The following is a 72,089-nucleotide window of genomic DNA, read 5'->3' as shown; positions in this document are numbered from 1 at the left end:
ACAAAATATTGATTGAGGGGTGTGCTACACCTGTTTCCACAAACTATTTATAGAGGGAATATATATACCGGCTTCCACCCAATATTGATTGAGGCCTGCGATACACCAGCTTCCACCAAATATTGATTAAAGGGGTTCTGCACTTTCATTTAACTGATGATCTATCCTCTGGATAGATCATCAGCTTCTGATCGGCGGGGGTCCGACACCCGGGACCCCCGCCGATCAGCTGTTTGAGAAGGCAGCAGCGCTCCAGCAGCGCCACAGCCTTCTCACTGTTTACCGCTGGGCCGCCCGCCCACTGACATCACAACTAGTATCAACTAGCGTGGGCGCGGCTAAGCTCCATTCAAGTGAACGAAGCTTAGCTGCGCCCACGCTAGTTGATACTAGTCGTGACGTCAGGGGGGGGGGCCCAGTGGTAAACAGTGAGAAGGCCGCGGCGCTGCTGGAGCTCCGCGGCCTTCTCAAACAGCTGATTGGCGGGGGTCCCGGGTGTCGGACCCCCGCCGATCAGAAGCTGATGATCTATCCAGAGGATAGATCATCAGTTAAATGAAAGTGCAGAACCCCTTTAAGGGGTTTGATATACCAGCTTCCAGCAAATGCTCATTAAGGAGTTCTATATACCTGTTTCCACAAAATACTGATAGAGGGGATTGATATACCGGCTTCCACCAAATATTGATTGAGGCCTGCGATACACCGGCTTCCACCAAATATTGATTAAGGTGTCTGATATACTGGCTGTAACGGCACCCCGGGCAAAAAAGGGGGTAAAAGCCGTTTAGGCGATCTTCCCCTTCCAGAGCTACAGGCACAGCTACTTACAGAACACCAAACTCCCAAACGGCATACAGAATAGCACTCCAAACTCCCGAACAGAACCTCACGAATACCTGCTAGCAGACGAATAGGAAACGCACCCAAGCGGCTTACATTCCTAGCAATCAGTCTCTAACAGCATACAGTGAATCCCCCCCCAAGAACGAGATGAGGCTCTGTGTTGAGGGTCAAGCAGTGGTCAGCCAGAGCTGTGTGTTTATTGTTCTTATATACACATTAGTACCACCCACAGGGTTTTGTAAAACAACCAGTAACCACGTACAATACACTCAGACACTCCCACACAAAATCCTCCACTCTGCCTGTGATACAATTACCTTACACAATGGGTTAATGTAATTATCACAGGCAGGAGAATACACAGTTTTATACAATGTCTTCTGTCCTGGAGATAATTGGGAAGTAATCCAATTTATCTCCAAGGGCAGAGGCAAAACTTCATTAGCCACATGGTAGCAAAAGACAATAAAAGACATTAGAATATTTAACTGTGCAGCTATTGCATAAAACATAGACATTTAACATATCCCCAGATGGCTTGGATCTGAGCGCTCAATATATCCAAAACAGCGCTCAGATGCCACAAACACAGTCAAATCGCCATGGGGTTTAAGTTTAGCATGGGCTGATGAGAGGGCCCATAATCCTGGGGCAAGAGGCGGGCAACCAGGCTTCTCCAGAACCCAGTGGTGAGGTTGGTTTTGCCACACTGGCTTCCAGGAAATAGTCATTAAGGGGTTCTACATACCTGTTAACACAAAATACTGATAGAGGGGATTGATATACCAGCTTCCACCAAATATTGATTGAGGCCTGCGATACACCGACTTCCACCAAATATTGATTAAGGTGTTTGATATACTGGCTTCCAGGAAATACTCATTAAGGGGTTCTATATACCTGTTTCCACAAAATACTGATAGAGGGGATTGATATACCATCTTTCACCAAATATTGATGGGGTCTGCGATACACCGGCTTTCACCAAATATTGATTAAAGGGTTTGATTTACCGGCTTCCGGCAAATACTCATTAAGGGGTTTATATACATGTTTCCACAAAATACTGATAGAGGGGATTGATATACTGGCTTCCACCAAATATTGATTGAGCCCTGCGATACACCAGCTTACACCAAATATGGATAAAGAAGTTTGATATACTGGCTTCCAGCAAATACTCATTAAGGGGTTCTATATACCTGTTTCCACAAAATACTGATAGAGGGGATTGATATACTGGCTTCCACTAAATTTTGATTGAGGCCTGCGATAAACCAGCTTCCGCCATATATTGATTAAGTGGTTTGATATACCAGCTTCCAGCAAATGCTCATTAAGGGGTTCTATATACCTGTTTCCACAAAATACTGACAGAGGGGATTGATATACCGGCTTCCACCAAATATTGATTGAGGCCTGCGATACACCGTCTTCCACCAAATATTGATTAAGGGGTTTGATATACCAGCTTCCAGCAAATACTCATTAAGGGGTTCTATATACTTGTTTCCACAAAATACTGACAGAGGGGATTGATATACCGGCTTCCACCAAATATTGATTGAGGCCTGCAATACACTGGCTTCCACCAAATATTGATTGAGACCTGCGATACACCGGCTTTCACCAAATATTGATTAAGTGGTTTTGATATACCAGCTTCTAGCAAATACTCATTAAGGGGTTCTATATACTTGTTTCCACAAAATACTGATAGAGGAGATTGATATACCGGCTTCCACCAAATATTGATTGAGACCTGCGATACACTGGCTTCCACCAAATATTGATTGAGGCCTGCAATATACCTGCTCTTCTATAGGGACTTTGTCACAGGGTTTTGAAAATAACAGGCAGAGGAAGAGGCAGGCCATTCCGCAGTGGTGGTAGGGGTCGGGCAGGTGCATCAGGCCGGAGCCTTAGTGGGAAGTTGGAGAAGGTGCGTGCGATTACGTCAAAGGATGCTCCAGAGTTGGTTGAGTGGCTCACTCAGCCTTCCGCTTCTGCACCCTCCTCATCTGCTGTATCTTTACCCTCCTCACTCTCTGTATCTGGAGCAAACCATCCACAATGCACGGTCACATCTGGCGCTCCCAGGACGCCGGCACATGGCTCCGCAGTGTGGGCTTTTCTTAACGTGTCAGCTGCTGACAATAGAGTTGCCACCTGCAGCCTGTGCTGTCAACGCATAAGTCGCAGTAAGCCCAACACTCACCTAGGGAAGACCGCCTTAAGAAGGCACCTGGCCTCCCATCACCGAGCCCAGTGGGAGCAACACTGTCAGAACCCACAAAGACACACTCCTGGCGCTCCACATCCTGCCTTTTCTCCTTCTCCTCTCTCCTCCCATTTGTCCTCCACTCCACCTTCCACCGTGCCGTCGTTGCGTCATCTGGCAAAAGGCAGGCTTCCGTGGCCCAAATGTTCGAACGTAAAAAGTTGATAACGCCGGATAACCCTCTTGCCCAACGGCTGACCGTTGGCTTGCTGGAACTGCTAGAACGCCAACTACTGCCATATAAACTGGTGGACTCGGAGGCCTTTAGATAATTTGTGGTCATTGGCACACCGCAATGGAAGGTCCCCGGAAGGAAATATTTCTCCCAGATGGGCATCTTAGAGCTGTATGGCCACGTTCAGCAGCAAGTGAATGTTTCTCTGGCACACAGTGTCGGTGCCAGGATACATCTGACCACAGACACATGGTCTAGCAAAAACGGGCAAGGAAGGTACATAACTTTTACTGCTTACTGGGTGAACCTTCTGATGGCTGTCAAGCATCCAACCCGTGGCACCCGTGAGGATTTGGTGTTATGCCACGGATTGCATGCAGGCCTGCCTCTTCTTCTCCTCCTCCTACTTCATCGTCCGTCTCCTCCTCGGCTTACTCCTCCTTTTCCACTGCTACCGCCTCTTCCGCTGCACCCCCAAGCTCCCCAGAACCTATTCGACGTGCCAGGTGAGACATTGCCATGCTGTGCTGCGGTGTTGTGCCTGGAAGCCAAGAGCCACACTGGTCCTACACTGCTTTCAGCTCTGCGGTCACAGACCGATCAGTGGCTAACCCCGCTCAATTTGACAGTTGGTAAAGTGGTGTGCCACAATTGTGCCAATCTGCTAAGCGCGCTGAAAAGGGCAAAATGACACACGTGCCGTGCATGGCACACGTCCTGAACATAGTCGTGCAGCGATTTATTGCCAAATACCCTGCGACGCATGCAGACTTCTGCAGCCATTTGATGAGATCACCAAACTGGTCAGTCGCAGCCAGGGCGCCATCAGTGACATTATGCCTTACGCCTTCTTTCTGGAGTGTGCATTGCATTGTGTCCTTGCCATCCAGGAGCAGGAGCTGAAAGATATAGGAAGTCGAAATGCTGAATAAATTCCCGGGGGGGGGGGGGGGGGGGGGGGGCTACTCCATCTGAGACAAGTCAGCAGGAGTCTGAAGAGGAGTCAGAGAAGGATGGTGGCTGAGGGTAGGAGGAGGAGCAAGAAGGGAAGGCTTTAAACCTTTCGGGGTCCCCTGGTGTTGTTCGTGGATGGGGGGAGGAGACCGAGGACGACATTCTCCTGGGCAATGAGCAGGAGACAGGGCGCTCCACAGCTTCCAATTTAGTGCAAATGGGGGCCTTCATGCTCCAGTGTTTGACGAGGGACCCCGTATAAAAAGCATAAACGACAAGAACCAGTACAGGATGGCAACGTACTTAGACCCCCGATACAAACACAAAATGGTGGACATGTTACCAGCATCACAGAGGGCTGTCAGAATACAAAATTTCCAGGCCTTGCTGCGAAAGATGCTGCATTCTGCTGTTGCGGGCGCTGGCATAGGAATTTCCACCCACACTGAAACACGTGCGGGTACCAATCTTACTGCACATGCAAGAAGAGGGCGGTTTGAAGATATGTTGGTCACCTCGGATATGAGATCATTCTTGCCGTCAACCCATCGACCGCCGCCCTCTGGATCCAGCCTCAGGGAACGCCTATACCGACAGGAGGAAGCGAGGAACCCCTTGACTACTGGGTGTGCAGGTTTGACCTGTGGCCAGAGCTGGCACAATTTGCCATGGAACTCCCTCACTTGCCCCTCGTCTAGTGTCCTGTCCGAAAGGACGTTCAGCACAGTAGGAGGGATTGTGACCGTTAAGCGCACTCGCCTAGCTCACGACAGTGTGGACTACCTGACATTTCTAAAAATGAATGAGGCATGGATCTCGGAGGAATTCAACACCTGTAACGACCACGTGTAATTTAATTTCCTCATGCCAGCCCACACATATCCGCCACCACCCAGAACAAATAATGATCCCTGTCTTATGTAAATACAGCGGCATAAAAGGCCTTTTCTGTCCGGTGAATGCCTAATGTTTGGATCCTGAACTCCACTGGCCTGCAATAAAATTGGTATCCAATGACCGTCTAATATACCTCCAGCAACATAATCACTTGATCTTTTCTGTCCCGTGAATTCCTAATGTTTGGGGCCTGTACTCCACTGGCCTGCAGTAAAATTGATATCCAATGACTGCCTAATATACCTCCAGCCACATAATCACTTGATCTTTTCTGTCCGGTGAATGCCTAATGTTTGGGGCCTGTACGCCACTGGCCTGCAGAGTGTCATGGTCTTACCTGCTTGCTGCTCTCCTTCGTTTGACATGTGCTGGCGGCCATCTTGGGTTCTGGGTTTCTTGTAGCCTTCCACCCTGCGGCTCCTCCTTCCCCTGGGAGGAGCTGGATGCCTAGCTCATATATATAGGAGGTCTGTGGCTTCAGTTCCTTGCTTGGTCCTCCTGTGTTCACATGCTTCTAGACTGCTGCTGCTTCTGGTTCCTGATCCTGGCTTCGTCTGACTACCCTGCTGGTTCCTGATCCTGGCTTCGTCTGACTACCCTGCTGGTTCCTGATCCTGGCTTCGTCTGACTACCCTGCTGGTTCCTGATCCTGGCTTCGTCTGACTACCCTGCTGGTTCCTGATCCTGGCTTCCTCTGACTACCCTTCTGGTTCCTGACCTCTGGCTTCGCAACGACTCTGCTCGGTTTCACCATCCGTTTGGACTTTTGCTTTACAGCTTTATTTTCAATAAAGCCTTCTTATTTTCACTTATCTCTTGTTGTACGTCTGGTTCATGGTTCCGTGACACAGAGAAATTGATATCCAATGACCGTCTAAAATATCTCCAGCCACATAATCACTTGATCTTTTCTGTATGATGAATGCATAATTTTTGGGACATATAATTTAACTGGCCAGCAGAAAAATTGTTATACAGTGACCGCCTAATGTACCCCCAGCCACATAATCACTTGATCTTTTCTGTCCGGTTAATTCCTAATGTTTGGGGCCTGTACTCCACTGGCCTGCATTAAAATTGATATCCAATGACCATATAATATACCTCCAGCCACATAATCACTTGATCTTTTCTGTGCGGTGAATGCCTAATTGTTGGGGCCTCGGAGGAATTCAACACCTGTGAAGACCACGTACTATCGAATTTCACCTATTATCATTTGGGGTTTATTCAAGAGGGGATATTTCGTTAGCCACGTTTTAATCCAATTTTATATTTTTTGTTCTTTTAAACATATGTAGTTGACATGCATTTGTACTGGCCTGCAGTAAAATTGATATCCAATGACCATCTAGTATTCTTTTAGCCACATAATCACTTGATCTTTTCTGTACGGTGAATACCTAATGTTTGGGGCCTGTACTCCAGTGGGCTACAGTAAAATTGTTATCCAATGACCATCTAATATACCTCCATAATCACTTGATCTTTTCCGTACGGTGAATGCATAATTTTTGGGGCCTATAACCTACATGGCCAGCAGTAAACTTGTTTTTTACGGTGACCGCCTAATGTACCTCCAGCCACATAATCACTTGTTCTTTTCTGTACGGTGAATGACTAATGTTTGGGGCCTATACTCCATTGGCCTGCAGTAAAATTGATATCCATTGACCATCTAATATACCTCCAGCCACATAATCACTTGATCTTTTCTGTACGATGAATGCATAACTTTTGGGACATATAATCTAACTGGCCAACAGTAAAATTTTTATACAGTGACCGCCTAATGTACCCCCAGCCACATAATCACTTGATCTTTTCTGTCCGGTTAATTCCTAATGTTTGGGGCCTGTACTCCACTGGCCTGCATTAAAATTTATATCCAATGACCATCTAATATACCTCCAGCCACATAATCACTTGATCTTTTCTGTGCGGTGAATGCCTAATTGTTGGGGCCTCCGAGGAATTCAACACCTGTGAAGACCACGTGTTATCGAATTTCACCTATTATCATTTGGGGTTTATTCAAGAGGGGGTATTTCGTTAGCCATGTTTTAATCCAATTTTATATTTTTTGTTCTTTTAAACATATGTAGTTGACATGTATTTTTACTGGCCTGCAGTAAAATTGATATCCAATGACCATCTAGTATACCTTTAGCCACATAATCACTTGATCTTTTCTGTACGGCGAATACCTAATGTTTGGGGCCTGTACTCCAGTGGGCTACAGTAAAATTGTTATTCAGTGAACGCATAATGTACCTCAAGCCACATAATCACAATTTCTTGTATGTCAGGTGAATGCCAAATTTTTTGGGCCCGTACTCCCGTGGCCTAAAATAATATTTTTCTAGACTCCAGCAGGGCACATTTTTGAGAATTTCCTTTTAAGACGCGTAAAAATGGTCCATGATTAATATATATATTATTTTGTGAGAATTTTTGTCATTGATCCCCCCTAGTAAGTCACTGTCTATGTTGTGGGGCTATTTGTGCACTACTAGTAAGTATTTGGTGGCTGCAAATATGACCTGAAGGTTTTTCAGGTTCGCCTGCCATTAAACAGAATGGGGCCTGCCGCGAACTTGCGGTTCGCAAACTTTTGATCCCGTTTGCGAATCGTCCCAGTCGATGTTCGTCCATTACTATATATTAGGTTTAGGGAACACAAGGAGTCTATAGACACAGGAGTGGGAGCTACACGATTGATTAACCATGTACGTGAAGAGCATGGTGGAGATTAACATGTCCTTAAGTGTGCAGAATTGGAGGTGGTTCGCATGCCGGCAAGAGGAGGGGACAGAAAGCGTCTCTTTCTGCAGAAAAAAGCTGTTTGGAATATTAAAACTAATTCCATGGGTATGTTAGGACATAACTAGAGTTAAGCGGACACCTGGATGTTCACAAAAAAGTTGAAGTCAATGGGGACTGAAAGGGTAATATTTCCTTATCAATGCACCTTGATTCCTTCCTTTGTCCCTGAAGACAGACATCTGGAGAACATGTCAGTGACACAAGCAGTATGATGTCAGTAACAGTTCTATTTATTGTTTTGTCATACAGGCCTTATATACATCCATGCATACATACGAGAATAGCTGCAGCTCTCATTACAATAATAGCAGTTCCTTTTACAGACAGGCAGCTCTTGTTATAATACTGCTGACTAGAAACTTTTCCTTATAGAGACAGGAGGTACATGTAAATATAGTCACCCTTCAATATGATGTCACCCAACCTCCTGTCCTTCATACAGATCATACAGCTAATTATATTTAACCCTTCAATCCCCTCTTAAGTCATGAATATGACTTATCTTCTTTTTCTCATAGAGAGGTAAGTAGCATATGATTGTCCAGGATCTGTGGATTTTGGACACATTTCACAAAACATCTGTATGAGGGAAGGGATACACTGGATGCATCAACATATGACAATCAAGGAAGCAATAATAATTATAATACTGATCGATAATGTTCTAAACCAACTGTCAAGGATGGTGTACAGGGAAACAAGACAATACAATATAATCTATGACTCACTAGATCCACAACTAAGGAACAAAAGGGAGACCCCTGCATGAGACCTGCCACTCTCCCTTACTGCTCAGCCTATGCAAACACCCCAAAGGTGGATGGGCGCATATCCACGTACCTCGACTATCTTACACCTGAAGACCCTACAATAGTGAGGGGACACGACCACCGGCTCTCTACACAGACACGGAGGGAGTCAGGGTCACCTGGATCCAGAAAAACTGAAAATCACAAATACATAAACAGCACTTATCTTGCAGACAACTGGGAACTGGGAACTAGGAACTAGGAACAGCATGCACACACATTCCAGGAAGTTGTATAAGCCGCAACCTAATGCATTATGGGGAGGAACTTAAAGGGAAGCAATCAGTCCAACTACATGACAGCTGAGATAGGCTAACGAGATGAGGAACTGAAAACCAAAACAAAGAAACTCAAGGAGGAGGTTCTGGATGGCTCCTGTCAGAGCTTCTCAGCTGTCTGGTTGTGACACCAACTCAAATCCGGCAGCCAGCTCAATAACCAGTCCCACCAAGAGGATGACTCAACATCTTTCCTGATATTATTAGCAATTTCATGTAACGCTTGAATATGGGACTGGATTGATCTGGAATGATCAGATAAATTAAAGTAACACATTCCTTCAAAATCTTGACATCCTATATTATGTTTCAGTAACAGATAATCTACAGTAAATCTAGTTTCTAGCACTGCTCCTCTTACGCCTTGTATATCTAAAAGCATGTCTGATAAGGCGATAGAGGTATGATTCAGAGATTTAGTTAAGTCTCATGCAATAGAATTTATAGTACGAGTATTATATTTAGCCAGTCCAGGCACTCCTAATATAGAGGCGCCCAAACTTGTATATTCTGTACGGCTGAGAAGGGGTAAAGTAGAGTCACAGTCTTCTGATAAAGTCTTGGTAACCGATCTGTGAGCTCTCCTGATAGGGGGTTGACTGGGAAGAGCCAAAGTCAGCCTGGATAACGCACAGGGACCTCCAATAACATTAGCAGGAATGTAATTGTAGGTGCTGTTACCACAAGACAAAAAACATCCCTTAGGGAGCATTATATTATAGATAAAACTGGGAGTCACAATGGTCTTATTACAACTCATGGAATTATCCAGGGAGCTAGCAAGTCTACTATTCTTTTTACAGGTGTCGTCAATATACTCATATACACTATTCCTAGGTAATCCACTTTTATGTCTCTCTTATCACAATATAAAGTCATATCCTGGGAAAAGGTAAAACAAGTTTCTGCTGTAGTCACGTTAATAGTAGTTATTCTAATATTATCCCTGCTATTTCCTAATTTCTGACACTCCCCACAGAGGTCATACAAGGGAATAAAAGATGTGTATTGTTAGCCTTCGACCAGACTTCAAGGAGGGATTCATCGGGTGTAAGCACAGCAATAACACATGTTTGTATAAGATCCCGTGGGCTCTGTAAGTCTTTAAGGCACAATGAACTAACATTTAGGGCATTTGCCATCCTGTCTATACTATTCTGTTCAGAATAAAAGAAGACAGGAACCAAGGGATCTTGCTCCTGAGCTCTTTTATATACTGGCCGATTATTTGGTGCACCGCAGAAGAAACTCATCTCCACTGGGTGATAAATACATGTAATAATAAGCCAGACTGGCAAGAAAACACAAAGATTAATAATTATCAGAAGACAAACAAATCTCCCAGAATATTGTGGGGTCATCATCTTCAGCCTGTGGCAAGGCACTTTTCAGGGAAACTTCTTCTGAGTTCCCCTCTTTGTTCAGGGATTTTACACCTGCTTCACCCATCTTTATCTTTGTCTGTCACCGGAGAAGAAGCCTCAGGGACCCTTTTCACTCTGCTAGCGTGAATCCAGATTGGAGCCTCTTCTGCGAGAATCTCTGTTCTGGTGACTGCTACCACTCGGGTGGGTGGTCCAAACGGGAACTCAGTCTGTTTTCGTCCTTTTGCCAGGCGCTGGACTATCACCACGTCTCCTGGTTGGAAAGGATGCGTAGGTTCCTGGGGAGAGAAAGGAGAGGCACGAGCAATATCTTGTTCAATTTGATCTAAGATTTATACAAGTTTCCTCACATATTCTGCGTGTACTACTTCTATATTTTCTATCACAGGGGCCTTTGGACCCCAAGGGTTGGGGAAGGGTCTTCCCATTAAGACTTCAAATGGTGAGTAACCAGTATTCTTATTAGGCTGCATCCTAATTTCTGCTACATATAATACACTGTAAAACATAAGATTGTACCTTTGATCTAAGACCTAGTATAAAAAAATCTCTCTGAATGAGGTCAGTGGTTGCCTGTGCTCCCCTATGGCTAAGACCATGTTACTGTGCAATTAAATCGGGGCGCTTGTGTAACGGACCGTTTCAGCAGACAAGGGGTTAAAATCCGTTTAGGCGATATGCCCCTTTTCTGAGAGACAGGCACAGCTACTGCAGGATACACCAAACTCCCGAACTGGATACAAAGTAGCACTCCAAACTGGAACCTCACGAATAGCTGCTAGCAGACGAACAGGAATCAGCTTACACTCCTGGCAATCAGTCTCTAACAGCATACAGCGGATCCCCCCAATAACGAGACAAGGCTCCGTGTTGAGGGTCAAGCAGTGGTTTGACTGTACTTCACGTACAGCCTCTTTTATTCATAAACCACAAACAGAGTACTGCCCACAGGGGTTTGAAATATAACCAATCAGTAATTTACAACACATACAATGTAACTACAGCAACCAATCGTTCATGCCCCCAGGGGACCAGAAGGGAGACTGTGACATAGGACAGATACAACATATCCCCACAATGCATCATGGTTTCCTCCCCTCTGTCCCGGAGACAACCGAGGGGCAATCCAATTATCTCTCAGGACAAAGAGAAATCACCAATACACATGTGCAGACAACAGGACAGACATCACCATTTAAACACACAATGGGACAATGGCACAATAGAAACACACCCAGCATTTTCCTCCCAAGCTGACAAGCTACACTTATTATAAATTGTTACAACTTTGTGAGTTTACATTGGCCATACATATAACTAACATCAATTTAAACAGTATAACTTGGGGACAAACCTATCCAAAATTCACTTGAATAGGTTCAGGGGTTTAAAAGTTAGTATATGGCCCATAATCCTGGGGCAAGAGGCCAGCAGCCAGGCCTCTCCAAAACCCAGTGGCTAGGTTGGTTTTGTCACAGCTTGCAACTGGAATACATGGCTTCCCCTCTTTGCAGAGAAGACCCGTATTAGGGTCTTGTACTGCACCTACCGACTGCCATTCTATTTTGTCACTACTGGTAGCCAAATCCTGGAGGCTGAGCAATAGAATGTCAGTAAGGGTAATGACTGGAACTAGGGAGGGCATTTAAACTGTTGCTGCCATTCTAATAGCAGCCTCTTTTGCTGCCTGATCAGCTAGGGCACCCCCTTTAGCTATGTGTGTTTGGAGTCTAGTATGTGCCTTACAATGGATAATAGCAACTTTGCTCTGTAATTGGATGGCGGCCAGGAGATCATGTACTAGGGTGGAATGTGAGATTTGTCTCCCACCTGCAGCTATGAAGCCTCTCCTCTGCCAGATTACCCCATGATTGTGTACAACCCCAAAGGCATACTGGGAATCGGTGTATACATTTACATTATTCCCCTCAAAAAGACAACAAGCTCTAGTGAGGGCAATCAGTTCAGCAGCTTGGGCCGAACGTGGCTGCTTTGTATTTGATATGAAGTTGAGGATTAGATAGCAACAAAATTTCATATCCACTCAGTCTTTGTGCTGACATATGTTGTGTATGTATGTTCTTCAATAGGGCCTGAACATTGTGTGAGGTATGCAGAGTGGTGGGATGACCTAGGGTGATAGGCGCGGCCATCTCAGCGACCATAGCACAGGCTGCCAAACTCTGGAGACACGCAGGCATGCCCTAAACCTGTACGGGAACCACTTTTGAGAAAAAAGCAACAGGGCGGTATTTACCTCCATGATCCTGCGCCAGGACTCCTGCCATGGTTTTACAATTGTCCCTGGCAAATAAGTGAAACATCACGCCATAGTCGGGTAGGCCCAAACCAGGACTTGAAACCATTGCACATTTCAAATGACTAAAAGCTTGTAACATGTCATCAGACCATTAACTGGAGTCAGGCATATCAGTATTAGTGGCTTGTCTCAGAATATTATCATAGTAGGAACAATCAGCAATCCATTGGCGGCAGTAACCAATCATGCCAAGAAAGGTCAACATGTCTTTCTTGGTTTGTGGGCGGGGCAGACCCAGAACGGAGGTAATTCTGGCATGGCTGATTCTCCTCTCACCTTTACTGAGGACAAAGCCCAAATACTCAACACTTTCCATACACCATTGTAATTTCTTCCTAGAAACTTTGTGACCATTTTCACATAACCACAGTAGTAAACTAACACAGTCTGCCTGGCAAGCCTCCCGAGTAGAACTGCATATGAGGAGATCGTCCACATATTGTAGAAGGACAGAACCATGAAAGGCAGTCCAAGGGCGCAGTGTAATTTGGAGGACAATGGAGTAGACTACTGGGGAGTGTACATAACCCTGAGGCATTCTACACCATGTAATGTAAAAGCAAAAAGTGGCCGTGTCTCCTTGTCAACTAGGACAGAAAAAAATGCATTCATCAAATCAATAACCGAGAAAAACTCTGTATGGGCAGAAATAGCTGATAGCAGAGATGGTACGTCTGAAACCACAGGGGCTATAGGTATAATAACAATCTTATTAATAACATCTACTTCAATAGGTTCCTTTAACAAGGTGACCCCTACAGTCATAAAAGTGAACTGTTCCTCAAGGTCACTGTCCACATCATGATGAGGTATATGTTCAGGTTTGGGAAAACATTTTTTTTGTGATCTAAGGCTCATGGGAGATATGACATCTCTAGTGTTAGAAATGTGTGAATTGCATTCTACATGTTCTCGTATCTCCAGGACAACAACTGGTCAATCCCAAACTGTCAGAAACTGCATTTTTAGCTCAGGAGCCACCCCCCCTCCTCCCTTTACTGCTGTCACTCGAAGCCTTGTGTATGTAATGGACATGAGGAGAAGGAGGGGGGCAGGGTGCTGTGGGCAGCGTCTGAACTATCACCCAACAGATGCTTTGAAGAAGAAGTGTGTACTGTAAAAAGACTTTAGAGTGTCAGCTCTTCTCCTCCTATCTTTTTCCCTTTTGAGCCAATTTAATAATGCCTGGGCCTCAAAGTACTTTTTAATCTAAGTCATCTTTTAGAAGGGACGGATATATCTGTGGGATATTTCCTAAATAGGGAGGAGGTGGCTTCTGGAGTGAACTCCTTGTCAATTCTTTTTCTAACTCATGTTTCTTTTTATATCTATCCCTCCTGGTTCCCTGCCTTCTGCTTGTGAACCTTTTTATTTGGTCAATCATACCAGTATGGTGCATAAGTAAGGCAATTTACCCTTCTTGACTGCATATACTGCATGTCCCACTGGGGGTCTGGACCATAATATGGGTAAGCCTAAGTGTCACGCAAACATAACCTTTCTCACCATATCCTTATGGAAGGTGTCATCAGCCCCTTCCCGAGGGAACGAATTAACACTCTTTATTGCCTCTGTCCATCCTGGCATATTATCCACCCAGGGAGTAACTAAATAATAATCAGTCCCACAGACCCGGGCTACATAATCCCTACATGTTTCTCCTACATTCGGAGGGGGTGGAGAGACCTTTCCTTGCTTTGCACCCATTTCTTAAAACTTAATTGAGATGGAGGCAGAGCTGAACTTTCCCCAGGACCGTGAAGGACTTATGTCTATGCACAACCTCCTGCTCAACTGTCTGTTAGCATAATCCCTTAAAATAGTTACTTGCGTTCACCAGTTGCTGGGTTAGAAGGTCATCCAGGACACACACAATAAAGCTAGTAAATTTTTCACAGTATCAATTGCTGCTTACCTTCAGCATAAAAAGTACTGAATGCTGCATAACATCATAACATAACATAAAGCATAAGAAAGCGACAGAAAAGAAGCAGACAGGGGGTGACTAGAGAAATCAAGGTGCAGACTCTATATGAATTCTTCCCAAAAAAATTCCACTGGTGTATCCTTCCCAAAAGGATATCTTTGATAAATACTTCCGCAAAGAATTTATCTATTAGACTTGGCCAGTAGTCTATTTACAGTCTATCTTGCCTAAAGATAGTTACCAGTCCTTTCATTCTATCTTGCCTAAAGATAGCTACCATCTTTCAGAGTGTCTAAAGCGGATTCAAAATAGAATCAACAGAAAATTTTACGGAAAGTGTCGGAGTGTCCCCAGTCGTTAGACAGGAATGTTCCGTTACTTACCGAATTCCTGTATTTTCTATTTCGCGGACGATCCCCCAACTGAAAGGGTAATATTTCCTTATCAATGCACCTTGATTCCTTCCTTTGTCCCCGAAGACAGACGTCTGGAGAACATGTCAGTGACACAAGCAGTATGATGTCAGTAACAGTTCTATTTATTGTTTTGTCATACAGGCCTTATATACATCCATGCATACATACGAGAATAGCTGCAGCTCTCATTACAATAATAGCAGTTCCTTTTACAGACAGGCAGCTCTTGTTATAATACTGCTGACTAGAAACTTTTCTTTATAGAGACAGGAGGTACATGTAAATATAGTCACCCTTCAATATGATGTCACCCAACCTCCTGTCCTTCATACAGATCATACAGCTAATTATATTTAACCCTTCAGGGACCCGAACTTATGAGCACTAAAATGGCTGTAAAATAGTCATGAAAAGAACTAGAGGGCTGCAAATGGCATCAAAATGTGGTTAAGAGCATGGCAAGTGCTTTGCAAAACAAATGTGGATAGGGAAAGGCCTTTAAATAACATAAAATCCGTAAAAATAAAAAATTATAATTTTGATCTGGGAGGACGAGGTCCATATGGAGTAGGAGGTTGAGGAGGCAGTGGATGTGGCGGTGTAGGTGGAAGCGGCGGTGGAGGAGCAGGTAGCCTACACTGCTTTTTGGTTTTAAATTTATTTCTATTTTTTTAAATTAGGGTACACCCCAAAACATTTGGAAATATAACCTGTGATCACCCCCTTTAGTCGTGCTAAACACACGTTCAGACAATACACTGGCTGCAGGGCAGGGCAGCACCTCCAAGGCGTAAAGGGCAAGCTCAGGCCATGTGCCCAATTTGGAGACCCAGAAGTTGCAGGGGGCAGACCATCAGTCAGTTCGTGTAGGCGTGTGCAAACATACTGCCCCACCATGTCGCACGTCCCCGTGATGTTCACGATCCAATTGGATATCTGCTCTATCAACTTTCAATGTTCTTTTCTGCGCCTACCATGTTGATCACGGTTAGCGGCGAATCAGGGTTCCACGCCGGAGAGGAAGCGTGAGAAAGAGAGACCTCATCCAAGGGAGGTCAATGGCTGCAATGGGATGAAGCGGAAATGTGGGACAAGTTATTAAAGCAGAAGGATCGAATGAAAGGGCAAATTAAAGACGAATTTTAGAAATTTAAGTCCCTGTAACCTATGCAGAGCAGGGGTTTTTCATAGCTAGAAATGGGTTAATGTCACACACCAATGGAACAGATTATTTTAAAAAATTTCAGTCCCTGTCACCTATGCAGAGCAGGGGTTTATTCACAGCAAAAATTGTAAAATGTCAACCCAAGAATGTAACAGAAAAATTTGTGAAATTTATTAACCTGTCTACTAGGTAGAGCAAGGGGTCTATCGCAGCCAAAAATTGTTGAATGTCACCCAAAAATGTAACAGACAAATTATTGAATTTTTTTTACCTGTCTACTAGGTATAGCAGTGGTATATCACACCCAACAATTGGTGAATTTCACCCGGAAATGTAACAGACAAATTAGTGAATTTTTTTTTCCTGTCTACTAAGTAGAACATGGGTATATCACACCTAAAAATTTATGAATTTCACCCGAAAATGTAACAGACAAATTAGTGATTTTTTTTTTACCTGTCTACTAGGTAGAGCTTGGGTATATCACACCCAAAAATTGGTGAATTTCACCTGAAAACGTAACAGACAAATTAGTGATTTTTTTTTACCTGTACAGGGAGTGCAGAATTATTAGGCAAGTTGTATTTTTGAGGATTAATTTTATTATTGAACAACAACCATGTTCTCAATGAACCCAAAAAACTCATTAATATCAAAGCTGAATATTTTTGGAAGTAGTTTTTAGTTTGTTTTTAGTTTTAGCTATTTTAGGGGGATATCTGTGTGTGCAGGTGACTATTACTGTGCATAATTATTAGGCAACTTAACAAAAAACAAATATATACCCATTTCAATTATTTATTTTTACCAGTGAAACCAATATAACATCTCAACATTCACAAATATACATTTCTGACATTCAAAAACAAAACAAAAACAAATCAGTGACCAATATAGCCACCTTTCTTTGCAAGGACACTCAAAAGCCTGCCATCCATGGATTCTGTCAGTGTTTTGATCTGTTCACCATCAACATTGCGTGCAGCAGCAACCACAGCCTCCCAGACACTGTTCAGAGAGGTGTACTGTTTTCCCTCCTTGTACATCTCACATTTGATGATGGACCACAGGTTCTCAATGGGGTTCAGATCAGGTGAACAAGGAGGCCATATCATTAGATTTTCTTCTTTTATACCCTTTCTTGCCAGCCACGCTGTGGAGTACTTGGACGCGTGTGATGGAGCATTGTCCTGCATGAAAATCATGTTTTTCTTGAAGGATGCAGACTTCTTCCTGTACCACTGCTTGAAGAAGGTGTCTTCCAGAAACTGGCAGTAGGACTGGGAGTTGAGCTTGACTCCATCCTCAACCCGAAAAGGCCCCACAAGCTCATCTTTGATGATACCAGCCCAAACCAGTACTCCACCTCCACCTTGCTGGCGTCTGAGTCGGACTGGAGCTCTCTGCCCTTTACCAATCCAGCCACGGGCCCATCCATCTGGCCCATCAAGACTCACTCTCATTTCATCAGTCCATAAAACCTTAGAAAAATCAGTCTTGAGATATTTCTTGGCCCAGTCTTGACGTTTCAGCTTGTGTGTCTTGTTCAGTGGTGGTCGTCTTTCAGCCTTTCTTACCTTGGCCATGTCTCTGAGTATTGCACACCTTGTGCTTTTGGGCACTCCAGTGATGTTGCAGCTCTGAAATATGGCCAAACTGGTGGCAAGTGGCATCTTGGCAGCTGCACGCTTGACTTTTCTCAGTTCATGGGCAGTTATTTTGCGCCTTGGTTTTTCCACACGCTTCTTGCGACCCTGTTGACTATTTTGAATGAAACGCTTGATTGTTGGATGATCACACTTCAGAAGCTTTGCAATTTTAAGAGTGCTGCATCCCTCTGCAAGATATCTCACTATTTTTGACTTTTCTGAGCCTGTCAAGTCCTTCTTTTGACCCATTTTGCCAAAGGAAAGGAAGTTGCCTAATAATTATGCACACCTAATATAGGGTGTTGATGTCATTAGACCACACCCCTTCTCATTACAGAGATGCACATCACCTAATATGCTTAATTGGTAGTAGGCTTTCGAGCCTATACAGCTTGGAGTAAGACAACATGCATAAAGAGGATGATGTGGCCAAAATACTCATTTGCCTAATAATTCTGCACGCAGTGTATACTAGGTATAGCAGTGGAATATCACACGCAAAAATTGGGGAATTGCACCCGAAAATTTAACAGACAAATTAGTGAAATGACATTAAATAAAATAAAATACGTACAAATAAAAAAACTTGATTTATGAAGTGGAGGTCCATATGGAGTAGGAGTTTGAGGAGGTGGTGGACGTAGCGGTGTAGGTGGAAACAACGGTGGAGGAGGACGAGGTAGCCAACACTGGTTTTTGGTTTTAATTATAATTTTTTTTATTAGGGTACACTCCAAAAGAGTGTGAAATATCCAAAATACAAGAATGAACAATTGCGCTGTAGTATAACAATGGCTGGTTAAGGCCGGTATACATGTCTATTCTGCACAAGGTAGGGACAAGTCCTGTGGGATCCATGCCTGGTTCTTTCAATGAACGTCAGCTTGTCTGTGATAACGCCCCCTGCCGCGCTAAACACACGTTCAGATAATACACTGGCTGCAGGGCAGGCCAGCACCTCCAAGGCGTAAAGGGCAAGCTCAGGCCATGTGCCCAATTTGGAGACCCAGAAGTTGAAGGGGGCAGACCCGTCATTCAGTACGTGTAGGCGTGTGCACACATACTGCTCCACCATGTTGGTGAAATGCTGCCTCCTGCTAAGACGTTCCATATTAGCTGGTGGTGCTGGTTGTTATGGCGTGCTGACAAACCTTTTCCACATTTCAACCATGCTAACCCTGCCTTCTGAGGTGCTGGTGGTGCCCCAGCTGCATTGGCAACCTCTTTCTCCACCTCTGCTATCGCCTTGTGCTTCCACTGTGCCCCCGCTGTCAGGTGGGAATGCCACCAGCAGCGCGTCTACCAGCGTGCGCTTGTACTCGCACATCTTACGATCAGATTACAGTTAGGGAATTAAGGACGGTACGTTGTCCTTGTAACGGGGATCCAAGAGCATGGCCACCCAGTAATGAGCACAAGTTAGAATGTGGGCAACTCGGCGGTCGTTGCGGAGACACTGCAGAATGTAATTGCTCATGTGTGCCAGGCTGCCCAGAGGCAATGAAGAGCTGTCCTCTGTGGGAGGTGTATCGTCTGTGTCCTCTGTATCCCCCCAGCCTTGCACCAGTGATGGCCATGAGCTGACCTGGGTGCCACCCTGCTGTGAACATGGTTCCTCCTCCTCCATCTCCTCCTCGTCATCCTCCAGATGTGTGCCCTGGCTGGACAATTGTGTACCTGGCGTTTTTAGGTGCAGAAACCCACCCTCGGATCCACTTGTGGATGTGCGTCAAACCTACTAGTCCCAGAGCTGCTATGAGATTTTGCCCATTATCGCACACCACCAGGCCGGGCTTGAGGCTCACTGGCACCAACCACTCATCGGTCTGTATTTCAAGGCCCATCCACAGCTCCTGCACGGTGTGGGGTTTGTCCCCCAAACAGATAAGTTTTAAAACTGCCTGCTGTCGTTTACCCCTGGCTGTACTGAAGTTGGTGGTGAAGGTGTTACGCTGACAGGATGAGGAGCCGGTAGAGGATTAGGAAGCGGAGTAGGAGGAGGAAGCAACAGGAGGCAAACTGAAGCGCCCTGCAATCCTTGATGGTGGAAGGACATGCGGCAAACTGCTATCCGCCTCAGGCCCAGCCGCCACTGCATTTACCTAGTGTGCTGTTATGGAGATATAACGTCCCTGACCGTGCTTACTGGTCCACGTATCCGTAGTGATGTGCACCTTGCCACAGATGACGTTGCGCAGTGCACATCTGATTTTGTCCCCCATTTGGTTGTGCAGGGAAGGGATGGCAGACCTGGAAAAATAGTGGCGGCTGGGCACGACGTACTGTGGGACAGCCACCGCCATAAGGCTTTTAAAACTCTCCGTCTCCACCAGACGGAATGACAGCATTTTAAAGTCCAGTAATTTTGAAATGCTGGCATTCAGGGCCAGGAATCGTGGGTGGGTAGGGGGGTACTTCCTCTTCTGCTCCAGTGTTTGGGAGATGGAGATCTAAACGCTTCCGTGGGACATTGTGGAGATGCTTGGTGACCCAGATGGTGGTGTTGCTGGCAGATCCTCTGCTTGCGGAGTGGCAGGTGGCACTGTCACTCCAGAGGTGGATGAAGAGACTGAGACTAGAGCAGAAGAGGAAGCAGGAGGAGCTAGAGACCTTTCTTTGTTTTTGAGGTGTCTACTCCACTGCAGCTCGTGCTTTGCACTTAGATGCCTGATCATGCAGGTTGTGCTCAGGTTGAGAACGTTTATGCCTCACTTCAGGCTCTGATTGCACAGCGGGCAAACCACTCGTGTCTTGTCGTCAGCACATTGTCTGAAGAACTGCCACGCCAGGGAATTTCTTGGAGCTGGATTTGGTGTGCTCGGTCCCTTGCTGCGGTAGGCAGTAGCAGGCGTACTGTCTAGGGGACGGCGCTCCGCTTTTGCACCTTGCTCCCTCTTCTGCTGTTCTGGTGACTCTGTGCGACCACCGCCTCTTCCTCCGAACTACACAGGTCACTCGCATGACCTTGATTCCATGTGGGGTCGAGGACCTCATCGTCCTCCACATCATCTTCTACCCAGTCTTCACCCCTGCCCTCCTTGTCGGTCTGCACACTTTCTAAAGCCCCAGCAGTTGGCACCTGTCATCCGAGACGTGCTGCGATGGTCCTCCCATGTACTCATCTTGAAACATAATTGGTTGGGCATCGGTGCACTCAATCTCTTCCACTTCTGGGGCAGGGCTAGGTGGATGGCCCTGGGAAACCCTGCTAACAGGGTCATCACAAAGCAGAAGAGATTGCTGCATGACTTGGGGCTTAGACTGCTTGGCTGATTTGCAAGGGGTTGAGGTGAAAGACTGAAGGACATCGGCTGCAGGTGCCAACTCTGATCTTTCAGCAGGAGACTGAGTGGGAGACAATGTGAAGGAACTGGAGGCACTGTCAGCAGCCCAATCTACTATCGTCTGTACTTGTTCTGGCCTCACCATTCGTAGAGCCGCATTAGGCCCGACCAAATACCGCTGCAGGTTCTGTCGCTTACTCGCACCTGAGGAAGGTGTTTCACTTGTGCGTGTAGCTGGCACAGATCGACCACGTCCTCTCCCTGCAACAGGAGCTCCACCAGCAGCACCACGACCGGGGCCATGTCCCTTATTTGACGCTCTCCTTATATTTCTCAAATTTAGGATCTTGCCCTAAATGGGTGTTTTTTTAATAGCAGAATAGAACAACACTATCTAAAGGGTGTATCTCATATGTACAGATGCAGACTAGGAAGCAATTTAAGATTTTTGCCCAAAATGGGTGTTTTTCTAATAGCAGAATAGAACAACAGTATCTAAAGGGTGTATTTCACAATGACATATGCAGCAAAGGCTGCACAATTATTTATTTTGCCCTAAATGGGTGTTTTTTTAATAGCAGAATAGAACAACAGTAACTAAATCATGTAACAGTAACTAAAACAGTAACTAAATCACTTGCCTCACAATGACATTTGCAGCAAAGGCTGAATTTTTTTTTTTTCTCCCTAAATGGGTGGTTTTTTTTTTTATAGCAGAATAGAACAACACTATCTAAAGGGTGTATCTCACAATGACATATGCAGCAAAGGCTGAAAATTTTATTTTTTCCCCCTAGCTGGGTGTTTTTTTAATAGCAGAATAGAACCACAGTATCTAAATGGTGTATCTCACATGTACAAATGCAAACTAGGCCGCAATTTAAGATTTTTGCCCAAAATGGGTGTTTTTTTAATAGCAGAATAGAACAACAGTATCTGAAGGGTGTATCTCACAATGACATATGTAGCAAAGGCTGCAAAATTTTGTTTTTAGCCCTAAATGGGTGTTTTTTTTATAGCATAATAGAACAATAGTATCTAAATAATGTGTCTCACACGTACAGATGTAGACTAGGCCGCAATTAAAGATTTTTGCCCAAAATGGGTGTTTTTCTAATAGCAGAATTGAAGTATTTTAAGCTTGTTTTTAACAATAACAGATGCAGCAAAGGCTGCAACCTTAAGTATTTTGCCCAAATAGGGTGTTTTTTTACTAACAGAATATGACAGCTGTATATAACGCTTGAATTTCACACGTGCAGATGCAGCAAGGGCTGTAAAATTGGGTATTTTGCCCCAAAAGGGTGTTTTTTAAAACCCAAAAAATTATAGCTTTATTTCTAGCTTAAATTGCACACTGACTAATGCGGCAGAGGCCCAAGATGAAGGTTATTGCCAAAAATGGGTGTTTTTTCAAAGCCAGAAAATTATTGAAGTATTTCAAGCTTGTTTTTAACAATAACAGATGCAGCAAAGGCTGCAATCTTAAGTATTTTGTCCAAAAGGGGTGTTTTTTTTGCTAACAGAATATGACAGCAGTATATAACGCTTGAATTTCACACGTGCAGATGCAGCAAGGGCTGAAATTGCTGGAGCCTGACCTTTTTGTGCAGTGCCTGTGCCCGACCTTTTTTATCTTAAATAAAGCTGCGGAGTTGACATAACGGTGAGTGCCGCTATTTATTCCTCTAACCCTCAAGTCTCTATATTTTGTGGAGCAGAGCACCACTGTTTGTCGCTATTTGTCTTGTGCTTCCAAGGGTCTATTAGATGTTATACACACTTAGCAGTGCCCGCTGCATTTTTCTTGATGGAATTTGCTAATCAAATTATTGCTTCCTCCCGAAAATCTGTCCAGAAGTGCAACCTTAGGTTCAGGACAGGCCTGGTAACTACTACTGGCACCAGCAGCCTGTGATCCCTGAATCTGCGTGTGGAGGTCAGTTACTTCTATAGACAGACCCTGCAATTGTCTACCCAGTGCAGGGATTGGACCTATTGCCTCACTGACACAAACAAAAATTATGGTTTGTGGCGGTTGATAATGTCACGGTGCGGTGTGGGTGGTAAACTCCACACCGAACACAGGAGGGAAGGGAAAAGGTACTAGGCCTGGAAACTAGGGAAAGGGGAAAGGTCACCATCTAGTGAATCCTTTAACCGAGCCCTGACTACTATCAGTATGAACAGACCTTGATGGTAGGAATGTTCATACGCAGGAACCTAGAGCCCTAACTGACCCTAAAGTGCCCTGGAAATAGTGTCAGGACAAAAGGTGACCTGTTCCTTCCCATCTGAAGAACCGAGAGGCTCCCTCTGGCCTAATACCAAAAGATAAGGAAATGCAACAAACTAGAAATAAAAAAAAGACACTTAACTCCAAAGTACACGGACGAGCATGAACTCAGAGGAGAATCAAACACCAGCACTTCCAAAACCAGAAAGAAGCTATAAACCGCATAGCATGATGGATGAGACCAGACTAAATAGAGGAGTTGAAATTACCACTTAAGCTACACCTGAGACAAGAGTTATTAAATTGTCATTGTGTTGTCATTAAATTGTCATTGTCAAGTGGCTCATGATGGTTCTGTTGCTTTGACATACTAAGCGCAATCTTCAGCCATGTCCTAGTAGATGATTTTGGGAAATCTCTAGAATGGCCCTGTTTAAAGGCTTTCTCTGGGCTTTTAAAAAATTCATGCTTTTTTTAACCTGCGGAAGAAAATGTTAAAACTTACACCTCCTTAGTACCATCTGCGCTTCACTCACACAGGTTGTGTGCTCTTCTTTTTAAGTCCCAACCAGCTGTTTTCTCTTGTCTTCCTGTTTGGCTGCATAACAGTAAATGTGTGAGTACAGCAGAGATGGTGGCATCAGTGGTGTGATTAAGTATTAATGAAAAGAGAACCCCTTTAAAGTAAATTCAATTTTGGGCCAGAGACTTTGCGTAGATTAAATAAAAAACTATTGACAAATGCTGCATGACATTTCACAGATTAGAACCAGTGTTGGGCAACCTATGGCCAGAAAAATTAGCATTTAAAAAAACACCCAACCTACTTTATAGTCTTCATCAGAATCCTTAAAACTCTAATCACTTTATCTACATTACCTTTACCATGGCTCAAAGATATGCATACCTGAGTGGCCATATTGAGCCCTTGCAGAGAAACAGCTCTGTTTGGTTTTATCTCTTTTTTGGAGGAACTGTAGTTGAAGAATTGGTTAAAAGGTCATGGAAAGGGCATGGGGGTGAAACAAACATTAGACTCTTTGGTCCTGGGTGGCAAAATCCTGCACCCAAATGGGAGCCCATTTTGATCTTTTCTCCTTTCTTGTATGTACGCCACTTCTGTGATTTGTAATGACCTGGCCTTGGCTGATTTTTTGAGAAGTGGAGTGGATGGTGAGCATGGATCTAGAGCTTCACTCTGAATTATGCGTTTGTATTACATCAGATTATTACATTAGATGTAATGTTTTCTACTGTACCTTTTTGTGAATAGTTCACGACTCTCTGGCACCAGGAAGAGCATAGCTGTGCCTGGCACCAGGAAGATCTGTACAAATCATTTGATATATTAATATGTAGCAAACAACAAGGAATTTTCTGTGCCTGGTGAGGAAAGTGTATGTAAACATTCAACCCATGGATGAATGCCAAATGCAGCTTATGTATAAGGAGGAGGAAGAAAGAAAGAAAGTGTCATTTCTGCATGACTGTATCAGGATGAAGCAAGCCATCATCGTATGTGCTGGGTTTATCAGCCTCATCTATTCCTGCTGGGCTGATGCCATCTGCCGTAAGCATAATACAATAAGGAACCTGGTGGACCTCTGGACCACGTCTGATTTAATTATAGGATCTTCTAACAAGTCTTCCGGTCTTTTAATAGATGTGTCTGATACACAGAAGTCTGCTGTCTCCAGCTTGGCAATTAGCATGGCAAACAGTGTGGGGCCATGTGTCACTCCCGATCCTAGTGTTCTTCTGGCACTGAACTTAGGAAAGGTCACAGACATCACCACTAAACACTTGCTGGTAAAACAGCTAAAAGAAGATGCTGCTCAAAAGATCAACCAAAGTGAGTCCATTTCTAATGGATTTAGACCCTCAAATGAATGTCTGTGATTTCACTTGAATGGAAGTATTTCAAGTTTTAGGCTTCGTTAGTATATGAAGGTATTATAATAGTCTCATATTTAGAATAAGTAAAAAATAATGCACTATATACTGTAGTTACAATGTTGTATAAAAATACATTTTGTATGAATAATGATGATAATAGATTAAAAAATAATGATAAAAGATGATTTCAGTTGCTGCTACATTCACTGCTATTACTATTATGTTACCACTAGGCTGACCATTATAACAAATTCTTCTTAACAAACAATACATAAAATGTTTTTTACCTTATGGAAAAAGTAACATTTTATAGTAAAATGGAAAAATCTTCTTTACATATTACAAGTTACATATCCATAATTTTAGGTCAGAGGATCCAACTGATCTATATGATTATCTGACCTCAAAAGGAACATATAAAAACTAAATAATAAGATTAATAAAATAAAAATGAAACAGTAAATAGTAAAATATGAAATAATTTATTGCTTTTCTTAGTTTTTTGTTTTAGGATTACATTCCACTTTTAAGGAAGTTTTATGTGAACAACCAAAACACAAACATTATTTTAATTCCTTAGTGATTTTCTTTATCCTTTTATTCTTAGATATGGTGGAAGTATTTTTGATGATTAGCACGTCTTTGCATGTACAGCGTACATGCACAGGCATAGTGCTGATATTACAATATATGTAACATGCAATTACACACCCATATTGCAACATACTGGATTATGGATCAAATTATTCTAGAAGTGCAATCAGTGCTGGTACAGAATGTATATTAAAGCAGATCTGTTATCTGAATATACTGCCCTATATAGGCGTTGCATATTATAGGTACAGGTCCGTTCTATCAGCTGATAAGGCACAGAAACATTTTGCAAAGGCATTTTCTGAATTCACATTGCTTTGTGCTGTTTTGACAGATAGTGATTCTGTATGTGTAATATATTATCTTTACATGGAAGCATTTGCAGCTGACAGATCCGCCTCAAGGTAATCCAGTTTAAGGAAGTGTAGAAAGAACAAAGAAATACCTTTCTGGCTGTACATAATTGTGAAAGCGAATGGTTTGTGGTCAGATTGCACATACTGTAGGCATATGATTGCCTTTAAATACGTTTAACCGCTTCACTGCTCAATCATGTTTGACACCTTTTCACTTGTTTTTCTTTTTTACTTTTCTTTTTTACAATTGTTTTACATTGTGATAAATATAGCAGTACTAGTAACACCTATATAGAGACCCACTAGGCATGATTGCAGTTTACACCTTCTTCCTTAAAGAAATATTCCAGGATTTTAGACTTCTTAAGGCCACATGCACGCGACCGTATGTGTTTTGCGGTCCGCAAATTGCAGATTCACCAAAAAAACGGATGACATCCGTTTGCCATCCGTTTTTTTTGCGGATCCATTATAACAATGCCTAAAACGGACAAGAATAGGACATGTTCTATTTTTTTTGCGGGGCTACGGAATGGACATACTGATGCGGACAGCACACGGTGTGCTGTCCGCATTTTTTGCGGACCCTTTGAAATGAATGGGTCCGCATCCTATCCGCAAAAAAAACGGAATGGACCCGGAAACAAACAACTTTTGTGTGCATGTAGCCTAAGTAGAATAGCTGATTCAGTTTTTACTCATTTTTGTTTCCATGTTCTTTCCAGATCAACCCTTCTCCTCAGGAAAAGTTGCACTTTATGTCCTTGCGCTGCAGTCCTCGTGCTCTGACCCAACTGAACTTCCTAATTGTAATACTGACCTTGTTAATCTTCTCAAGACCAAGACTCAGGAAGAAATTGACAGTATTAGTAAGTTTTAAGATGTAGACAACTACATTTTTTATTTAGAACCTAGAACATCTCATGACATCTGTAGATCCAGCTTCCAACTATTTTGTACAACTAAGGAAGAAATGAAAGCAATTTACAGCATAACTGTCATTACAAATATCACAGTCTCTGCACTGTATTAGATGTAGTAGAGATATAAATGTAGTGTGTAACCTGCATATTGTGGCCTCCCTGCCATCCCTCTTCATCATTTCTGTAAAGGAATAATTTGCTCTCTCTGAAGCAGTAGTCTTTTCCATGTGTGAAGCTGTGTGACTTGAACAATTACATGTCTGTCTTCTGCTTCATTCCCCTTTTACCATCTGCATCTTCTCTCCTTCTATATTAAGATAATATATGCAAACATAGGGGGTTAATTTATTAAGACCAGTGTTTTAGATAATAACCCCTATATCTGGAGGTGGATCGGCTGAAGTTAAGATAAAAACGCGCAAGCCTCTACATAACTTTGGCACATCTAGGCCCAGTGTAAATGAAAGCCAGCTCCCTTGCTTTCTTACTAAATGTTTCCACGCCTAAAACAGGCATAGAAAAGGATGAATGAGACAGACTTTCCGACGTCTTTCCTTCCCCGCCCATGCCACGCCCAATTTTTTAGACCTGGCACGAGTGGGGAAAAGTCGCAGATTGGTGGGCAACTAACCATTGCACCACAATCTGTGCCTGAAATATGCCTAATGTAGTAAATAAACAACCCCATAGTTTGCAGTTTAGGGTTTCTAAACTTCTCCATTAAAGAAAACCTGCCATGTTAAACATGGTGTCTGAGTTTAAAGGAGTTGTGTGCTTTTTTATATTGATGACCTATCCCCAGGATAGGTCATGAATATCAGAATGGCATGGGCCCTACTCCCGGCACGCACGCCAATCAGTTGTTTGAAGAGATTGCATCACTTGTATGAGCGCTGCTTTCTCCTCTCCAGCGGTGAGCAGGTGTAATTACAACCCTGCCATCCCATTCATTTCAATGGGATGATTCCTTCCTGTTGAAGTGGATAGGAAGGAGCCATCCCATTTAAGTGAATACAATGGCAAAATAATAATTTCACCTGCTCACCGCTGCAGTTGCGACTTAAAGTGAAGAGTAGGCAGCGCTCGTTTGAGCCCTGTGTTCTATTAAAGCAGCTTATTGTCAGGGGTACAGGCAGTCGGGCCCTCGCCGATCTGATATTCATGACCTATCCAGAGGATAAGGCTCCTTTCACTTTTGCGTTTTCCATTCTGGTTTTGAGATTCGGCAGAGGATCTCAAAAATTGAGGAAAAAGTTTTGTCCCCATTCATTTTCAATTAAAGGCTTCAGCTTGTATGAGGCTTCCAGACTCAATTCTTGTATATTACAGTTTAGACCAGCAGGTGGCAGCACTAAACTGTAATACATCTATTTCTGTATAGGATAATGGATGAATTTCCATTATTCTATACAAACTGAAATGTGATGATTGCAAGTTGGAGTTCACTTGGGGACGTACAAAAAAAGAAACAAAGTTTTGAAAAATATAAAAAAAATCTTAAAATTCAAATCACTGCCTTTCCCCCCATAATCAAAATAAAAATGAATAAACTATAAAAAAATAACATCATGGGCATTGCCAAGTGCAAAAATGCCTGTACGGGAAAAAAATGGCCGATTCACCATTTTTTCATCACTTCGCTTCCCAAAAAAACTGAATAAAAAGTGATTGAAAAGTTTTACATACCCCAGATTGGTATTAACAAAAACTAAAGATCTTGCAAAAAATTTGCCCTCACACATCTCCATAGACATAACTATAAAAAAGTTATGGGGTTCAGAATTCAGCGATGACAAGAAAAAATTACCATAAAAGTTTTTTTCAGTTTTAAAATGTAAGAAAAAGTATACATATGTGGTATCCCCGTATTTGTACTGACCTGGAGAATGATGAGCACAAGTCAGTTTTACTGCATAATGAACACAGTCAAAACAAAACCCATAAAACTGTGGCGGAATTCCACCTCATTTGGAAAAAAAATTTCCAGCTTCCCTCTACATTGCATGCTAAATTAAATGGTGTCATTAGAAAGTACAACGTGTCCCTCAAAAAACAAGCCCTCATATGGGTATGTGGAAGAAAAAATTAAAAAGTTCTGAGAAGGCAGGGAGCGAAAAATGAAAATGCAAAAAGGAAAATCGATGTGTCAGGAAAGGGTTAACCTCTGAATCTGGTCCTATGTCTTTTATGATATCCACCCTTTTGCAACTGTTTATGGTATAATGTGCTGTCACTTAACATTAATATGAGCCTGACCTAAATTGTGGTTATGCTATGAAAAGTATTATGTTGTCTGTACAGATGTCCCCTGATGCCTCATCTGTGTTGGACCCATGTTCATATGTGCCCACGTTGCTGAGAAAAAAGATTTTTTTATATATGCAAATCATCCTCTAGGAGCAACGGTTACACCTAGTGGCTCTGCTCTCTCTGTAATTGCCGTGTCCTTGCCACTTTGATTGACAGGGCCAGGTAAGCATGATGATATTTTCTCTGCGTGGCCCTGTCAAGTGGATTGGACATTGCAGAGAGAGCTGAAGTTCTAGGTGTAATGACAACACCCAAATTGTTAGAAGCTCATTTGCATATATTGAAACATCATTTTTCTCCGCAAGAGAAGATATGAAGATGGGACCAACACAGGTGCCTTCAGCTGCCAACAAACATGCAACAGATCAGTCAGTTTCATAGGTACAAATCTGCTGACAGATGCCTTTTAAGAACATTTTTAAGGACTCAGATGCTTCCATTTTGATAACGTAACATTTCAGAGATCAAATCAGTGGGATCTGTGAGCTTGGACCACCAGTAGCAAAGTGCCTAAGGTGCTCTATAGGGTACCCAAGCCTGTTTTGATGCCCAGTCCTTCCTTTTTTTTAATTAGAAAGTGGAAGGTTGATTAATTGGTGATTTCTTCCTATAACTGGAGCCATGTTGTGTTGGAAGATCATATAATTTTATGAAAACTATACATAAGGATAACATTTGTGTCTGTGAATAGCTCACGTCTGAAATATGCCAGAATTCAATATGACTTTATTACAGAAATCAGTGGTTCCCCTCTTACGACCTGGTACCAAGTCGGTCTTGATGTGCTAGCTCTGTGTGTGATGTCCCAACCTTCAGCAATTACGACAGCATGCGCTTTGGCAAAAGCTATCCCTACAAACCCATCTGGGCACACATTTTCTGTAGGTGAGTCATTACATAAATATTTCACTTATTTTTAAGACCTGAAGATGTCTCAGTTCAAAAACTGGTGTGTAGGTCAATGGTTTATGCATCACAATTCACAAAAAGTGGTGCCAGATAGCTAAAGGTGTTCAAAGTTAAAAAGGGGCATAAAGCTACTCCCTGCACCCTCCAGAATTAGATTTTATAGAAACAGAAGCATACCAAGGTATTGCTCTATGCCATATTGCCCTTTCCAGAGTCAAAGTAAATTGCAGCACTCCTCAGACTCCAGCATCCTTTATCGACAGAGGCAAGAGTTCAGCTTGGGCCCCCCTTCCCCCAGTGCTTTGTGGCCAGAGGCAGGGAAGCACATAGCCTTCATGCATCCTGAGGCAAAAATTTAAACGGCACCTCCCCCCCATGCCAAATTCTTGACCTAACTCCTTCCCTCCAGCCAGAGGTGTAACTTGACCAGCATGCACTTTCCAAAATACCGGTGTCTTCTTATGCACCACAAGGGTCTTTGGGCCCCCTCAGGCTCCTGGGCCCGAAAGCGACTGCTACCTCTGTACCCCCTATAGCTACGCCACTGTTTATCGACCAAATATCTGTGGCACTTTGACCCATGCTGGAGTATTTCTCAAGCCTGGCCCTCACACACATCCATAGAAATAACTATAAAATTTATGGGGGTCAGAATACGGCGATGACAAGAAACAATAAAACGTGTTTTTTTTCAGTATTACAATGTAAGGAAAAGTATACATATGTGGTATACCCGTATTGGTACTGACCTGGAAAATAAAGAACTTAAGAACTAAAATCCAGTCAAAAGAAATGAACATTTCTATTCTTAGATACGGCAGCTGTGGCAGTGATGGGATTTACTTGTGTGCTTGAGATGAAAGATGTTCCTGCAGATACTTTTGGAACCGTGAAGTTCACTGTTGGAGCTCTTTTGGACATGATCTTGGATGCTCAGAATGGTGGGCTTATTGGTAATATCTACAGCACTGGGCTGGCTGGACAGGTATTGAAATTACGTTTTGTGCATAGAGTTTAAAGAGTACCATAACTTGATTTTATTTATTTTCATAAATTAATAGTCCAGGTGTATTCAGGCAAGTCTATCCGAGAGAAAATGCTTCTTTTTCTCTGAGGATTTGTATTTTCTGTTTTATCTGGTCCTGTGTAAACACAAAAAAAAGGAACTGTCAGATCTGGAAAGGTCCACTTAACCACAGACACATGGACAAGTGCTACATTTACCTGACCGCACACTGGGTGAATGTTGTGGAGGCCAGGAGTGAGTCGTACCCTGGGATGACACAGGTTATATCTACGCCCAGGATTGCAGGCCCTACGTCCATCAGGGTCTCCGCAAGCAGCTATGTTACTGGCTCCAACCCCCACTTCCCCTCCTCCGCCACCTCCTCCTCCACTTCCACCTCCAGCAGCAGTCAGCCATCAGTCGCTAGCTGGAAGCAGTGTAGCACTACTGTGGGTAAGCGTCAACAGGCCGTGCTGAAGTTGATCTGTTTAGGGGACAAACAGCACACCACAGCAGAGCTGTGGCAGGGTATAAGGGACCAGACTGAACTGTGGCTCTCGCCACTCAACCTACAACCAGGCATGGTTGTGTCTGACAATGGCCGTAACTTGGTGGCGACTTTGGAGCTCTGCAACCTGACACACATCCCATGCCTAGCCCATGTCTTAAACTTAGTGGTTTATCAAAACCTACCCCAATTTGCCAGATATACTAGTCAAGGCGCGCCGCGTGTGTGACCATTTCCACAAGTCGTCCATAGCTTCAGCCAGTCTGTCAACGCTGCAGCAGCGCTTACGGCTTCCAGCACACCGACTGTTGTGCGATGTGAGCACATGCTGGAACTCTACGTTCCATATGTTGGCCAGGCTTTGTGAGCAGCAGAGGGCAGTTGTGGAATACCAGATGCAACATGGTTGTCGCCTTTCGAGTCAACTGCCACTATTCACAAGCGAGGAGTGGGCATTGATGTCAGACCTCTGTGAGGTTTTAAAAAACTTTGATGAATCCACATAGATGGTTAGTGGCGATAGCGCTATAATCAGCGTAACCATCCCACTGCTGTGTCTACTCAAACAATTGCTGCTCACAATTAAGGACGACGCTCTGAATGTGGCAGACAAAGAAATGGGGGAGGACATTACACAGGGTGATAGCCAGCCCACCCTCAGTTCGTCTTCTCAGCGCGAATTGGACCATGAAGAGGCGGGGGGAGGAGGAGCTGGAGACAGTTGACTCTGCTACAGAGGGTAGTACCCATGGAACTTTAATTCCATCTGTTCAGCGTGGATGGGCAGAAGAGGAGGAGGATGAGGAGATGGAGAGTCATCCTGATGTCGACATCGACGTCTTGCCTGTTGGTACTCTGGCATACATGGCTGACTTCATGTTAGGCTGCCTTTCCAGCGACACTCATGTTATACGCATTTTAGATAACACAGATTACTGGGTGTTCACCCTTCTCAACCTCCACTACAACGAGAACTTCTCATCTCTCATTCCTGTGGTGGAGAGGATGAGTAAAACGGTGCAATACCAGAAGGTACTTGTTGAGAGATTGCTTCAAAATTTTCCATCTGACAATGCTGGCGGTAGAGTCCGTACTTCCTTAGGCAACTGAGGAAGGGAGACAAGGGGAACACACAGCAGTTCCAACAAAGGCAGGGCAACACACCCCACCATCAACCTCACCCTGAAGCGCGGCCTAGTGGTACAAGGAGGGAAACGTTTTGGAAGATGGTGAAGGAATACACAGCAGACAGTGGACTACTGAGTGTCCAAGCTGAACATTTATAATGTACTCAGTCTACTGTAGTGTATTCCCGTGCACCTTTTCCACCACAAAAAAAAAGAGTATATGGTTGAATCTCGTTTTCTCCTCCTCCTACTCCTCATCCAGATTGTATATATTCCCTCCACTCAATTTTTTTTAATAGGGTCAGCTCAACTGCAGGCCCTCAACTAAATTTTTTTATAGGGTCAACTGAACAGCATGCACTCGCATATAATGTTTTACAGCATCAGCTCACCAGCAGGCCCTCGCCCCTAATGTTTAAGAGGGTCAGCTCAGCAGCAGGCCCTCGCATATAATGTTTTACAGGGTCAGCTCACCAGCAGGCCCTCGCCCCTAATGTTTTAGAAGGTCAACTCAGCAGCAGGCCCTCGCATATAATGTTTTAGAGGGTCAGCTCAACTGCAGGCCCTGGCATTTAATGTTTTAGCGCATCAGCTCACCAGCAGGCACTCACATTTAATGTTTTAGAGCGTCAGCTCACCAGCAGGCACTCGCATATAATGTTTTAGAGCGTCAGCTCACCAGCAGGCCCTCGCCCCTAATGTTTTAGAGTCAGCTCAGCAGCAGGCCCTTGCCCCTAATGTTTTAGAGGGTCAGCTCAGCAGCAGGCCCTTGCATATAATGTTTTACAAGGTCAGCTCAACAGCAGGCCCTCGCCCCTAATCTTTTAGAGGGTCAGCTCACCAGCAGGCCCTAGCCCCTAATGTTTTAGAGGGTCAGCTCAGCAGCAGGCCCTCGCATATAATGTTTTACAGGGTCAGCTCACATGCAGGCCCTCACATATAATGTTTTAAAGCGTCAGCTCACCAGCAGGCACTCGCATATAATGTTTTAGAGCGTCAGCTCACCAGCAGGCACTCGCACATAATGTTTTAGAGCGTCAGCTCACCAGCAGGCCCTCGCCCCTAATGTTTAAGAGGGTCAGCTCAACTGCAGGCCCTCGCATATAATGTTTTACAGGGCCAGCTCAACTGCAGGCCCTCGCATATAATGTTTTAGAGCGTCAGCTCACCAGCAAGCACTCTCATATAATGTTTTAGAGCAGCAGCTCACCAGCAGGCACTCGCATATAATGTTTTAGAGCATCAGCTCACCAGCAGTCCCTCGCTCCTAATGTTTTAGAGGGTCAGCTCAGCAGCAGGCCCTCGCATATAATTTTTTACAGGGTCAGCTCACCAGCAGGTTTCACTATGTAAACTGTTACAATCTGTGGATGTAGATCCACTGGGATCATGGACACCAGAGCTGCATACCCCAGAGTACCAGAGGAATCAAGCTAACTTGTCCTCAGGACCAGGCTGAGGTCAGTCCAGGAAGGCAACTGTCAGTATACTGACAGGTAAACAGATTATAGCTGAGATAGCAAGATAAAGCAGTCTAGCAGAACCTAGAAGGACTTGTATTGATCAGGCAAAGAGTGAGAGAGACATGTACAGTCAGGTCCATAAATATTGGGACATCGACACAATGCTAACATTTTTGGCTCTATACACCACCACCACAATGGATTTGAAATGAAACGAACAAGATGTGCTTTAACTGCAGACTGTCCGCTTTAATTTGAGGGTATTTACATCCAAATCAGGTGAACGGTGTAGGAATTACAACAGTTTGCATATGTGCCTCGCACTTGTTAAGTAACCAAAAGTAATGGGACAATTGGCTTCTCAGATGTTCTATGGCCAGGTGTGTGTTATTCCCTCATTATCCCAATTACAATGAGCAGATAAAAGGTCCAGAGTTCATTTCAAGTGTGCTATTTGCATTTGGAATCTGTTGCTGTTAACTCTCAAGATGAGATCCAAAGAGCTGTCACTATCAGTGAAGCAAGCCATCATTAGGCTGAAAAAACAAAACAAACCCATCAGAGAGATAGCAAAAACATTAGGCATGGCCAAAACAACTGTTTGGAATATTCTTAAAAAGAAGAAACGCACCAGTGAGCTAAGCAACACCAAAAGACCCGGAAAAGACCATGAAAAACAACTGTGGTGGATGACCGAAGAATTCTTTCCCTGGTGAAGAAAACACCCTTCACAACAGTTGGCCAGATCAAGAACACTCTCCAGGAGGTAGGTGTATGTGTGTCAAAGTCAACAATCAAGAGAAGACTTCACCAGAGTGAATACAGAGGGTTCACCACAAGATGTAAACCATAGGTAAGCCTCAAAAACAGGAAGGTCATATTAGAGTTTGCCAAACGACATCTAAAAAAGCCTTCAGAGTTCTGGAACTACATCCTATGGACAGATGAGACCAAGATCAACTTGTACCATGATGGGAAGACAAGAGTATGGAGAAGGCATGGAACTGCTTATGATCCTAAGCATACCACCTCATCAGTGAAGCATGATGGTGGTAGTGTCATGGCATGGGCATGTATGGCTGCCAATGGAACGGGTTCTCTTGTATTTATTGATGATTTGACTGCTGACAAAAGCAGCAGGATGAATTCTGAAGAGTTTTGGGCAATATTATCTGCTCATATTCAGCCAAATGCTTCAGAACTCATTGGACGGCACTTCACAGTGCAGATGGACAGTGACCCAAAGCATACTTGAAAAGCGACCAAAGAGTTTTTTAAGGGAAAGAAGTGGAATGTTATGCAATGGCCAAGTCAATCACCTGACCTGAATCCGATTGAGCATGCATTTCACTTGCTGAAGACAAAACTGAAGGGAAAATGCCGCAAGAACAAGCAGGAACTGAAGACAGGTGCAGTAGAGGCCTGGCAGAGCATCACCAGGGATGAAACCCAGCGTCTGGTGATGTCTATGCGTTCCAGACTTCAGGCTGTAATTGAATGCAACGGATTTGCAACCAAGTATTAAAAAATGAAAGTTTGATTTATGGTTATTATTCTGTCCCATTACTTTTGGTTCCTTAACAAGTGGGAGGCACATATGCAAACGGTTATAATTCCTACACCGTTCACCTGATTTGGATGTAAATACCCTCAAATTAAAGCTGACAGTCTGCAGTTAAAACACATGTTGTTTGTTTAATTTCAAATCCATTGTGGTGGTGTATAGAGCCAAAAATGTTAGAATTGTGTCGATGTCCCAATATTTATGGACCTGACTGTATGTATTTAGAGGAGAGCTGATGAACTAATTATTCAGCAGTTGGACAGCAGCAGACAGAGCAAGGAGAGAAAGGGTGTAACCCCTATAGTTCTGAACCTGAGGTGAGATAATATGAACTAAGCTCCTGTTCACACATAAACAGAAAGACAGACGTATAGAGAGTTGAGTGGCAGACACAGATCGCGAGTGTAACACAAACAAATCTCTGGTTTTACATCCTGTGTGAAGTACTTCCTATGCCACAGCTCCAGCACCACCACTAACAACGCCCAGCTAGTTTATAGCTCCTCTCACCAGCTAGTTACATAGACACTCCCCTATCACTGCCGCTAACAATGCCCATCTAGTTTATAGCTCCTCCCACCCAGCTAGTTACATAGACACTCCCCTATCACTGCCGCTAACAACACCCAACTAGTTTATAGCTCCTTCCACCCACCTAGTTACATAGACAATCCCCTATCACTGCCGCTAACAACACCCAGCTAGTTTATAGCTCCTCCCACCCAGCTAGTTACATAGACACTCCCCTATCACTGCCCCTGTTGCTGCTTTGACATTCCCATGGACATAACATCACAGGAAATAAGAAAGAGCTGCAAGGACATGATCATGTGACCAGAGCCTAGAACGCAAGATAGTAACAATAAAGGTACAAGAAATACATTACATCATTACAGCTACCGTCATAAAAGATTATTTTAAATAATGTTGATGGAAACAGGAAATCCTGTTAAGCTACCTCTATGGGATATTAAAGGGAACCTGTCACCTGGATTTTGGGTATAGAGCTGAGGACATGGGTTGCTAGATGGCCGCTAGCCCATCCGCAATAACCAGTGTCCATAGCTCTGTGTCCTCCTTTATACACAAAGTCCCGGTGACAGGTTCCCTTTAAGCTCTCTATCAGGAGGACAGAGCTCCTACTCATGCAGGAGATCAGATTTTTTTTTTACCATTTGGATAAAAAAGGTGGACATTAAGTTAATTGAAATTACTAACATATAACCCATATGACAACAAATTGTGTGGTATAAACGAACTAAAGCTGGTTTTATACAGTCCCTGTCAATTTGGCGATTAGGATAATTCCATAATATTGTCAATGCAGCCATATAAGTGTGGGATGAATGGGGTAGGAGCATGATAAGCAGTAACACCAACTTGTGAAGACTCTCTCCCCCACACAAAAAAGTTGTAATGTACCACTCAAAATTGGCATAGTTGGAGGATATGCACCAGCAGAGGGTGATTATGTCCCATATGATGCCAATATGGATCATTTGAAATATATTGAATTTGAAGAATTTAAAAGTCAATCCTTTTTTGTTATAATTGTATATTCCAGATTATTATCTTTCTGCTTGAATTTCGGATGTAAATTATACTGTATACAAATTATTACTCTGAAGCCATATTTCTATTCATAATTAAATATTAACCTTTCTACTTCCTAATCCTAGGCCCTAATAGTTGCTAAGTCTTACTATTCTTCAGAACGCTGGGACTGTCTTCAGACCCTACAGAAGCTCATAAATTTGATACCAGAAGGCAAGTTCTCCTTGCCAATTGCTGCAGCTCAACTTCTACCCTTCTTGTGGGGTAAAAGTTATGTTTCTGTGAAAGAAATCTCGTGCCCAAGTAATGATGGTGAGTAAATTTCTTGCAAACATATAGTAAGGCTGGCTTCACTTTCTAAATATTTAGCAGGAGAAGGATTGGTTGGCACTCCATGTGAAGATGGAGGTGCTCAGTGATAAATGGTACACAAAATAATAGTATAAAATATCACAGTACTATGAATATGGTGCAGTTAGGCCTCTTTCACACGGGTGTCCCGGATTTGCTCCGGATGCGTCGCGTGTGCATTGCGGGAAACCCGCGCGAGTAGGTACGCAATTGCAGTCAGTTTTGTCTGTGATTGCGTTCTGATGTTCAGTTTTTTCCACACGAGTGCAATGCGTTTTGCACGCGCGGGAGAAAAAACTGACTGTGGTACCCAGACCCGAACCCGGACTTCTTCATTTTTCTTGTTTTCCCTTATAACATGATTATAAAGGAAAATAGCATTCTTAATACAGAATGCTTGCTAAAATGTCAAATGAGGGGTTAAAAAATAAAATTAACTCATCCACTTGTTCCCACAGCCGGCCTCTTCTTCTTTCTTCTTCTTTCAGGACCTGCAAAAGGACCTTTGATGACGTAAGGATCTTCTATCTTTTATCCAGCAGAACCTGCACTAACGTCACCACATGGTAAGCGTGATTACGTCATCAAAGGTCCTTTTGCAGGTCCTAAAGAAGAAGAAAGAGGACGATGCCGGCTGCGCGATCAAGTGGATGAGGTGTGTTAATTATTTTTTTTAACCCCTCAAGCAACATGTTAGTTATTATTCTGTATTAAAAATGCTATTATTTTTACCTTATAACCATGTTATAAGGGAAAATAATAGAGTAAATTGACTTTAATCAATTTACTAACATCATCTCCTAGCAACCATGCGTGAAAAGCGCACCGCATCCGCACTTGCTTGTGGATGCTATGCGATTTTCACGCACCCCTATTCACTTCTATGGGGCCTGCGTTGCGTGAAAAACACAGTATATAGACACGCTGCGATTTTAACGCAACGCACAAGTGATGTGTGAAAATCACCGCAAATCTGCACAGCCCCACTGAAGTGAATGGGTCCGGATTCAGTGCGGGTGCAATGCGTTCACCTCACGCGTAGCACCCGCAAGGAATTCTCGCCCCGTGTGAAAGGGGCCTTAGGATTTTTTTTGGACCATCCAAAAAGTATTTAGTAAATCATGGCCAACATTTCGGTGCAGCCTGGACCTTGTTCATGGCCATATGGTTCCGGAGTGTGTAGGGTGTTGGATGGCGTCCACTGGATAAATATACGGCTGCATCTGAAAGGGGTTTTCCAGCTTTAGGTATTTTTTTAACCTGTTGACGAAAACACACTGTCTTCTATTGCTTAGTTCCAACTCCCTGGGACTCTTCTGCATCTTCTAAGTACCTTTTCTGAAAATTTTCGGATAGACAGTCAATGACTGGCCTAGCGATGATGTTTCCCCAAATAGCATTATAAAAACCAAGATGGCTGCACACCATTATACATACAAACAATAGAGCTAAGAAATGGGGGTCATTCTAAATAAAAGTGGTACAATACCGACTATAAATGAGTTAATGGAAGCTCTTAGCGCACATATTTGATCAAACGTGTGTCGGGCTCATTTACCAGGCGTCAAGGTGGCTTCCGCAGATGGGTCCCTAACACTAAATATACTGCCTTTCTTTGGACTTACCCAAGCCTAAAATATTCAGGGCAGTGTAGGAACCAGCTACATACGTACTCTGCTCAGAAGTCCCAGGTAGATGGGCGTGTTCAGTCTAAAAGAGGCGCTACCCTCAATATATACCATAAGAGAATTTAGACTAGAACCTTCAGTATCACAGGTGCATATCCATGAAGCAAACATAATTATAATTATAAAAACCAAGATGGCTGCACACCATTATACATACAAACAATAGAGCTATGAAATGGGGGTCATTCTAAATGAAAGTGGTACAATACCGACTATACACTGCGTGCAGAATTATTAGGCAAATGAGTATTTTGACCACATCATCCTCTTTATGCATGTTGTCTTACTCCAAGCTGTATAGGCTCGAAAGCCTACTACCAATTAAGCATATTAGGTGATGTGCATCTCTGTAATGAGAAGGGGTGTGGTCTAATGACATCAACACCCTATATTAGGTGTGCATAATTATTAGGCAACTTCCTTTCCTTTGGCAAAATGGGTCAAAAGAAGGACTTGACAGGCTCAGAAAAGTCAAAAATAGTGAGATATCTTGCAGAGGCATGCAGCACTCTTAAAATTGCAAAGCTTCTGAAGCGTGATCATCGAACAATCAAGCGTTTCATTCAAAATAGTCAACAGGGTCGCAAGAAGCGTGTGGAAAAACCAAGGCGCAAAATAACTGCCCATGAACTGAGAAAAGTCAAGCGTGCAGCTGCCAAGATGCCACTTGCCACCAGTTTGGCCATATTTCAGAGCTGCAACATCACTGGAGTGCCCAAAAGCACAAGGTGTGCAATACTCAGAGACATGGCCAAGGTAAGAAAGGCTGAAAGACGACCACCACTGAACAAGACACACAAGCTGAAACGTCAAGACTGGGCCAAGAAATATCTCAAGACTGATTTTTCTAAGGTTTTATGGACTGATGAAATGAGAGTGAGTCTTGATGGGCCAGATGGATGGGCCCGTGGCTGGATTGGTAAAGGGCAGAGAGCTCCAGTCCGACTCAGACGCCAGCAAGGTGGAGGTGGAGTACTGGTTTGGGCTGGTATCATCAAAGATGAGCTTGTGGGGCCTTTTCGGGTTGAGGATGGAGTCAAGCTCAACTCCCAGTCCTACTGCCAGTTTCTGGAAGACACCTTCTTCAAGCAGTGGTACAGGAAGAAGTCTGCATCCTTCAAGAAAAACATGATTTTCATGCAGGACAATGCTCCATCACACGCGTCCAAGTACTCCACAGCGTGGCTGGCAAGAAAGGGTATAAAAGAAGAAAATCTAATGACATGGCCTCCTTGTTCACCTGATCTGAACCCCATTGAGAACCTGTGGTCCATCATCAAATGTGAGATTTACAAGGAGGGAAAACAGTACACCTCTCTGAACAGTGTCTGGGAGGCTGTGGTTGCTGCTGCACGCAATGTTGATGGTGAACAGATCAAAACACTGACAGAATCCATGGATGGCAGGCTTTTGAGTGTCCTTGCAAAGAAAGGTGGCTATATTGGTCACTGATTTGTTTTTGTTTTGTTTTTGAATGTCAGAAATGTATATTTGTGAATGTTGAGATGTTATATTGGTTTCACTGGTAAAAATAAATAATTGAAATGGGTATATATTTGTTTTTTGTTAAGTTGCCTAATAATTATGCACAGTAATAGTCTCCTGCACACACAGATATCCCCCTAAAATAGCTAAAACTAAAAACAAACTAAAAACTACTTCCAAAAATATTCAGCTTTGATATTAATGAGTTTTTTGGGTTCATTGAGAACATGGTTGTTGTTCAATAATAAAATTAATCCTCAAAAATACAACTTGCCTAATAATTCTGCACTCCCTGTAAATGAGTTAATGGAAACTCTTAGCGCACATATTTGCTCAAACATGTGTCGGGCCCATCTACCAGGCGTCAAGGTGGCTTCCGCAGATGGGTCCCTAACACTAAATATACTGCCTTTCTTTGGACTTATTTAAGCCTACAATATTCAAGGCAGTGTAGGAAACAGCTACATACGTACTCTACTCAGAAGTCCCAGGTAGATGGGTGTGTTCAGTCTAAAACAGGCGCTACCCTCAATATATACCACAAGAGAATTTAGACTAGAACCTTCAGAATCACAGGTGCATATCCATGAAGCAAACATAATTATAAAAACCAAGATGGCTGCACACCATTATACATACAAACAAATAGCATGTCACTACTGGGTCACTGGGTCACTGCTGAGGCCAGTCATTTCCTGCAGTGAAGCACATGACCTATCCATCCTGTTTACAGAAGAGAGAAGAAGGGAGCAGGTGAGTATGGTTTAGTCAACCGGTACAGCAGGAGGGGCTTGAAAAAGTCCCCAAAATTGGAAAGCCCCTTTAAGGTCCATATTATAGCTACAAAACCCTCAAGTTCTATTCAACCTGATCTATGTTCAGTTCAGGAGAATCCCGGAGCTGTAGCATATGTGCTCATAATGCGGTAATGTTAAAGGGAATCGGGCACCATACGGTAGCGAGAGGCACACTGATTTTAGTGCTGTCTCCCTTATGCTTGTATATAAATAATTTTTTAAGAAATGTACCTTTTAGGAGTGGCAAAACTGGAATCGTGCCGTAACAATGCAGTCCCGAGCTGCGGGGAGAGGCGGCAGTGTGCCCGTCAGAGAGAGCAGGATGAAGGTGGTGACAGGTTCCCTTTAAACAAGATTTTCTTGTATCAGGATGGAACATTGTTAACAGTAATCCGCCAATAATCTGAGTAAACATGGTTTTCAGGAAAAATATATGGAGCAGCAAAGAAATACTTTAACCCCTTCCTGTTCACTATACTCAGTGTGCCATTGGTTAATATATAGGGGTTGTATAAATCGGTTTCTTACTGTGCTTACACTCTGGGATTTACACTGGATTAGGGCTGCAGTAAACGATTATTTAAGTAATCGAGTATTCTATCGATTATTTTTTCCGATTCATTGAGTAATCTAATAAGAAAAACCTTCTTAAAATAATGTATTACTTTATAAAAATGTCCCCCTTTCCCAGTGCCATCAGTTCAGCAGCCCCTCCATGCCATGTCTCCTAGTGCCCCATGATGGCACTGCAATCAGCCCCTCCATCCAGATTGCCATGATGTCCCCCTTTCCCAGTGCCTCCATGCCATCCACCATGTCTCCCACTCCCCCAGATCAACCCTCCGAGTGCCTAATCACAGGTGCCCCCATTAACCCCTCTTCCCCCCCAATACTTTTATACATGGCAAATCATAGGTGCTCCCATTAACCCCTCTAACACCACTAACGTTATACATGCCAAATCACAGGTGCCCCCCCGCCAATAACTTTATACATGCCAAACCACAGCTGCCCCCATTTCCCCATGCCAAATCACAGGTGCCCCCATTAACCCCCCCAATACTTTTATACATGGCAAATCATAGGTGCTCCCATTAACCCCTCTAACGTTATACAAGCCAAATCACAGGTGCCCCCCCCAATAACTTTATGAATGCCAAATCACAGGTGCCCCCGTTTTCCCCAGCCCATGCCAAATGACAGGTGCCCCCATTTCCCCATGCCAAATCACAGGTGCCCCCGTTTTCCCCAGCCCATGCCAAATCACAGGTGCCCTCGTTTTCCCCATGCCAAATCACAGGTGCCGCCATTTACCGCCCCGCCGCCTCTGCTAACTTTATACTTACCTTTCAGTGCAGAGTGCGCCGACAAACGGAGTCCGCAGGAGACGCGTCTTCATCCCAGCATGCACTGGGGACCTGACGTCACACACAGCGTCAGCCAGCGTGCTGACGATGTGTGAATGCAAGGTCCTGCAGCGCGGTGCCGACGGGAGGCCATGGAGCGGTGAGTGAGAAGCTTAATTTCCCTCACGCTCTGTGGTCATGTGATTTAAACGAATCCTCGATGCAGAAAAACTGCATCGAGGATTTTTTTGCCTCGATTACATCGATTAAATCGATGAATCGTTTCAGCCCTACACTGGATAAACACTTTGTACCCGTCCAAGTGGCAGTTTTGGGCCTGGCTTTATAGCAGTGAAGCTTCCTGCCAACATACCACTATGTCTATGAATTTCATCTTCACTGCCAATGGGCACTGCCAGCTTATCTGTGTTTTACCGTAAAGTGCGTTATTAACAATTCCACTTACATAAACTGTACTAAGTATATGAGCCAATACAGGAAGGTCCTTTGTAGTACACACGGCTCATAACTGGGACTGAACAATGTGTACCATGGAATCTGTTCAGAAACAAACCTGTTTCTTGCACGCTTACTGTTTACTTAATGAAAAGGATACGATTAGATGTAACAGGACATAGAACTGGAAGACATTAACCCTTTTATAGCCATGAATGTACCAAATGCGTCATTGGCAGCACTAATTTAGTGACGTTGATGCAAATAGTATGTCATGACCATCTTTCCTTCACAATGATCCTAATATTTGACTACCAGTTTCAAGCTGTCATTTGATGTCTAAGCAGGTTTTGGAAGGGTATGGAATAAAAACAGGGACTTGATAAAGACTAACTCAATCTTGATTCAAGATATATTAAGGTCAAGTTGAAGTAAAAGTTGCGCCTGTTTAGCAACTACATACATCCGCTACATCCACATAGGAAGTAGATGTATGTCTCAAGCTATTACCCCATAATTGTGTCAACAGCAGAGCTGATCTCTATAGCCTTTTATGGTACTCCTGTGTGGTACAACCTACTACATCAAGGTACCATGGGATGATAAACTGTCCAACTCTATGACCCTTAAGAGAATAACTTCTGATGGTTGCTATTTCAACATACTATATTTTATAGAACATGAGAAAAAAGTCTTTGTTAATGGAGTACTAGTACGGCTTGGACAATCACTCTTTAAATGAGGCTTTAAGAATGGGCAATTAGGTGTGGAGGAGGGCCGTTGGCCACCCAACTATTTTTATCATTTCTGTTCCCTCTGTTAGCATCATATTCCCTAACAGGTTAGATTGATAGGAGACAATCCCATAAAAAAAAAAAATCCCCAAAACTGCAAATGTCACTTTTTTATTGTAGATTTTTAATATTTGTCTGAAGTAAATCTTGTTGGTGCGCAACCCCTTTGTGACATAACTAATTTAAGCCCTAAAGGGTTTTTCTGAGAATTTAATATTAATGACCTATCGTCAGCATAGGTCATCAGTATCTGATCGTGGGGGTCCTACACCCAGAACCCCCACTGTTCATCAGTTTGACAAGACAGCAGCGCTCCCAGTGGGGCCACGGCCTTCTTGTTGCTCTCTCTAGATCAGTGACGACATGTTCATCGGTCACGTAGCCTAAGCACAGCTCAGCCTCATTCAAGTGAATGAGGTTGAGCTGCAATACCGAGCACAACTGCTATACAATGTACGGCGCTGTGCTTTGTAAGCAGAGAGAAGGCAGCGGGATCCAGAGGATAGGTCATCACTATTTAAATCTCGGTAAACCCTTTTAAGAACTAGTAACATTTTCCACCTTTGTGTTCCAGCAATCATAACTTTTTAAAGGGTTTCTGTCACCAGCTTTAACCCTATTAAACTGCCTGACATTAGCGATATGCTAATGTCAGCAGACCCTAACTCTATTATTCTTATGCTTACTGATAGCCCCCTTACTGCACAATTTTAACTTTTATGATATGCAAATTAGCCTCTAGGAGCAGGGGGGACATTGCTCCTCCACCTACCTCATGTCACGCCCTGCCATCCTTGATTGACAGGGCCAGGCAGCACTCGTCTCCTCCTGCCGGCCCGGTAAACGACACTGCGCAGGCGTGAGATTTATACAGCACACAGGGCCTGCGGGAGATGAACGCTGGCCCTGTCAATCAAGGATGGCAGGGCGTGACAAGAGGTGGGAGAACGGAGCCTCTGGGTGCAGGAGCAATGCCCACCCTGCTCCTAGAAGCTAATTTGCATATCTCTGGATAGGTAGCAGCTAGAGATATGGGCAGATTTTACCATGTTTAATCCCAATGCAATTTCTAACAGCGATATCTCCTGCTGATGATACATGCTAGTCTTGTGTGAAAGCATTGGGTTGTTAGTTAATGTATATAGCTGCTACTAATCTAGAAATATGAGTAGCTAAAGAAGCCACCCCCCTCACCCCCTGCAACTGAACAGTTAAAGGGCATCTGTCAGCAGATTTGTATCTATGAAACTGGCTGACCTGTTACATGTGTGCTTCGCAGCTGAAGGCATCTGTGTTAGTCCCATGTTCATATGTGCCCACATTGCTGAGAAAAAAATGATGTTTTGATATATTCAAATGAGCCTCTAAGAGCAACGGGGTCGTTGCCATTACACCTAGAGACTCTGCTCTCTCTGCAACTGCCACGCCCTCTGTACTTTGAGTGACAGGACCAGGCAGTGTAAACGTCCTCACACCTGGTCCTATCAATCAAAGTACAGAGGGTGCGGTAGCTGCAGAGAGAGCAGAGCATCTAGGTGCAATGGCAAAACCCCTATTGCTCCTAGAGTCTCATTTGCATATATTAAAACATCATTGTTCTTAGCAGTGCAGGCACATATGAACAAGGGAATCAACATAGATGCCTTCAGCTGCCTAGCGCACATGCAAAAGGTCAGCCAGTGTCATAGGTACAAATCTGCTGGCAGATGCCCTTTAACTGCTTTTTCCAAAGCCTGAGCTGAGCTCTAGTAAAACTGTGGTGGTTAAAGGGCACCTGTCAGCAGATTTGTACCTATGAAACTGGCTGACCGGTTGCATGTGCGGTTAGCAGCTGAATGCATTTGTGTTTGTCCCATGTTCATATGTGCCCGCATTGCTGAGAAAAATATGGTCAGTCTCTTCTTGTTTGCCACCTTGTGCTGCCCACAAAGCTGCTTAGAGGAACTGACAGCATGTCGGAGTGGTAAGTCTAGTACAATGGATCTTCTTTCCACAGATTAATTAAGATGTCATTTCACTGTAAGCCTGGACAACCTCTTTAAAGTTTGAGCTTAAAGTGTGGCATCAGAGGTGTAAAATTTGACAAACTGACACAAGTTGAACTTGATGCACCTGTGCCTTTTTTCAACCCGAGTAACTATGTAACTACAATATGTAACACCAATGGCTGCAAAAGGGTTAATGAGACATGACATCCTATTGGCTAGACTTGCGCCTTATATATATCAGACCCAGGCATAGATATTTCATGACCTCTGAGGAATCATGTTAGCTTACCTTCTCTGCCTGGTGTGCCTGCTGTGTGCCACAGATATAGGGGCACAGGAAGACTCAGGTGAGTATTTCAGAGGACCTTTAATGCATGATAATGGTTATAGTCCATCAGCTCTTTATACTATTCATACTTTATATTGCTTTTCCTTCTTCTTATTAGTCACATTTGCTTTATGCTTTGTCTTTTTATTCCGTAAAGCTCAGTTGATTTCAGTGGATTACACCATCTACAATGACCTTATTGGAGAGCCCTTTAAGTACTCCATTGTTGTGTCTGTGAAGGAGGGATCCACACTTCTCCAGATTATGCAGAAGGCAGCAGAACTCGATCCTAAACACTTCAGGTGAGAAGTAGTGGAGGTGAGGGTTATTGGAGTGGTTTATGAACAGATGTGGAGTTCACATCCTTTTTATCAGTGGTGTAAAATAGAGTTGTAGCTGGGCGTTCTTTCACCCAACACAAAGATTTAACTCAAATTAACCATAGTCCTGAACTTAAATACCATAGACCAAGGCGGAGTGGCTTGTTGTCTTCTCCACTGGCATCCAGAAATTGAGGTTCAAGCCCTCCGCAAGCTATGTCCACTTTGGTCATATTTTATCTATTGGCATTCCATAAATGCTACTGGCACCCTAGTCATGCAGAGTTGTGCAGTACCCATGTAAGTCACTGGGCATGTCTGTGGCAGTTCCACCATACCAATATTTTGTAACATTTTTCTGCTTTAACTCGTTGATTCATTTTCATGCTAGGGACTTGCCTCTGTTGACTACATAAACTTCTGTACCTCTTCTCTGCCATTTTTATTGCCAGTTCTGGTTGATAGGGATGTTCTGCATAACAACCCTATATGAAAGGTTGTAGCCACTGGCTGTGGGTCCATAGGAACTTGTCTGTCTTAAATGGCTCAGTTGTAGAAATGCCTGGATTGCCACTTTGCTGACAGCATAGTACAGAAATTGGGTCTTAAAAGTGGCCATCATAGGCTGTAGGTAGAGAGGAAACCTGAACCTCCTGCGCCCTAATGCAAAATATGGACTGAGGTTCCGACAGGTCTACTTACAGTTGCAAGAAAAAGTATGTGAATCCTTTGGAATTATATGGATTTCTGCACAAATTGGTCATAAAATGTGATCTGATCTTCTTCTAAGTCACAAAAATAGACAATCACAGTCTGCTTAAACTAATAACACACAAAGAATTAAATGTTACCATGTTTTTATTGAACACACCATGTAAACATTCACAGTGCAGGTGGAAAAAGTATGTGAACCCCTAGACTAATGACATCTCCAAGAGCTAATTGGAGTAAGGTGTCAGCCAACTAGAGTCCAATCAATGAGATGAGATTGGAGGTGTTGGTTACAGCTGCCCTGTCCTATAAAAAACACACACCAGTGCTGGGTTTGCTTTTCACAAGAAGCATTGTTTGATGTGAATGATGCCTTGCACAAAGGAGCTCTCAGAAGACCTACGATTAAGAATTGTTGACTTGCATAAAGCTGGAAAGGGTTATAAAAGTATCTCCAAAAGCCTTGCTGTTCATCAGTCCACGATAAGACAAATTGTCTATAAATGGAGAAAGTTAAGCACTGCTGCTACTCTCCCTGGGAGTGGCCATCCTGTAAAGATGACTGCAAGAGCACAGCGCAGACTGCTCAATGAGGTGAAGAAGAATCCTAGAGTGTCAGCTAAAGACTTACAAAAGTCTCTGGCATATGCTAACATCCCTGTTAGCGAATCTACGATACGTAAAACACTAAACAAGAATGGATTTCATTGGAGGATACCACAGAGGAAGCCTCTGCTGTCCAAAAAAACCATTGCTGCACGTTTACAGTTTGCACAAGAGCACCTGGATGTTCCACAGCAGTACTGGCAAAATATACTGTGGACAGATGAAACCAAAGTTGAGTTGTTTGGAAGAAACACACAACACTATGTGTGGAGAAAAAGAGGCACAGCACACCAACATAAAAACCTCATCCCAACTGTGAAGTATGGTGGTGGGGGCATCATGGTTTGGGGCTGCTTTGCTGCGTCAGGGCCTGGACGGATTGCTATCATCGAAGGAAAAATAAATTCCCAAGTTTATCAAGACATTTTGCTGGAGAACTTCTGTCCACAGCTGAAACTCAACAGAAGATGGGTGCTGCAACAGGACAACGACCCAAAGCATAGAAGTAAATCAACAACAGAATGGCTTAAACAGAAGAAAAAAACGCCTTCTGGAGTGGCCCAGTCAGAGTCCTGACCTCAACCCGATTGAGATGCTGTAGCATGACCTCAAGAAAGCGATTCACACCAGACATCCCAAGAATATTGCTGAACTGAAACAGTTCTGTAATGAGGAATGGTCAAGAATGACTCCTGATCGTTGTGCACGTCTGATCTGCAACTACAGGAAACGTTTGGTTGAAGTTATTGCTGACAAAGGAGGTTCAACCAGTTATTAAATCCAAGGGTTCACATACTTTTTCCACCTGCACTGTGAATGTTTACATGGTGTGTTCAATAAAAACATGGTAACATTTAATTCTTTGTGTGTTATTAGTTTAAGCAGACTGTGATTGTCTATTGTTGTGACATAGATGAAGATCAGATCATATTTTATGACCAATTTGTGCAGAAATCCATATCATTCCAAAGGGTTCACATACTTTTTCTTGCAACTGTATATGGGACATATGGATCTTTGGGCCCACAATCTCCAAGGCCCTGGTCCTGTCAAATAAAACACACTACCATAAATGATGTGTAATGGCTGGGTGACTTAAGTTTGTATTAGGACCCCAGAGTTTTAAGTCACACCTCTGTATTATACCAGGAACCGCAAGAATCTGATTAATAAAGTAAACTGACCAGTCAGTGTTGTTAATCATATTCTTCTGACTGGGTGTTTAGTAGTGTGAAAGCTTTTTTTCAGAAGCCTGAAAAAAAATCCTAATCTTTTACATTAGGTGGGATTGCATGCCTGTGGTTACCATGGTCCCCTAACACTTCCTGATTGTGAATGGTAGCCTGCCACCACTTAAATCACATTTTTAGGGGTTGGGAAACCCCTTAGAAGAACCAGGCCTGAACTGAAAACATCACAGTCATGGAATTTGTCAGAAAAACTTGCTTGCCTTCTCTACTTATTTCTTTGGCTTGACCTAGCTAAGGCTACTTTCACATTAGCGTTTTCAATTCCGCTATTGAGATTCGTCATAGGATCTCAATAGCGGATGAAAACTCTTTGGTTTTGTCCCCATTCATTGTCAATGGGGACAAAACTGAACTGAAGGAAACAGAGTGCACCAGAATGCATTCCGTTCCGTTTGGTTGCTCTCCCATCGCAGACAGAATAACACTGCAAGCAGCGTTTTTCTATCCGCAATGTGGTGCGGAGCAAGAGAGGTCTGTCCTGACACACAATGTAAGTTCATGGTGGCGGATCCGTTTTCTCTGACATAATAGAAAACAGATCCGTCCCCTATTGACTTTCAATGGTGTTCATGACGGATCCGTCATGGCTATAGAAGACATAATACAACCGGATCCGTTCATGACGGATGCATGCGGTTGTATTATTGTAAAGGAAGCATTTTTGCAGATCCATGACGGATCCACAAAAAACACTAGTGTGAAAGTAGCCTATGACTTGTTTGCCGAAGGTGACTTGAGTTTCATGGTATTACACCTCATCCAAAGTCAAGAGAGTGGAGGCAATACCATACATAGTCTATGAACAAGAGGGGCGCTATTTCAGGAAAACATAACAGAATTGTCTTTTTACCTTGGTTTGTATGCACATTGCTTGTATTTCATTATCTTCTCTAGGCTGCAACTAAAGTATTTCTACAATGGCCAAATTAGGTTATTAAGCTACAGTCAGCCTCTGATGCTGTCAGGCTGGAAATCCCATGAGGGTGAATTTGCCTCGCTGTGCATTGTATGGGAGGACTGTTCTTCCCTGTTCACAAAATGAGGCCCCAATTAGTAGTTTATTTTGTGGAACCTGCATTGAAGAAAAGTAAACTGAATCTAAAGAGTTTCACACAAAACTGATATGTGTTGGTTTTAGAGGTAGTACCACAAAGCAGCGGCCACATGCAGGTGAAAAACTGTACCCACATGCTCGTCACAGTTTCCAAACTGAAGTCAATAGCCTCACAACATGCTGGTGATACAGTAGTTTTACCCACAATAGCGAGTACTCATTAAAGTGATTGTTAATTGCCATGCAGTTCTGCCTTAAAACGGTGCCATTAACAGCAAAATCTTCAAAACAGTTAAAATCTATGGGAAAAACCTGCTTGTTTTTTTAGCTGCAACTGATCATAGCGTTAGTGCATATTTATGATCTCGGCAGCTGTACCTGTTCCCACGACAGTAATAGGATGTGGCCTGAGAAACACACCTATACAGTTTGTCTTCTCATGTCAGGAAGGTAAATACAGTATATTAATGTTGCAAGATCTGAAGTCGAGGAAGTCACAAAGTAAGAGGGCACAGCAGTCAGACATTGGTCATTGCAGCCTGAAAGCTAGCGAGAAATCAGAAGTATTTTGAAGGCAGCTTTGGATGTTAAGGCCCCTTTCACACGGGCGAGTATTCCGCGCGGATGTGATGCGTGAGTTGAACGCATTGCACCCGCACTGTATACCGACCCATTCATTTCTATGGGGCTGTGCACATGAGCGGTGATTTTCACGCATCACTTGTGCGTTGCGTAAAAATCGCAGCATGCTCTATATTCTGCGTTTTTCACGCAACGCAGGCCCCATAGAAGTGAATGGGGTTGCGTGAAAATCGCAAGCATCCGCAAGCAAGTGTGGATGCGGTGCAATTTTCACGCACGGTTGCTAGGAGACGATCGGGATGGAGACCCGATCATTATTATTTTCCCTTATAACATGGTTATAAGGGAAAATAATAGCATTCTGAATACAGAATGCATAGTAAAATAGCGCTGGAGGGGTTAAAAAAATAAAATAAAAAATTAACTCACCTTAGTCCACTTGATCGCGCAGACCGGCATCTCCTTCTGTCTCCTTTGCTGAACAGGACCTATGGTGACGTCACTCCGGTCATCACATGATCCATCACATGATCTTTTACCATGGTGATGGATCATGTGATGACTGGAGTGACGTCACCACAGGTCCTGTTGCTGCACAGAGCTAAGATGAAGACAGAAGAGAAGCCGGGCTGCGCGATCAAGTGGACTAAGGTGAGTTAAATTATTTTTTATTTCTTTTAACCCCTCCAGCGCTATTTTACTATGCATTCTGTATTCAGAATGCTATTATTTTACCTTATAACCATGTTATAAGGGAAAATAATACAATCTACAGAACACCGATCCCAAGCCCGAACTTCTGTGAAGAAGTTCAGGTTTGGGTACCAAACATGTGCGATTTTTCTTACACGAGTGCAAAACGCATTACAATGTTTTGCACTCGCGCGGAAAAATCGCGGGTGTTCCCGTAACGCACCCGCACATTTTCCCGCAACGCCCGTCTGAAAGAGGCCTAATAGAATAGAAGATATCATCTACCTCAAAATAAGTACAATTTAGGCTACTTTCACACTCGCGTTTGGTGCGGATCCGTCATAGATCTGCACAGACGGATCAGCACTGATAATACAACCGCATGCATCCGTTCAGAACAGATCCGTTTATATTATCTTTAATATTGCCAAAACTGATCCGTCTTGAACACCATTGAAAGTCAATGGAGAGCGGATCCGTTTTGCATTGTGTCAGTGAAAACGGATCCGTCCCCATTGACTTACATTGTGTGTCAGGACGGATCCGTTTGCAAGCAGCATTTTGGTATCCGCCTCTAGAGCGGAATGGAGGCTGAACGGAGGCAAACTGATGCATTCTGAGCGGATCCTTATCCATTCAGAATGCATTAGGGCAAAACTGATCTGTTTTGGACCGCTTGTGAGAGCCCTGAAACGGATCTCACAAACGGAAAGCCAAAACGCCAGTGTGAAAGTACCCTTAAGTGACACTGTTGTACAGGGGCGGACTAGTAACTTATAGTGGCCCTGAAAAAAAAAAACTAAAAGTGGCCCCATGCTGTAGGCTGGTCCAGATTGACAGAAGGCAGGGCAACACAAGTAGGCGAGGACAGCGCAAGTAGATGAGACCATCAATACCATAGTGCAGCACAAAATACTATCCAGCAGAACTAAATACCATAGTGCAGCACTAAGTACTACTACCGTATCCAACTGTATCAGTCCTGCGGACAGCTGACTTCAGGAGGACACCTGCAGCTGACGGCCAACTGCATAAGTACCTGATCAATTACTACTGAGAGCATGAGATCATTTTGAATCCAGCTGGAGACCATGAGGAGGGCTCTGGTGGCCCCCTGGGCATCAGCTCACTGGGAAATTTCCCTATAGGGTCTATAGCCAGTCCATCCCTGCTGGTGTAATGGTATTTTGGTTAATTAAAACAAATATTTTCTCCCCACAGTTTTCAGACAGAGACCTCTTCTTGGGGAGTGTATGTGACATCCATTAACAATCTTGGAGGAAGCACAAATGACAAGACATACTGGCAGTTTTTCAATGATGTCACCCCATTAATTGAAGGTCAGTAACTGAACATGGATCAATATAACTACTACATATGGTCCAGGCTTGTTTCCCATGTGCCTTACATTCAGCAGGCAGTTCCGGCCTGCTGAACAGCCTACCGAATCCATCACTGCCGGGCGCTGCTGGAATTCCATCCAAACCCATTCACTATAATAGGGAGAAGCAGAGATCCGGCTGCAACCTAGAAAATATGCCTAGGGGCAGCCGGACAAATACCGCCATTATAGTGAATGGGGCCTGACGCAACTTTGGCAGCGCTCAGCACTGATGGATCAGGCAAGCTGTTCCCAGTTGGAACACCTGACAGATCCCCTTAACGCACATGTGAAACAGGTCTAAAAGGTTTTTTTTCAGGCTCCTGATATTGCTGACCAATCCTCTGGATAGGTCATTAACCCCTTTAGGACACAGCCTTATTTCACCTTAACCTCTTAAGGACATAGGGCGTACAGGTACGCCCTTGTGCCCTGGTACTTAAGGACACAGGGCGTACATGTACGCCCTGTGTATTTTCGATCACTGCCGTGCGGCTGGCAGTGATCGGAACCCGGTGCCTGCTCAAATCATTGAGCAGGCACCTAGGCTAAATGCGCGGGGGGGTCCCGTGACCCCCCCATGTCGGCGATCGCGGCAAACCGCAGGTCAATTCAGACCTGCGGTTTGCTGCGATTTCTGAAGTTTCTGGTCCCCGCAGTCCCTGACCGCGGGGATCAGAAACTTTATATGCCTAAAAAAAAAGTTTTATTCACCCCCCCCTGCACCCCCGAATGATTTTTATGGTGGCGGGAGGTGCAGGGGGAGGGTTGCGGGCGGTGTGGGCGGTGCGGGAGGCGGGCGGTGCGGCAGGCGGGATCGCGATCCCCCGCCCGCCTCCCCTTGTATAATCGTTGGTGTCTAGTGGGGATACCAGGGTGCCAGCACATTGCTGGCACCCTGGTATAAACGGCTGACATCTGCGATGCGATGTCAGCCGTTTAACCCTTTCCATACAGCGGTCCGTACGGACCGCTGTATGGAAAAGGTTAACAGCGCAGGGAGCTCCCTCCCTCTCCCATCGGGGGGCTGCTGTGCCTTTGCAGCCCCCCGATGGGGAGGGAGAGAGCCCCCAGAGAGCCCCCCGAGAGATCCCCTCCTTACCCTTCCCCGTCTGCGAAGTTCTGAGCAGTACTGAGCAGACGGGGAAGGTTCCCATGGCAACAGGACGCCTCTCAGGCGTCCTGCTGTCCATGGTGCTGAACAGATCTGTGCTGAAAGGCATAGATCTGTTCAGTGTAAGTAAAATACAGTACAGAACAATATATATTGTACTGTACTGTATTATACAGACATCAGACCCACTGGATCTTCAAGAACCAAGTGGGTCTGGGTCAAAAAAAAGTGAATAAAAGTGAAAAAAAAGTAAAAACACATTTATCACTGATAAAAAATGAAAAAAATAAAATTCCCTACACATGTTTGGTATCGCCGCGTCCGTAACGACCTGATCTATAAAACGGTCATGTTACTTTACCCGAACGGTGAACACCATAAAAATAAAAAATAAAAAACTATGATGAAATTGAAATTTTGCCCACCTTACTTCCCAAAAAAGGTAATAAAAGTGATCAAAAAAGTCGCATGTACGCCAAAATTGTAACAATCAAACCGTCATCTCATCCCGCAAAAATCATACCCTACCCAAGATAATCGCCCAAAAACTGAAAAAACTATGGCTCTTAGACTATGGAAACACTAAAACATGATTTTTTTTGTTTCAAAAATGAAATCATTGTGTAAAACTTACATAAATAAAAAAAAGTATACATATTAGGTATCGCCGCGTCCGTATCGCCCGGCTCTATAAAAATATCACATGATCTAACCCCTCAGATGACCACCGTAAAAAAATAAAAATAAAAACGGTGTAAAAAAAGCCATTTTTTGTCATCTTACATCACAAAAAGTGTAATAGCAAGCAATCAAAAAGTCATATGCACCCCAAAATAGATGCCAATCAAACCGTCATCTCATCCCGCAAAAAATGAGACCCTACTTAAGATAATCGCCCAAAAACTGAAAAAACTATGGCTCTTAGACTATGGAGACACTAAAACATTTTTTTGGTTTTAAAAATGAAATCATTGTGTAAAACTTACATAAATAAAAAAAATTGTATACATATTAGGTATCTCCGCGTCCGTGACAACCTGCTCTATAAAATTACCACATGATCTAACCTGTCAGATGAATGTTGTAAATAACAAAAAAAAAACGGTGCCAAAAAAGCTATTTCTTGTTACCTTGCCGCACAAAAAGTGTAATATAGAGCAACCAAAAATCATATGTACCCTAAACTAGTACCAACAAAACTGCCACCCTATCCCGTAGTTTCTAAAATGGGGTCACTTTTTTGGAGTTTCTACTCTAGGGGTGCATCAGGGGGGCTTCAAATGGGACATGGTGTCAAAAAAACCAGTCCAGCAAAATATGCCTTCCAAAAACCGTATGGCATTCCTTTCCTTCTGCGCCCTGCCGTGTGCCCGTACAGCTGTTTACGACCACATATGGGGTGTTTCTGTAAACTACAGAATTAGGGCCATAAATAATGAGTTTTGTTTGGCTGTTAACCCTTGCTTTGTAACTGGAAAAAAAATATTAAAATGGAAAATCTGCCAAAAAAGTGAAATTTTGAAATTGTATCTCTATTTTCCATTAAATCTTGTGCAACACCTAAAGGGTTAACAAAGTTTGTAAAATCAGTTTTGAATACCTTGAGGGGTGTAGTTTCTTAGATGGGGTCACTTTTATGGAGTTTATAATCTAGGGGTGCATCAGGGGGGCTTCAAATGGGACATGGTGCCAAAAAAACAGTCCAGCAAAATCAGCCCTCCAAAAACCAAACGGCGCACCTTTCACTCTGCGCCCCGCTGTGTGGCCGTACAGTAGTTTACGGCCACATATAGGGTGTTTCTGTAAACAGCAGAGTCAGGGCAATAAAGATACAGTCTTGTTTGGCTGTTAACCCTTGCTTTGTTAGTGGAAAAAATGGGTTAAAATGGAAAATTAGGCAAAAAAATGAAATTCTCAAATTTCATCGCCATTTGCCAATAACTCTTGTGCAACACCTAAAGGGTTAACGACGTATGTAAAATCAGTTTTGAATACCTTGAGGGGTGTAGTTTCTTAGATGGGGTCACTTTTAGGGAGTTTCTCCTCTAGGGGTGCATCAGGGGGCTTCAAATGGGACATGGTGTAAATAAACCAGTCCATAAAAATCAGCCTTCCAAAAACCAAACGGCGCACCTTTCACTCTACGCCCCGCTGTGTGGCCGTACAGTAGTTTACGGCCACATATTGGGTGTTTCTGTAAATGGCAGAGTCAGGGCAATAAAGATACAGTCTTGTTTGGCTGTTAACCCTTGGTTTGTTAGTGGAAAAAATGGGTTAAAATGAAAAATTAGACAAAAAAATGAAATTCTCAAATTTCCTCCCTATTTGCCAATAACTCTTGTGCAACACCTAAAGGGTTAACAACGTATGCAAAATCAGTTTTGAATACCTTGAGGGGTGTAGTTTCTTAGATGGGGTCATTTTTGGGTTGTTTCTATAATGTAAGCCTCGCAACGTGACTTGAGACCTGAACTGGTCCCTAGAAATTGAGTTTTTGTAAATTTCGGAAAAATTTCAAGATTTGCTTCTAAACTTCTAAGCCTTATAACATCCCCAAAAAATAAAATATCATTCCCAAAACAATTCAAACATGAAGTAGACATATGGGGAATGTAAAGTCATCACAATTTTTGGGGGTATTACTATGTATTACAGAAGTAGAGAAACTGAAACTTTGAAATTTGCAAATTTTTTTCAAATTTTTGTTAAATTAGGTATTTTTTGGTGCAAAAAAATTATTTTTTTTGACTCCATTTTACCAGTGTCATGAAGTACAATATGTGACGAAAAAACAATCTCAGAACGGCCTGGATAAGTCAAACCGTTTTAAAGTTATCAGCACTTAAAGGGACTCTGGTCAGATTTTCAAAAAATGGCCTGGTCCTAAGGTGTAAAAAGGCTGTGTCCTTAAGGGGTTAAGGACCAGGCCATTTTTTGCAAATCTGACCACTGTCACTTTAAGTGGTGATAACTTTAAAACGCTTTGACTTATCCAGGCCATTCTGAGATAGTTTTTTCGTCACATATTGTACTTCATGACACTGGTAAAATGAAGTCAAAAAAATAAATTTTTATTTATAAAAAAATACCAAATTTACCCAAAAATTTTAAAAATTGCAAATTTCCAAATTTCAATTTCTCTACTTCTACAATACATAGTAATACCTACAAAAATAGTTATTACTTTACATTCCCCATATGTCTACTTCATGTTTGGATCATTTTGGGAATGACATTTTATTTTTTGGGGATGTTACAAGGCTTAGAAGTTTAGAAGCAAATCTTTAAATTTTTCAGAAATTTTCAAAAACCCACTTTACAAGGACCAGTTCAAGTCTGAAGTCACTTTGTGAGGCTTACGTAATAGAAACCACCCAAAAATAACCCCATTCTAGAAACTACACCCCTCAAGGTATTCAAAACTGATTTCACAAACTTTGTTAACCCTTTAGGTGTTCCACAAGAATTAATGGAAAATAGAGATACAATTTCAAAATTTCACTTTTTTGGCAGATTTTCCATTTTAATAATTTTTTTCCAGTTACAAAGCAAGGGTTAACAGCCAAACAAAACTCAATATTTATGGCCCTGATTCTGTAGTTTACAGAAACACCCCTTATGTGGTTGTAAACCGCTGTACGGGCACACAGCAAGGCGCAGGAGGAAAGGAATGCCATACGGTTTTTGGAAGGCAGATTTTGCTGGACTGGTTTTTTGACACCATGTACCATTTGAAGCCCCCCTGATGCACCCCTACAGTAGAAACTCCAAAAAAGTGAACCCATTTTTGAAACTACAGGATAGGGTGGCAGTTTTGTTGGTACTATTTTAGGGTACATATGATTTTTGGTTGCTCTATATTACACTTTTTGTGAGGCAAGGTAACAAGAAATAGCTGTTTTGGCACCGTTTTTATTTTTTGTTATTTACAACATTTATCTGACAGGTTAGATCATGTGGTATTTTTGTAGACCAGGTTGTCACGGACGCGGCGATGCCTAATATGTAGTGTTTCCATAGTCTGAGAGCCATAGTTTTTTCAGTTTTTGGGCGATTATCTTGGGTAGGGTATGATTTTTGCTGGATGAGATGACGGTTTGATTGGCAATATTTTAGGGTGCGTGTGACTTTTTGGTCGCTTGCTATTACACTTTTAGTTCGTTTTTTACGGTATTCACCTGAGGGGTTAGGTCATGTGATATTTTTATATAGAAAGTTATTACGGATGTGGCGATACCTAATATGTATACTTTTTTTTTATTTATGTAAGTTTTACACAATGATTTCATTTTTGAAACAAAAAAAATTATGTTTTAGTGTTTCCATAGTCTGAGAGACATCGTTTTTTCAGTTTTTGGGCGATTATCTTGGGTAGGGTATTATTTTTGTGGGATGAGATGATGGTTTGATTGGCACTATTTTGGGGTGCATATGACTTTTTGATCGCTTGCTATTACACCTTTTGTGATGTAAGGTGACAAAAAATTGTTTATTTAGCACAGTTTTAATTTTTTCTTTTTTACGGTGTTCATCTGAGGGGTTAGGTCATGTGATATTTTTAAAGAGCCGGTCGATACGGACGTGGCAATACCTAATATTTATTAAAAAAAAATTATTTATGTAAGTTTTACACAATAATATCATTTTTTAAACAAAAATAAATCATGTTTTAGTGTCTCCATATTCTGAGAGCCATAGTTTTTTCCAGTTTTTAAGCGATTATCTTAGGTAGGGTCTAATTTTTTGCGGCATGAGATGACGGTTTGTTTGGCACTATTTTGGGGTGCATATGACTTTTTGATCGCTTGCTATTACACTTTTTGTGATGTAAGGTGACAAAAAATTGTTTATTTAGCACAGTTTTTATTTTTTATTTTTTACGGTGTTCATCTGAGGGGTTAGGTCATGTGATATTTTTATAGAGCTGGTCGATACAGAGGCAGAGATACCTAATATGTATACTTTTTTTTATTTATGTAAGTTTTACACATTAACAGCTTTTTTAAAACCAAAAAAAAGATGTTTTAGTGTCTCCATATTCTGAGCCATAGTTTTTTTTATTTTTTGGGCGATTGTCTCAGGTAGAGGCTCATTTTTTGCGGGAGGAAGTGATGGTTAGATTGGTACTATTTTGGTGGGCATACGCCTTTTTGATCGCTTGCTGTTTTACTTTTTGTGATGTAAGGTGACAAAAAAATTGTTTATTTAGCACAGTTTTTATTTTTTATTTTTTACGGTGTTCATCTGGGGGGTTAGGTCATGTGATATGTTTATAGACTCGGTCGATACGGACGCGGCGATACCTAATATGTCAACTCCCCCCCCCCCCCTATTTTTTACAATTTTTTTTTAACTTTATTTGGGGAAAATGATGTTTTTGTTTATTTTTAAAATTCGAAATTAAAACAGGCACTCACCATCTGGTAGAATGTATAAATTGATAGTTTACTCAATACCATATAATAAAATCAATAAAGGTACACATAAATATATACATAAAACTATCCATGCATTATGAATAGGACATACAAGGTATAAACTGTGATTGCTAGCTTCTGCTTATTGGTATATATCCTTTGGGATAATTATGTCTTGTACAACAATAGACCTAATGCATAAGTAATACTGTGTTATTCATATATAACGGTACAAATTCGTTTGATGGTGTTTGCACCGCAATTGCAGTGCACTGTGCAGATATGGTGTCCACAATATAATCAAAGTAAAAGTAAGAAGAAGTGAAAGATTGTGAAAAAAATTATAATAAAAACTCTTTTGGTAGAAAAAAAATTTGGTAAAAAAATATTTGGTGAAAAAACTCCTGCAGTGTTAAATCCTATGAAGAAATGTCATATAGTTGCACCACAGTTATCCCGATGTTGGTCAGTATTGTTTCAATATTCACAGTCAGTATAAACTTTAATTCCCCTGAGGGTTAGGTATTTGTTTATAGGGCTTGCATCTGGGGCGTCCCCCTGGTGCGTACCCTCTTACCTTACCCCTCTCGAGGTATACTTCTTTGGGTCTTATACGCCCTCAGCAGGATCGATTTTGCTGTATCTCTGTACCTGGTGCCCCGTACAGTACAGTACAGTGTGGATTATCCACCAAACTACGGTGGTGAGTTGCCTTTACTCCAGGCTGTATTCTCGGGTTTCTCGGCGTCCCACGTGATCTTCCTCTGAGGTCATCAGATCTCGCCTTGTTTGCGTGTCACCGTCCCGGCACTTCTCGCGTTGTCTCGCGATAGGGCAGATCAGGTGATCCTGCTTGCGATTCAATGCATAAGTCAGTCCGTCTTTGTAATATAGCAATGTTCAAAGATAATCTTTTTGGGTGTTTAGATGGGTAGTCTGTCTCTCCGAACCAGCCAGACGTGTTTCGAGGCGTCACCCCCTTCCTCAGTGGCTTCGATATCAGACCTAACTACCCCCTTCTTTTATAGTGTGTGGCTTCCAAAACCCACCTAAAACCCGGCATGGATTTCCAATATACATAAAATATAGATAAAATATATGATATAAAGCATGTTTTCACACTACCTCATGATCGAGTATGAGAAAATATACACGAATATATCCAAAAAATCGAGTATATATAAATATATAAGCACCCGAAGGAAAGGGAGAGCATAGGATCATGTGTATAGTTTTATTGTAATTAGTTGCGGTTCATTCTCCACTTTTTTATTCTTTCCAGATGGATAAATCTAGGAAAGGGGGAAGTGGCTAATCAGAGGCTCATAGAAGGGAGAAACCAAAAAAAACGCATCTACGTTCTTGGTGCGTTTTAGTTAGATTTGATGTTCCCTTCTATTCACCTTCTTTTTCTATCTTTTATTTAACTTGTTCCCTTCCTTTCTGTTCTTTGCAGTCGTTCCTCTGTATGGAGAATACCCCTCCTAATATCTTTTCTAATATCATTAAGAGATCTATTCTACTTTTTAATTTTTCTTAATTTCTAATGGCATCCTTCACTCCTCATCTACAAGCCCAAGGTTTAAAGGGGAAACGCATCACAATCTAGAAAAAAACGCATCTGCGTTTCTTTTTGCGTTTCCGATGCGTTTTTTGTTTTTTTTTCAAACCTTATTTTGTGTGTTCCTAGATGGATATTTTGTTCCCCTGTTGAATGAGAGTCCTACCACCACAATCTACCCTAAGTATTCTTTGCATCAGTGACCCCATTTAGGTTTGCATTTAGTTATGTTTGTGCAACTATATTCTGGATCTGTAGCAATTTCAGGGGTATGGAGACATCAGAGGTGCAGCCTTTGATAACCTATACAAGGGCTCAAAATCTATCCCTAAAGGTAGCTCCATCAGTAAAAAATAAAGCAAGAAACCCAACCATACAGAACTGGCTGAATTTGAGTGGCTTTTTATAGATGTGGGAGGTGCGGTGTTTGTAAACCCACATCATTCCCCAAGAAAACCACAGAAATTCAATCACGAGTGAATCCCTTTGTATGGAAAATAAAAGACTTCCTGACCTGCAGTACAAGAAACATTCTGTATATAATAGAATGCCAGTGCAAGAAACAATACATTGTAAGAACAAAACGCTCTCTTAAGAAAAGACTGGCAGAGCATATTACGGATATTAAGAACGGGTACGAGAAGCATTCTCTTTCACTACACTACAAACAACATCACAACAAAAATCCTGTAGGTATGGTCTTCGCGGCCTTCGAGAAGGTTGATGTGCACTGGAGAGGAGGAGACCATATCGCCAGGATGTCACGGCAGGAATCCAGACGGATTTTCGATTTTGAAACACTTCTTCCACATGGTCTCAACTCAGACTTTGAGCTATTTGTTTTTTTATAAGACCCGGGGACGGGTGTCTTCCTCTGATGGGACATCCTGAGTCTGGCTGTTTATCAGCACCAGGATCTCCCCTCGGGGGGAGTCTCCCTCCCCTATACATCATTTTGACAGCAGTATAACATCTGAATATACAAAACCATTATTACAACATCTGAATATACAAATCATTATATAAACACTTATAAATTTCCCCCATGGGATAGGATCCCTTCCCATCTAGATGATATGGTTCCGTGAAGTCTGTATGAGAATAGACATAAACTGGGTTTTTAAATGGACACATCGCAGACGCAGGGAAAGTGCAGGGGTGTTTTTGGGAAACCGCTGCGCCTCTGATGTCTCCATACCCCAGAAATTGCTACAGATATAGAATATAGTTGCACAAACATAATTAAATGCAAACCTAAATGGGGTCTCTGATGCAAAGAATACTTAGGGTAGATTGTGGTGGTAGGACTCTCATTCAACAGGGGAACAAAATATTCATCTAGGAACACACAAAAATAGGGTTTTAAAAAGAAAAAAAAAGAAAATGCATCGGAAACGCAAAAAGAAACGCAGATGCGTTTTTTTCTAGATTGTGATGCGTTTCCCTTTAAACCTTGGGCTTGTAGATGAGGAGTGAAGGATGCCATTAGAAATTAAGAAAAATTAAAAAGTAGAATAGATCTCTTAATGATATTAGAAAAGATATTAGGAGGGGTATTCTCCATACAGAGGAACGACTGCAAAGAACAGAAAGGAAGGGAACAAGTTAAATAAAAGATAGAAAAAGAAGGTGAATAGAAGGGAACATCAAATCTAACTAAAACGCACCAAGAACGTAGATGCGTTTTTTTTTGGGTTTCTCCCTTTTATGAGCCTCTGATTAGCCACTTCCCCCTTTCCTAGATTTATCCATCTGGAAAGAATAAAAAAGTGGAGAATGAACCGCAACTAATTACAATAAAACTATACACATGATCCTATGCTCTCCCTTTCCTTCGGGTGCTTATATATTTATATATACTCGATTTTTTTGGATATATTCGTGTATATTTTCTCATACTCGATCATGAGGTAGTGTGAAAACATGCTTTATATCATATATTTTATCTAGGGGGACGCCCCAGATGCAAGCCCTATAAACAAATACCTAACCCTCAGGGGAATTAAAGTTTATACTGACTGTGAATATTGAAACAATACTGACCAACATCGGGATAACTGTGGTGCAACTATATGACATTTCTTCATAGGATTTAACACTGCAGGAGTTTTTTCACCAAATATTTTTCTACAAATTTTTTTTTCTACCAAAAGAGTTTTTATTATAATTTTTTTCACAATCTTTCACTTCTTACTTTTACTTTCATCATATTGTGGACACCATATCTGCACAGTGCACTGCAATTGGGGTGCAAACACCATCAAATGAATTTGCACCGTTATATATGAATAACACAGTATTACTTATGCATTAGGTCTATTGTTGTACAAGACATAATTATCCCAAAGGATATATACCAATACCCCTCCTAATATCACAGTTTATACCTTGTATGTCCTATTCATAATGCATGGATAGTTTTATGTATATCTTTATGTGTATCTTTATTGATTTTATTATATGGTATTGAGTAAACTATCAATTTATACATTCTACCAGATGGTGAGTGCCTGTTTTTATTTAGAATTTTTGAATACGTTCACACCATATTGGATGAATAGGTGAACCATTAAAAAAACAGAGCACCCTAACCGTAAATCAGATACGGGAGAGCCACGTTATATTTTTTTATATTTTTTTATATTTGTTTATTTTTACTTGAAACTTTAAATTTTTGGGGGGGAAAACTTAATTTTTTAAACTTTTTTTTCACTTAATTTTTGTCCCACTTTGGGACTTTTGGGGGTCTAATTCTTTACAATGCATTCCAATACTTCTGTATTGGAATGCATTGGCTGTATGAGTAATACTGTGGCTTGTCACATCGCGCTGCCTTCCATGCCATCGGGTCCCCCCTACAGCCCCACGGGGACCCAATGGCACCGCCGCCCGCAACATAAAAAGCCGCAAACCGCAGGTCTGAATTGACCTGCGGTTTGCGGCGATCGCAGACACGGGGGGTCACAGGACCCCCTGCGCATTTAGCCAAGGTGCCTGCTCAACGATTTGAGCAGGCACCTTGTTCCGATCGGTGTATTGGAAATACACATGACGTATCGGTACGTCATGTGTTCTTAAGTACCAGGACAACATGCCGTACCGGTACGTCATGTGTACTGAAGAGGTTAATATCCGACTGGTGAGGGTCCAACACTTCACACCCCCAGCTATTAGCTGTTCCCTGCAGTCTTCGGCGCCAGAACTAGCACTTTGAATGGAGCTTTGTTTCCTTTTACATTAGTGGGAGATGAGCTGCAGTAACCCATCACGGCTACTACACTTTGAACAGAGCTGTGTTTCCTGCCCCATTCAAAGTTCTAGTTTCAGCGCCTGAGGCTGCAGGGAAAAGTTGATCAGTAGGGGTGCAAAGTGTCCGACCCTCACCAATTGGATGTTAGGCCAAGTTCACACGAACATGTGTGACCCGTGCCCGTGCTGCTTGCCGGCTGCAATGCACGATCGCCGGCCGTAGGTCAGTCTCATCGGATCGCGGACCCATTCACTTTAATGGGTCCGCGATCTGCCCGGTCCGCAAAAAGATAGGACATGTTCTATCTTTTTGTGGAACGGAAGTACGGGACGCAACCCCACGGAAGCACTCCGTAGTGCTTCCGAGGGGTCCCATTCCGTGCGGCCGTTCCGCAATTCCGGATTTGCGGACCCATTGAAGTGAATGGGTCCGCATCCGTGATGCGGAATGCACACGGAACTGTGGCCGTGTATTGCGGCCCGCAATTTGCGTGCCGCAATACGGCCACGGATCACACACGTTCGTGTGAACTAGGCCTTAATCACCTATCCTGATTATAAGTCATCGATATGAGGAGCATGGAAAACGCCTTTAATTTACTAGAACATAATGTAATGTCATGTTTCTTCACAGGTGTCGGCACATATAAGCCTAAGAACAAGGAGCACATTTTGGCTATCATAAGCAAATACTGATTATTTCCTCATTTACCTATATTTCGGTTAATATTTTGCCATGATTTTGAGATAGCCAAATCATTTTGGCACAGGAGCATCTTCCAGAGAATACCATTTCTTAAATGAATGGAGCTTTTGGCAGTATATCTAGTATATATTCATGTTGTAAACCAATAGAAATATCATTATAAATAAAACAAATGGACTGTTATATCTATCTACAAATATTAAAGGGCATGTCGAGGTAATACTTTGAAAATCCCTGTCCCATAAGAATATATACACAAAAATAACGCACCAAGAAGAAGATGTTGGAGTGGAATGACACTTTCTGTGTGTAAACATAATGATGACATATGTCAGTGATTACAATATTAGAGCGGAAGGGTAAGTCTATTGGGGAAAACTGTATAATTGAAAGGAGTCTCCAGTACCCTGTTGGGCCGCCTCTAGTCTTGATACAAGATGGGATATAGCTGGGCATGAAGGCATACAGGTTCCATATGGTATTCTGCAACACATTTGCCCACAGATGTTGTGGCTTGGTCTGTAGATCCTGCACACTCATAGGTTGCTGAAGCTTGTCCCATAAATGCTCCCTTGGCGATAAATCTGGGAACTGAGCAGGCAAAGGAAGTTTTGAAATATCCTTTTGAAAAATGCCAGTTGGAAGCCCTGACATGAGAGGAAAGATAAGTGGCTGCAGGATGTCCTGCACATACAGTGAGGAACAGAAGAGTTTGAACACCCTGCGATTTTGCAAGTTCTCCCACTTAGAAATCATGGAGGGGTCTGAAATTCACATTGTAGTTGCATTCCCACTCTGAGAGACAGAATAAAATAAATAAATAAATAAGGAAATCACATTGTATGATTTTCAAATAATTTATTTGTGTTCAGGTCGGCTATGAGACATGCACCTACCTACCTCCCTCCACTATGAAAGCAGTAGAGTTATGCCGGAACTGCTGAACGGAGGGCAGGCTGAAGAGGCCCACCCCATTGAGGTATTAAAATAAAGAGGGTTTAGGGAGGGTGTGGCAAAACGAGCTGTCGGCAACATGCCAGTGCCGCTGCGAACTTAAATAGCGCTTGCCCCGCCTCCCCTCACACAAATGCAGCAAGATACTCTTGCCTAAAACTTGTGTTCAGGTCGGCTATGAGTCATGCACCTAACTACTAGTGATGAGCAGCAGGGGCTATATTCGAATTCGCAATATTTCACGAATATTTGGGTGAATATTCGTCATATATTCGCGAATTCGTAAATTCAAGATTCTTTTCTTTATTGCGAAAAATCGGCAAAGTAATATTTGCGTAATGCGTTGCAAAATACAGGCGTGGGTCACTTTTGCTACATTTTCCAAGCTGCTAGAAGTTTCCTGAGACTGGAGAAAATGGTTGGCACAGCAGAACATTAAAAATGGCTTTATATGCAGTTAGAGTGCTCCAATATATTCACGATTGCGCTAATCGGCACTAATGATGCAAATATTTTGGCGCAATACATGAAATTTCACATTTTAGCAGGTCTGCATTTATGTATGGACAGCAGAACCTATCACACAACCTAACACACTGCACTACAACAGCTACACTATATCAGGATCTAACCTACACTGACTATCTCCCACTAACTATCTGTATTATATATATAAGCTATCTAACTATATATCTAATGTAGTGTGGAAAGCCCAGAGCACAGTAATGACACTGCTGTCGCTCTCAGGACTTTAAAAAACTGTAAAAAATGGCTGCTGGGGAGGTTCTTATATAGTAAGGGGTAGGCAACTTTCATATTGGTTGCTAGGGATGTTGTTAAGCTCAGACAAAGACATTGCAGCCTTCTCATTGGCCCACAAGCAAGAAGGGAGGTTACTGATGGAAAAAAAATCTAGAATATTCAAAATTACGAATATAGATCACTATATTCTAAATATTAGTGAATTCTCGAAGTGCCGATATTCGCGATTCGAATATTCGCGCCCAACACTACTACCTACCTCCCTCCACTATGAAAGCAGTAGAGTTATGCCGGAACTGCTGAACGGAGGGCAGGCTGAAGAGGCCAAAATACAACAAGACATAGATTCAGATGATTATGTTTTAATAATATTGTTTATAACACCAGATTTCTGAAAGCTTTAGACATAGTGGGAATAACTGAGACATGGCTGGATGATAGCTATGACTGGGCAGTTAATGTACACGGTTACAGTCTGTTTAGAAAGGATCATCAAAACCGGAGAGGGGGAGGGGTTTGCCTTTATGTAAAGTCTTGTCTAAAGCCCACACTCCGTGAAGATATAAGTGAGGGACATGAACATGTGGAGTCACTGTGGGTAGAGATACATGGAGCTAAAAACAACAATAAATTACTAATAGGAGTTTACTATAAACCACCTAATATACCAGAGTCCACAGAAAATCTACTACTAAACGAGATAGACAAGGCGGCAAATCATAATGAGGTGGTTATTATAGGGGACTTCAACTACCCAGATATAGACTGGGAAACTGAAACTTGTATATCTCATAAAGGAAACGGGTTCTTGGCAATAACCAAAAACAATTACCTCTCCCAACTGATTCAGGACCCGACTAGAGGGACGGTCATACTGGACTTAGTATTAACCAATAGGCCTGACAGAACAACAGACGTGCAGGTCGGGGGACACCTGGGAAATAGTGATCATAAAGTACAAACCGAATTCCAAAAAGTTGGGACACTAAACAAATTGTGAATAAAAACTGAATGCAATGATGTGGAGATGGCAAATGTCAATATTTTATTTGTAATACACTGCTTAAAAAAATAAAGGGAACACAAAAATAACACATCCTAGATCTGAATTAATTAAATATTCTTCTGAAATACTTTGTTCTTTACATAGTTGAATGTGCGGACAACAAAATCACACAAAAATAAAAAAAATGGAAATCAAATTTTTTAACCTATGGAGGTCTGGATTTGGAGTCACACTCAAAATTAAAGTGGAAAAACACACTACAGGCTGATCCAACTTTGATGTAATGTCCTTAAAACAAGTCAAAATGAGGCTCAGTAGTGTGTGTGGCCTCCACGTGCCTGTATGACCTCCCTACAACGCCTGTGCGAGCTCCTGATGAGGTGGCGGACGGTCTCCTGAGGGATCTCCTCCCAGACCTGGACTAAAGCATCTGCCAACTCCTGGACAGTCTGTGGTGCAACGTGACGTTGGTGGATAGAGCGAGACATGATGTCCCAGATGTGCTCAATAGGATTCAGGTCTGGGGAACGGGCGGGCCAGTCCATAGCATCAATGCCTTCGTCTTGCAGGAACTGCTGACACACTCCAGCCACATGAGGTCTAGCATTGTCTTGCATTAGGAGGAACCCAGGGCCAATCGCACCAGCATATGGTCTCACAAGGGGTCTGAGTATCTCATCTCGGTACCTAATGGCAGTCAGGCTACCTCTGGCGAGCACATGGAGGGCTGTGCGGCCCTCCAAAGAAATTCCACCCCACACCATTACTGACCCAATGGCAAACCGTCATGCTGGAGGATGTTGCAGGCAGCAGAACGTTCTCCACGGCGTCTCCAGACTCTGTCACGTCTGTCACATGTGCTCAGTGTGAACCTGCTTTCATCTGTTAAGAGCACAGGGCGTCAGTGGCGAATTTGCCAATCTTGGTGTTCTCTGGCAAATGCCAAACGTCCTGCACGGTGTTGGGCTGTAAGCACAACCCCCACCTGTGGATGTCGGGCCCTCATATCACCCTCATGGAGTCTGTTTCTGACCATTTGAGCAGACACATGCACATTTGTGGCCTGCTGGAGGTCATTTTGCAGGGCTATGGCAGTGCTCCTCCTGTTCCTCCTTGCACAAAGGCAGAGGTAGCGGTCCTGCCGCTGGGTTGTTGCCCTCCTACGGCCTCCTCCACATCTCCTGATGTACTGGCCTGTCTCCTGGTAGCGCCTCCATGCTCTGGACACTACGCTGACAGACACAGCAAACCTTCTTGCCACAGCTCACATTGATGTGCCATCCTGGATAAGCTACACTACCTGAGCCACTTGTGTGGGTTGTAGACTCCGTCTCATGCTACCACTAGAGTGAAAGCACCGCCAGCATTCAAAAGTGACCAAAACATCAGCCAGGAAGCATAGGAACTGAGAAGTGGTCTGGGGTCACCACCTGCAGAACCACTCCTTTATTGGGGGTGTCTTGCTAATTGCCTATATTTTCCACCTGTTGTCTATCCCATTTGCACAACAGCATGTGAAATTGATTGTCACTCAGTGTTGCTTCCTAAGTGGACAGTTTGATTTCACAGAAGTGTGATTGAGTTACATTGTGTTGTTTAAGTGTTCCCTTTATTTTTTTGAGCAGTGTAGAACGTAGATGACAGATCAAACGTTTAATCCGAGTAAATGTATAATTTTAAAGGAAAAATACGTTGATTCCAATTTTCACGGTGTCAACAAATTGTCACTACCAGAGCTTTGAGACGTTCTCACAGCTCTGTTTCTCCACCCCTGTGATGAAGTCTTTACTTTCTGTTTCCTTCCTCCCAGCTGTTCATCCTGCGTTTGATTTCCCTGCCTTTAAATCACCCCTCCTCCTATTGTAGGGCGTGGATTATATTTCTCATTTCAGTTGTAGCTCTTGCTTGAGTATCTTCACTTGTAAGCTATCAGTTCACTGGACCTGTGTTCTGCTGCAGCAAGCACTCCGGATATTGCCAGCTGTCCTTGGATCCGTCTTCTCTGCGGCTGCAGCTCCTTCAGCTTAGTGTGCAGACATTGTTGTGTACCTGGTTATTTTCTGACTGGATCTGAGGTGGCCACGGTTCCCTCCATATACTGAGCAGGGCACCGGTGGCCGTGCCCCTTCCACTATTGTAGGGGTTACAGTGGTCATCAGTCTTAGGTACGCGGGCATGCCTCGTTCCGCCATTTGGATCCGGGCATGTGCTTTAGCAGCATAGGGAGCGCTTTGAGGGTCTGACAGGGGTCACCCTTTATCCTCCCTAGTTTGGGTCCGGTCAGTAGCTCTTTTTACTGTGTATACTCTTGTTGCTCACATACAGCCGTGACATTATAATCCACCAAAACCGTCCTTTTTTTACATGGATCCGCTTTCTGGCCTGGTTGACCGCATGCAGGGTCTTTCTTTGGAAGTAGCGGATCTCCGTCAATCTATGACTCAGCTTCAAGCATTTGACTCTGCTCCGCTCTCACAGAGATCTCTGAAGGGCATTGTTCACAATATCCGGCTAGCTGTAGGTGACACTCATGTGAAGGATATATCTTGTTTTGTCCTTAACGGATTGCCTTCTCCTCTAGTTTTGGGGTTACCCTGGCTCACTAGACATAACCCCACTATTGATTGGCAAGGAAGGCAAATAAATGAGTGGAGTGACTTTTGTAGAGAGAATTGTCTCACAGCGACTTTTGCAGAGGTGTCTACTAAAACTGTGCCATCATTTCTCTCTGATTTCTCGGACGTGTTTTCCGAGAGCGGTGTTCAGGAGCTACCTCCTCACCGGGAGTTTGACTGTCCCATTAACCTCATTCCCGGCGCCAAGCTGCCAAAAGCACGCCTCTACAATCTCTCACAACCGGAAAGAATCGCAATGCGAACCTATATCTCCGGGAGTCTCGATAAGGGGCATATTCGTCCCTCAAAGTCACCTGTTGCCGCAGGTTTTTTTTTTGTTAAAAAAAAAGATGGCTCTCTGAGACCTTGCCTAGATTTTAGGGAGCTGAACCGTATCACGATTCGCGATCCCTATCCCCTTCCTCTGATCCCGGACCTCTTCAACCAAATTGTTGGGGCCAAGGTGTTTTCCAAATTGGATTTGAGAGGCGCGTACAACCTGGTCAGGGTCAGAGAGGGGGATGAATGGAAAACGGCCTTTAATACTCCTAACGGGCATTTCGAGAATCTCGTTATGCCTTTCGGCCTGATGAATGCTCCGGCCGTCTTTCAGCATTTTGTTAATAGTATTTTCTACCATTTAATGGGGAAATTTGTATTGGTGTATCTTGATGATATTTAGATTTTTTCCCCTGATGTTCAGACCCATCAGGATCATCTTTTTCAGGTTCTGCAGATTCTGCGGGAAAATAAATTGTACGCCAAGCTGGAGAAATGTCTTTTTATGGTATCGGAGATTAAATTTCTGGGTTTTCTCCTCTCTGCTTCTGGTTTTCGCATGGATCCGGAGAAGGTCCGTGCTGTACTTGAGTGGGAGCTTTCTGAGAATCAGAAGGCATTGATGCGCTTTCTGGGTTTTGCGAACTATTACAGAAAGTTCATTTTGAATTATTCCTCTGTTGTCAAACCCCTTACTGACATGACAAAAAAGGGGGCGGATTTTTCCTCTTGGTCGGAGGAGGCGCTTGCAGCCTTTTCTAAGATTAAAGAGAGTTTTGCGTCTGCTCCCGTCTTGGTGCATCCCGATGTTTCCTTACCTTTTATTGCTGAGGTGGATGCTTCCGAGGTGGGGGTGGGTGCAGTTTTGTCCCAGGGCCCTTCTCCTGCCAAATGGCGACCCTGTGCCTTTTTCCCTAGAAAACTCTCCCCGGCAGAGA

The 72,089-nt window shown here is 43.0% G+C and overlaps 1 protein-coding gene across 1 annotated transcript; it reads left to right on the top strand.

Moving 5' to 3' along the window:
• Positions 1 to 24,893: 24,893 nt before the first annotated feature.
• On the top strand, positions 24,894 to 65,675 carry LOC121003057 (cobalamin binding intrinsic factor-like). The gene is made up of 9 exons (XM_040434611.1): positions 24,894 to 25,018; positions 25,112 to 25,300; positions 27,020 to 27,163; positions 30,263 to 30,412; positions 31,249 to 31,421; positions 37,784 to 37,970; positions 47,049 to 47,193; positions 53,329 to 53,447; positions 65,464 to 65,675. The coding sequence occupies exons 1-9, from the start codon at positions 24,946 to 24,948 to the stop codon at positions 65,523 to 65,525; spliced, it is 1,242 nt and encodes a 413-aa protein (XP_040290545.1). The 5' UTR covers positions 24,894 to 24,945; the 3' UTR covers positions 65,526 to 65,675.
• The last annotated feature ends 6,414 nt before the right edge of the window (positions 65,676 to 72,089 follow it).

The sequence above is a fragment of the Bufo bufo genome, chromosome 6 (assembly GCF_905171765.1).
Source record: "Bufo bufo chromosome 6, aBufBuf1.1, whole genome shotgun sequence".
Classification (NCBI taxonomy): Eukaryota; Metazoa; Chordata; class Amphibia; order Anura; family Bufonidae; genus Bufo; species Bufo bufo.
This window is presented reverse-complemented; position numbering and strand designations above follow the sequence as displayed.

Bases quoted from the DNA above. Each gene is read 5' to 3' on its own strand.
- LOC121003057 (XM_040434611.1), top strand. From the start codon at position 24,946: ATGAAGCAAGCCATCATCGTATGTGCTGGGTTTATCAGCCTCATCTAT. The intron at 25,019-25,111 runs GTAAGCATAATA...GTCTTTTAATAG, and splicing joins CTGGGCTGATGCCATCTGCC to ATGTGTCTGATACACAGAAG. The intron at 37,971-47,048 runs GTGAGTAAATTT...TATTCCGTAAAG, and splicing joins CTCGTGCCCAAGTAATGATG to CTCAGTTGATTTCAGTGGAT.